The sequence below is a fragment of the Cricetulus griseus genome, chromosome 10, assembly GCF_003668045.3.
Source record: "Cricetulus griseus strain 17A/GY chromosome 10, alternate assembly CriGri-PICRH-1.0, whole genome shotgun sequence".
Classification (NCBI taxonomy): Eukaryota; Metazoa; Chordata; class Mammalia; order Rodentia; family Cricetidae; genus Cricetulus; species Cricetulus griseus.
The window spans coordinates 13,666,149-13,738,237 of record NC_048603.1 but is presented as its reverse complement, the minus strand read 5'-3'; the positions used below and the strand labels follow the sequence as shown (position 1 = coordinate 13,738,237).

The window sequence follows — 72,089 nt, the reverse complement described above, 5'->3', positions numbered from 1 at the left end:
ATGGATCAGTGGTTAAAACACTTGATGGTCCTCCAGAGGACCCGAGTTCAGCTCCCAGCACCTACTTTGGCTAGCTTGAGATCACTTCAGCTCCAGGAAATCAACACCCTCTTCTGGCTTCCCCAGGCACCCACACACACACAGCATACATTCAGACACACACATAAACAGACTAAAATAATTTTAAAAAACAAACCCTTTTCTTAAAACATTACTAAACACTAACAGGAATCCATTTGTCTTAGAAGTCCTAATTGTGACGGGTGTGAAATTATCACAGAACATGGGTTTTTTTTAATGTAAATTGTCTTGGGTTATTAAAGAAGCCTCTAAATTTTGGGGAAAAAATGTGAATTGGAGCTGTAGAGACAGAGATGGTTGAGAGCACTCACTGGCTTTTCTTCCAGAGGACCAGGGTTCAATTCCCAGCACTTCACGCAGTGTTCACAAACATCTGTAACCCCAGTTCCAGGGAATCCCAGCCCACTTCTGACCTCCATGGGGACCAAGCACACAATGGTGCACAGATACACATATAAGTAAAATATTCATATGTAAAATAAGAAATAGTTTTAAAAATAAATCACGTAGCTCAATAAATAAGCATAGAAAGCCCATAAAACCAGGAGCAGTGGGTCTGTGAAGCCACCTTCAGAGAAAGGGGGTTTCCAGGAAGACACCACACGAATACAACACCCAGAGTCCTTCAGCTGCAAATGGCAAAGATGGGAACCAGCTTGTGGCTATAGAACAGAGGAGAGTCAGCGAGAGGACAGGGAGAAACAAAGTTCAGCACACACCATGCATTCACATCTAAGGAGACAGAGGAAGACCGCATCAGCCTGCTGACCTCAAAGCAAATCTAAAGGACTCCATAAGGTAGACAAGCCAGACAAGCTCTAACCACAACATGCAAACTAAACAAGGGTTTGGATCAGAAGCACTGGGAAGTGCCTTAGTCCCCTCCTTACATGCCAAAACTAATGGTTATCTACATGTGTCCACATGAATACACTTGAAAATAATTTTCAAATTATTATTTTATGTGTATGGGTATTCTGCCAGCCTATGCAGTGTACCATTTGTGTGCCTGGTGCCATGGAGGCCAGAAGAAGGCATCAGAGCCCCTGGGAGTCACAGGTGGTTGTGGGTGTTGGGAATTTAACCGAGGTCCTCTGGAAGAGCCATCTCTCCAGCCCCAGAGAGTACATCTTTAAAATCACTTTCTGAAGCTTGGTCTGTATCTTCTCTCCTATCTGAGGTTAGATACAGGGGACCTAGTATTGTGACAACTCTCATGGTCACATGATCAGAATGGGTCACCGTTCATTTCTGAGGCCAGTGTGCTCTGCTTAGTTAGGAAGCTTTCTCCATCCTAAAATGCTAGGGTATGAGGGTGTGGACTGTTTAGAAACTACAAACACAGTTAATCTATGGACTTGCGCTACCTCCAGTGTGTCACAAGTTTCAAATGTCTTCAAGGACCTTCTCTGGAGACAGTGTCTCATTTTGTTCTGGATTACACAGAAACTGCTGTGTAGCTGAGGCACTGACATACAACTCAGACTCCCGGGCACTAGGATTAAAGGCGTGAACCAAGCCCCTCTTGGTGCGCGCTTTTTAATGGAACATAGTGCTAAGTGTTTGGATTCATCTTTCTCTCTGCATCCAACAGGACTGCCCACAAATAATAGCAGTTGTGTGCAGCACCTGTTCCCCCTTAGCCAGGTCCTAGTTAGCAATTCCTTTTCCCTCAGTCAGCTCACCTGTCCCAATTCTCTGCTGGTTCAAAAGTCTAAGGAGGAGGCTGAAAACATAGCTCAGAGGTTAAGAGCACTGGCTGTTCTTCCAGAGGTCCTGAGTTCAATTCCCAGCAACCACATGGTGGCTCACAACCATCTATAATGAGATCTGGTGCCCTCTTCTGGTGTGCAAATATACATGGGAATAGAATGTTGTATACATAATAAATAAATAAAAGCTTTAAAAAAAAAAAAGTCTAAGGAGCTGGGTGGTGGTAGCAGCGAACCCCTTTAGTCCCAGCACTCAGGAGGCAGAGGCAGGTGGAACTCTGAGTTCAAGACCAGCCTGGTCTGCAAGAACGAGTTCCAGGACAGCTTCCAAAACCACAGAGAAACCCTGTCTCAAAAAACTAAAAGTCTAAGGAAACTGCCATAACCAAGTTTGTTCTAAATTAGCGGCATTTCCCTGTAATCCCAGCACTTAGGAAGCAGAAGCAGAAGGACCACAAGTTTAAGGCCAGCCTGGGCTAAACAGCAAGACCCTGGGGGGTTGGGGTGTGCTCATCCACACCTGAAAGGACTGTTATACAACAAGGCTTTCCAACTTCAGGTTTTGCCAGCGTACAATGTCACATAAGAAATAGCAATTTCTGTGGACTAGGAATCCCACACACAATACTCATGGTATTTCTTAGCCATGGCTTATTCAATTGGACACTTTCTATCATGGCCCACTCGGAACTCAGGAGGCCTGAGAACCTGCCTGTGCCTGTGTCTTACAGGGCCAACAACAAGGCTTGATTAAAGACAGCTTCTTCTGACTTCAAATAGATGACAAACAACACAGGGTGCTGTGTGCACAACAGCCACACAATACTTACTACAAGTCCACTGCACGTTCTGTTAAATCAGAAACTCCAAAAACACGAAAAATAGCATAAGGTTAATACGACTAACATCAGAGTACCCCTTTAGGCAAAGCTACGGGAAATGTCCATTTCTAGTAAGCTCTCACCTTTGTGGGGATGGGGAACGGCCACAGAACCTCACACGTGGCGGACAAGTACTCTATAACCACTGAGCTTCCCCAGCCTGATTCTAGTAAACTCTGATGCGAGCGGGTGCCTTCTTCCTTCCCATGCTGGAAAGCGACATAACTGCAAAGTAATAACCTAGTGTGCTGGACACTTTTGTCAACCTGACACAGGGTAGAGTGTATCAGGCAGGAGGGAGCCTCAACAGAGGAAATGACTCCCTACGATAGGACATTTTCAGTGATTTACGTGAAAGGACCGGCCCAGCCTGTGGTGGGAGGTGAAGTCCCTGAGCTGATGACCCTGTGGGGTGTACATTGTTTATGATTTATTAAAGCCCCTGGAGATCAAAATAGCAAAGCAGCCACACTAGCTAGCCACAGGAGCCAGGCAGCAGTGGCACAGAGGCAGACGAATCTCTGAGTTCAAGGCCACCCAGGGCTACACGAGACTGAATCAGTCTAAAAGAGTAACAGCGCTCATGCCTTTAACCCCAGGACCCATGAGAGGTATTTAAGACAGGAACAGGGTCTCAGAGCTGACATTCATTCTCCAGGCACACTGAGGAGAGGCAGGGGTCTGAGGCTTGGTGAGAGCTTGTGGAGACAGGACAGGCCCTTTCAGCCTGAGGCAGAGGTAAGAGGTAGTGGCCGGCTGCTTTGCTTCTCTGATCTTCAGCTTGAACCCCAATATCTGTCTCTGGGTCTTTTATTTGTCATGTTACAAGGCTGAGCAAGCCACAGGGAGAAAGGCAGTGAGTGAGCAGCACTCTCCATGACCTCTGCATCAGCTCCTGCCTCCAGGTTCCTGCCCTGTGTGAGTTCCTGTCCTCACTGTTTTTGATGGTGAACTGTTAGATACAGTGAAGGAAGTGAGATCAAACCTTTCCTCTGTAACTTGCTTTTGTCAGGCTCTTCTATCACAGCAATAGTCACCCTAACTAAGACACCTACTCAAAGAGATGTCCGGAACTCTCCTTTGAGAACCTACTGAATGCAAGTTTCTTTTGAATGCCATCTCATCCTCAATGCCTGGGGACAATGCCTGCCTGGTGCACAGATGGCACAAAAATAACTACTCAACAGTCACAGTAAAGCCATCATCTCAGACCAGATGTCTCTGAATAGAAAAGCGTCCAGTCCTAAAGCTGACCAATCAAACGGATGAAGCCAAGCAGCTCTATCTAAAAGAAAATACTATCTTCACAGGAATTACACAAAATAAATACTAACCGCTGGCCCACATTCAGTCTAAATCAGGGACTAGAGTAGTGGTCCACACTTCCTCAGGGAGACATGTGATGTCAGAGAAACACTTGCATTCTGGCCTCCATGCTTTGGGGCCTCTATGATGGCCCACGGTCAAGTTCAATACTTGTGTCTCAAATGTTCACCATACAGGACACTTTCACACGGTGTGCAATGTACAATGCAATAAATGTGAATTGAACCTGTCTACATTCAAATGCTTGGTACCAGCCTCTTCATGGCATCCAAATCTCCTTCTGGACGATTGGCTCTACTAGTATTGGTTATCATCTTTCTTAATGGGGCTTGAAAACACAATAAATTCTTCCCAGCACTCAGGAGCAGAGGCAGGTGGATCTACAGAAGCCAGCCTGGTCTACAGAGCAAGTTCCAGGACAACCAGGACTACACAGTGAAACCCTTTCTCAAAAAAACACCAAAACAACAACAATAATAATAGTAAATTCTTAGATGCAGTTGCCACCCAGAGTTTCATTACTCTCCCCTGGAATGTGTGCTAGACCCAGGACACAATTCTCAAAGAGAATGAGGCATAAATGAAGGTGCATGGCCCTCAGGCTAAGTCAGCCTGGTTGAGTCTGTCAAACCCTGAGCTGCCACATAACAAGTCTAGCTTCCTGGAAGCCTCCAAGCTGAAGACACGCCTATGGAGTCACCAACGAAAGTCTTTGAGAAACTTCCACTGTGCCAGTATTTAAGTGCAACTGCAAAAGGTAGGAGACAAGGATATGAACCGAGCATCTGAGCTCTGTAAATCTCCAGGACAGATGAAAACAAATGACCTGTTGTTTTACCCATGAGGTTTGGGGTGAGTTAGGACAGCCCAGCCCATAAAAACTCAGTATGATGATCAAAGAGGAACTGGGCATTTCCTCTGGCCTTCTTTCCTCTGCCTATGAATAAAGCTTCAGCTATGCTTTGGACAGCTTCCTGTAATTGAACTACATTAAAAACAAAACCAGGGACTGAGAGGGTGGGGCTCAGCCTCCACAGCACAGCGCTTGCCGAAGGTACAGGAGACCCTCAGCACCATCCCTTCACTGCCAAAACAAACAACAGTAACCTTTACATTAATCTACACTTGTGAACTTCCTTATACATCTACTCAAAAACAAATTCTTTTCAAACTCATTCAACCAGAAACACAACTGAAGAATAAATCTCTGTTCAAAATAAAAACATCACCAAGTATTGGTGGCACATGCCTTTAATCCCAGAACTCAGAAGGCAGAAGCAGGCGGGGTCTCTGTGAGTTCGAGACCCTGACCAGACTCTCTGTGGTCTATACAGAGAAGAGTTCCAGGACAGCCTCCAAAGCCACAGAGAAACCCTATCTCAAAACAAAGCAAACAATCAAACAAAAAAATAAAAATAAAAACATCAACAGCAACAAAAAAGCCTCCTCACCAAACCCTGGTATCCAACACAGCCCTAACAAGCCAGCTCCTCGATTCCTCACCCTGATGGGATGCTGCAAAAGACATCAACACACCTTTCAGCCCCGAGTACCAGCTGGACTCAAGAGCTGATGAGCATAAGACATTATCTCACCTTAACACAGCCTGATGCAAACATTTACAAAGTAAAACTGCAAATCACACAAGGTTCAGTATTTCACCAGGTCTGGGAAAATATTGGGAATACATCCTAACAAACAGCACGAAAACTGAAAATATTATAACATATAGCTGAGTTCAAAGTTAATAAGGCCAGTGCAATGACACCCTGTAATCCCAGCACTGGGAAGACTGGAGCAAGACAGTTACTTGAGGTCAGGATTTTCAAGACAAGCATGAGACCTACCCAGTCTTTGTTTCTAAGAACATGTGTGCTGTGTATTGGGTGCAGTGTGTTTTCCATGTGAAAAACTACCTACCTGCATGCACATGAGTTTGGAGACCAGAGGACAATCTCAGGCGCCATTTCTCATCTCCCCCTGGGCCCTTAGCCTCAATGACTGAGTAAGCTAGGCAGCTGGCCCAGGGACCTGCCTGTCCCCTGCCTCCCCGGTCCTAGGATTTACAACCATCTGTCCCCACTGTTTTGGTTTTGGTTTAAAGACATACTCAGCTTTATATTTTGGTGCCAGGGACAGAACTTAGTTCCTTGTGCATACCCAGCAAGCACTTTACTAGCCCTGAGACCCAGACTTTAAAAGAAAAGTTTAAGTTAATGAAAACTGACGGTGTGGTGCTTTAAGACTAGAATGGTAAGCCCACACACCTTTAATCACACCAGGTGGGAGGTGCCAGTGAATCTGAGTTTAAGGCCAGTCAGAGCTACAAAATGAAACCCTGTCTCAAAAGAATATAAAGGCAAGCCACCTGAATACAGAATGAGTGTATGTGGTCCTAAAGAGAAAAATACCCAAATATTTTTGTAAAAATGTCTCCATGATAAACATTTAAATGAAAAATTATTTTGAAAACTTTTATATCAACATTATAAGGCAAGTAGAGAAATGTAAATATACACTGTTTACTGGGTAACTATCATTTTTTAATTCTAAGGTGGTTGTGTGTTTTATTCACAGTGGTTGTGGAGAAAAAAGACCCACATATGGGAGACAAAGGAGCTCCCAAACAACTCAGTAAAGTGAAGTAAAGGCATGGGTACACTTGAGAACAAGGCAGACATCTAACTAAGCCTTCAAGACAAGTACCAGAAAACCTACTGGGTAATTTAGAATTTTTCTGCATGTTTGGAAATGCTCATAGTTGAGTGCTGGAAAAATTTATTTATTTTTAAAAGAGAAGCTCTGACCCAGCCCAAGCAGGCAGTGAATTTGTACAAATGTCTCGGCCTCTTTAGGGCCAGGGTTATGAACTACAGTTGTGCTACTGCACCTGACTGGAAAACATAGAAAACAGAAATCACTATCACCAAAATGACAGACCCACGAAGGAGAATCATGGGTTAGAAATGCCTTATTCCTTCATACAAAGAAGGATACAAGTTTTTTTTGTGCACACACGCACGCAGGCACGCACGCACTAGTTTTTAATCTAAAGTCTAAATTCATTCTTTTTTCTAAAACTCAGAATACAGTCGTGGTCTCAGGCTCAATGGTACACAGCTTGCCTAACATGCACAAGGTTCCATCCTCAGAGCCACATAAACCGGAAATAATAGTGCATGGTGGGGAAAAAAAGGCAGTAGTATCAGGAAATTCTGCTACATAATGAGTCTGAGCCCAACCCAGAATAACACACACACACACACACACACACACACACACACACACACACACACACACTGAATAAGCAAGCAGGCAGGCAGTCCAAGTGTGATGGTGCCTGTCTTTAATCCAGCACTCGGGTGGATGGATCTCTGTGAGCTTAAAGCCAGCAGCCTGGTCTACCTAGTGAGTCCCAAGAAAGCCAGAGCTATAAGATAAGAGACTGTCATACAAAATAAACAAGCAAATAAAATAGTTGTAAGGAGTCAAGCCCACCCGCCCAGCACTCAGGATCAATCAGAGTGAGTCCAAGAGAATTCCAAGCTAATATGGCTATCGGATTTCATGAAAATAAACATTCTGCTCACTTTTTATATTTTCAAAAATTATTGTTGCATGTGGGCTGCCTGACTTCCACAGCAGTAGGTGCTCGGAGGCCTTCGGAGCCATGGGTTCTCTCCTCCTGTCTGTCTGCCATGGGGCCCAAGGAGTGACGGCAAGTGTCAAGCTTCACAGAAAACACGTTTACCCACTGAGCTGTACCACTGGCCCACAATCGTCTTGTTTTGCTTTTTGTTTTTAACACACAGTCTCTCTACATAGTCCTGGCTGTCCTGGAACTTCTTATGTAGACCAGGCTGGACTTGAACTCACAGACATCACCTGCCTCTGCCTCGGAGTGCTGGGATTAAAGGCCTGAGCCACCTAATCCAGCTAATACTCTTTTTTTTCTTTCTTTCTTTTTTTTTTTTTTTAATTCTCCCACCTTTGAGCTATCCCAGGTGCCTAGAAAGCTCTTGGGTAATTTCCACTGCCCTGCCCAGCAGCCCACAGCTCCTCCATCAACCCGTGAGCTACCACCTATTCACTGCCCCACCCTCATTATCAACAATTCTTCAGGCAACCTTCCCGCCTCCCAAGACTAGGCTAGCAGCTCTGGTGAAGAATGCTCAACACCCTCCTTCCGCAAACTTCACCACAGTAGGGCTGTCATTCCCATGAACCAAGCACCACCACTCACCATCAGAACCAGAGCTGACACACAGCAGAGCCCCTAATCCTGCTAGACTAAATGACAAGTAAGCATATGAACTCACAAAGCACGCAAAAAACACTACTGTACAACAGCACTTGCAGCTATTAGTATGTGTGCACGCACTGTACAGCAAGCAGTTAAAGCAGGGCCTGAACTTCAAGACTAATTTACTCCAGACTAAGGTAGGAGGATCTTCTCCTCTTTTCCAGTTTTCTTTTTTTTTTTTTTCAAGACAAGGGTTTCTCTGTGTAGCCCAGGCTGCCCTGGAACTAGTTCTGTAGACCCGGCTGGAATGGCTTTGAACTCAGACATTCACCTGCTCTGCCTCCCCATGCCTCACTGAGGTAGGAAAATCTCTAGTTTGAGTTTGTATGATGAAAATGCTGTCTTAAAAAAGAAAAAAAAAAAAAAAATCAAGCCAGATGTGGTGTCTTCCCTTTTTCTCAAAGGGGGGGAAAAAAGGCAAATTAAATAGATGCATAGAAATCAGGAGATGTATTTCTAACTACTACATCTCTCCTTGGGGCCTTAGGAACAAAGTACAATAGGCAATTCTACAGCCCTTAAAAGATGTCACATGGGTGTCCATAAGTCTGTACAATGTACAATGTACATCTCACAATGTACAAATTGAAACTGAATCAGATAACCCTGGGTCTCATTTACATATCTCTGAGTGCGCCATTTTTGTCTGCAGCACCTGTCAAGACCATCAACCAAGCCAGGGCCTACAGGGAGCAAGTGAAGAAGAGAAAGGCACACAACACAAGACAGCACTCGCTCAGGGACCCCATCTCCACTCTTTCCCCATGGAGTCAAAGCACTAAGAAGCAGAAACCATTTTCAAATGCGGTGAGCAAACCAACGAAAACACTGTCTATATGTAAAGCATTCTCACACACAGGTAGAGCCTGAAGTTTAATTAAAATTCTAATGATCAGGCCAGCACTATGGAGGCAGGCACAGGCACATCTCTTTGAGTTCTAGGCTAGTCTAAGCTATCATACAGCAAGGCCCTATCTCAGCTCAACAATAATAAATAACACAAAATTTCCTGCTATCACAGTACCAACAATTCTCAAAAATATGTAACAGAAAAAACTTATAATTTATTGGGTGGGGCTGCATGTGTGCTGTGACCCAAGTGTGGAGATCAGAAGACAAACAGCTTGCAGTCTGTCCTCTCCTTCCACCACGTTGCTTCCAGGGATAGAACTCCAGTCATCAGGCTTGGCAGCAAATGCCTTTACCTGCTAAACCATCTTGCCAGTTCAAGAAAATGTATGTTCTATTGCTAGTACGTGAGCAAAATGCAAAATACACCGCACCATTACATGGGAACTCCTACCACTCTTGCAACTTTAAGAGAAATGACCCCCAGCTCAGCCCCCTGACCCCCCAGCTCAGCCCCCTGACCCCCCCAGCACAGCCCCAAAGCTGCACCTTGAACCGTCTAATCTAGGCCCTGACTCTTCTCAGAACAAGCTCCAAACACTTCTCAATCCAAAGAGCAAGACCTCGCTGGTCTGCAGCCATTCCTGGAGGAAGATGCTTGCTGGTGAGGCAAAAGGAAAGGTCATCTAGAGTGCCCTAACTCCGCAGCAGCAGCAGCAGCAGCAGCATACACCAGGCTCCACGACTCCACCAGTCCAGCTTGCCTACACATGCCAGCCGTGCCGTGCGCTCTGACCTGAGTACTGGCATGGCTGTTAGGCTTCCCTCTGAGTGCCTTACTGTTCTGGGAGGCTAGTATCTACATAACTGGTTAGTTTTATGGCTAAAAACAAAAGTGAACAAAGTGGGATTCCTCGAATCCCACTTTTATCCATACACAGACAAGCCCCTCGGCGAGCCCATGTTGTTCCCTCTCAAGAGAGAGGTGGGCCTAACGATCACACCTGTAATGCAGCAACAGGGACGCTGAGGTAAGAGAGGATGGAGGGTTCAAGGCTGGCCTCGACTACTAAAGCTTCATGGCAACTGAGAAGGGTTTTCACATTTCCTGAAGCAGAGGCCACAGAGACACCCCCATCTCCTCCCCAAAAGACAATACCGTGCCACTCAAGAGCTTTGCCAAACCACAACTACTGTGGAAATGGCAGCTGACCAGCTACTACTGACTGCCATCTGTGAACACAAATGCTAGCTAGCTCTCAGAAGTCATAGGAAGGTTAGCAGCTGCCAACAGTATCAACACGGATCACCTCTGACCTGGGTCTGCATTCCCTTGGCAGTGACTGCAATCCTAACAGAGATTTGAAGAGCCTGGTGCAGCAGTCTGAGTTCATCCCCTGCTGCTGAACATAGAAGACAAAGTACTCCTGTAAGTCTCCAAAGAAAAGCAACAAAAAGCCACCCTGTCCACAGCACACAGCACTCCCTCTCCCTCTCACCACAAGGAACGCGGGGTAAAAAGAAAACAACCATCTTGCTGGTGGGAGGAGGCGTGTTCCTTAAGAGATAAAAATTTAACTTTAAACACCACAAGAAATACAAGCATATTAAGAAAAAGTAGGAGCCGCGCGCTGGTGGTGCACGCCTTTAATCCCAGCACTCGGGAGGCAGAGGCAGGAGGATCGCTGTGAGTTCGAGGCCTACAGAGTGAGTTCCAGGGCAGCCAGAGCTACACAGGGGAACCCTGTCTCAAAAAAACCAAATTAATTACTTCATCAGTTAGCTAGCTAGCTAGTTAAAAGGGGGGAGAAAAAGTATACAGTGAAATGTGTGCCTTGCTTGTGCAAAACCCTAGATTCCAAAGGAGGGGCCCTTAAACCAGACTAGTCCACAACAAGGAAGGCACTGGTGTTTCCTGAAGACTTCTAGCCACAGGTGATGACACAGCAGTAACTAAACAAGTTTAAATGACTTCTGTAGGGGGGAGGGGCAGACAGACCAGGATCTCACCAAATAAAACCACGACCTCTCCACACCCAACACAAATTACTCTGGCCAAAAAAACAAAGCCAACAATGTAGGAAACTAATCAGCAACACCTGACACTCCTCCCTCAAAGCACAGACCGGTCTTCATCACTTAAGACACTAAAATACTCTACAAAAGTGTCTCCTTTCTTAACTCTCTCCATCAGATGAGCGTCCTAATCTCAAATTTAACTTTTTTCTTAAGACTTACAAAAACCCAAACTCCGATTCTCAAATCCCAGCAAGCAGGCTATCACAAACACCATCCCCTTAAAGCAGAGTCCTGAATTGGCTGAAGCAGATCCCCCAGGAGCTCCAGGGACTTGCTGAATAGGAGGCCTGGGGTTTGCTTTGGGTGTTGATCTTCTGTCTGGTTAGAGTTTGGTTAGTCTTTAATACAGCCCAGGTGAGCCTAGAGATCATGACAATCTTGCTGCCTCAGCCCCGCCCCCAGTGCTCTGACTGTAGACATGAGCCACCAAGTCCACCTTAAAACCCAGGTGAAGACCGGAACTCAACTTAGTTGCTAGTGTGCAGCCAACACTGGGGCGGAGGCAATGTCTCTCCCACTACTTTTGACCCTGTGCCACAAAACATGGCCCAGAGTAGTGGAGGGAAAAACCAGCAATCTATCAACGGAATTCTACCTCATGTCCTTATATAAATGTGTAACTTAGTTTTTAGGTATGCCTTGCCAGCATATGTGTCCGTGTACATGCCTAGTGCGTGAGGAGGCCAGAAGAGGGCACTGCTCCTCTAGGACTGCAGGTGACGCCGGCCGTGGGTCATCACGTGGGTGCTGGGAATCCAATCTCCTGTTAAAATCGACAGTGCTCTTAACAGCTGAGACACCTCTCCAGCCCAATATTTAATTTTAATAAGAAAACTTGCTACCAGAAATGTAGTTTTTGTGAGTGTTTTTTCTATGAAAACTACTGTAACAAACTAAAGGCAAGAAAAAAGTCAAATATATAAAACTATGTCCAGGAACTAAATAAAAAACATTCAAATACAAAGAGACAGTGTACATCAGGCCTTGGTTTGAGTCCCAGAACCACAAAAGACAAGGACACACAGAAATACAGGGAGGGGGGAAGGGAGAGGGAGGGGAATCAAAATATGAACTGTGTGTGTGGCACAGACTATTTCTAATCTATTTTCCAATTTTTTTAATAATTTTCCTATATAGCAAGGAAATTCTTAAAAACAAGGAACAGCCAGAAACAGAAAAAACAAAAAACACAATTTATGTCAACAGAACAAGTCAGACTTAAAATTGTGGTGAGTCCCACAAGGAATACTACTATTCGTGTATTAACATAAAAAAGAATCTACTACAAGCTTCAACCCAGTGCATCAGAAACACAATGTGCAAAACACTCCAGACTCGGTTTTGTGCTAAACAATGAGTCAACACAGTATTTATCAAAGGAGAGGAGCCTGAAATGACAAACTGGCACCAGGCAACTTTTTAGAGTGATGGAATCTTAACCGTGAAGGTGGTCTCGACTGTAGGCTAGGCTGTGTTCAAGCGCAAGCGTGCGTGAGACTCTGTATGCCAAATGAACTCCAAGAAGATGCAGAAAGGTTGGGGGGGGGCTTTAACCCAGCACTGTGGACAGAGGGGCAGGAAGAGAGAGAGATCTCTATAAACTTGAGGCCGGTCTGCTCTACATAGAGTACCAGGTCAGCCACACACACACATACATACACACACACACACAAATAAAAAACAGTAAATAAAAGACACTTTATTATCATGAATACACATCTGAAGCTGAATACCGTCTCTGCTATGGAATAAATGACACTTGTGAGACAGCCATTGCTTTATTCATGGCAGGAATGCAAACTTTACAACAGCAGTTATCTGAGAATTTACCATAATCGGAATTGTATTACTACCACACCCGCAAGAATAGAGCATGAAATGCCTTATTAAAGGATAATTTCTAAGAGCTTATGTAATCCCTCTAAATACTAATTTAGACAAACACCATCAACTTCTCACATCTCACTCCCTGGTGTGCATGTTCCCAGAGGAAATCATGTCACTCCCAATCATTATCACATCACAATTGCCAATGACAGTTGTGAGAAGCCCTCAGGAACCAGCTGCAATGCTGGGGGTGGGTGTAGCTCAGTGGTGGGTGAAGCACCTTTAAGCACCAAGTAAACCCTCAGCACTAAAAAGGCAAATGCCATACTGAGCTGTCAGGAACATGAATGCTTCCAGTGTGCAACAGTGTGTGGTGGCTCATAACTGCACTCTAGCACTTACGAGGCTGGGGAGGGGGGAGGGGGTTACAGTTTAAGGGTTACAGGGTAAATTCCAGGCAGGTCTGGACAAAAGACAAAAAACACCACTGTGTGCCACAGTTCAATCAAAGGTGTTTTCTCCTGAGGAGGTCAGGTTAAAAGCACTTTAACCCCAGCTCTAGGGAGGCTGAAGCAGGTGGAGGGAGCTCTGTGAATTCAAGACCAGCCTGGTCTACATTTTTCTTTTTTTCTTTTTTGAGACAGGATTTCTCTGTGCAGTCCTGGTTGTCCTGGAACTTTGTAGATCAGGCTGGCGTCGAACTCCTGGGTGCTGGGATTAAAGGCGTGAGCCAACATCACCTAGCTTTTTTTTTTTTCTATGATTTATTTTTATTTTATGTGCATTGGTGTTTTGCCTGCATGTGTGTCTGTGTGAGGGTGTCAGAAGCCCTGCAACTGGAGATAGATAGACAGGTGTGAGCTGCCATGTGGGTGCTGGGAATTGAACCCAGAACTCTTGTTGCTTTTATGAGGTTTCAGTCCCCAGGGCCCACATGGTCCTTAACAACTGGTTGTAGCTCCAGATTTGGAGAATCCCATGTCCTCTCGTCCATGTATGTGGTACACAGACATACAAGCTGGCAAAACACACATAAAATATAAATTTCAATTTAATAAAAGAGAATGCCAACTTATGTCTACATATTAGGACCCAACAAACCTTATTAAATACAACTATCAAAGTGTGTCAATCATAAAGACAGCAGGAAAACCTGAACACATTTTGGCACTAGTGTATTTTAGGTGTTTAAAGGTTCAGTGTTGAGAAATACAAGGAGTATGTATCAATTAAACGATCTGGGGAGGCCTGTTAAGACACACCTCAGCTGATGCAGGCGCTAACTGCCAAACCCCTGACACCCTGCAAAGCTGATGTAAAGGAGACCCGCATGGTGGGGACACTTCTGACTCCCACAGGTGTCTGTGGCACACATGTCCCAGTGTGCACACGTGCAGGCACTTGGACACACACACACACACACACACACACAGCGTAGATGCAAACCTAGACCCCTTTATGATTCAGCTGATTTGCACACTTCTGTCTCTCTCACACACAGATAACAGGAGCTCTAGCACATCCAAATAACTGTATTTTAATTTAATATGATTTTTTGAGAGAGGGATGGAACCAATGGGGCTAAGAATGGCATGAGCTGCCCTGAGATAACCTCTGAGACAGGGCGATGAATACATAGTGGTCACTCTATTACTTTCTGTACTTCTGCAGGTGTTTAAATCTTACAAAAGGCTTTTAAATATTAATATTCCAGGGAAATTTTTAAAACCTGGTAACCAAAAAAAAAAAAAATCAACAATTCATATTCAAAGCAAGGCAAGGAAAATTTTATTTCCATATAATCAGAATGGCAAGCCATCAAGTTAAAACAAAAACAAAAACCCGTAAGTGGTAACAGCAGTTTTTTCTCAGACACACGTGTGTGTGTGTGTGTGTGTGTGTGTGTGTGTGTGTGTGTACTTATGTATGTATATGCCCTTTGCTTGTGGGACCCAATGGCTAATGAGGTCCAACACAAAATTATAAACTAACTTTTAGAAATAGACTGTTTAAAGATTTGTTTATTAGCCGGGCAGCACTCGGGAGGCAGAGGCAGGCGGATCTCTGTGAGTTCGGGACCAGCCTGATCTCCAGAGTGAGTGCCAGGATAGGCTCCAAAGCCACAGAGAAACCCTGTCTCCAAACCCCCCCCCAAAAAAAAATGTTTATTACTGCTGAAAACTGGGTATGCCTACGTGTCTGTGGGGTTGTGAGCACTTGAGTGTGGTGACCTCAGAGGCCAGGAGTGGGTGGAACCCTATGAAGCTGGAGCAAGAGTCCTGCGTGTGCTGAGAACTCGGGTCCTCTGTCTGCAAGAGCAGTGCATGCTCTTAGCCACTGAGCCATCCACCTCTTTGTCCTGTCCTTGTGACTTGATTGCAGTTTAAGGGTGGCTGTCACATACATCACGTTGCAATGTCTGCAAGTTGGGAGATGGAAGAGGGCAGAACGGGTAGTTGGCTCAGCAGGGAGAGCACTTGCCCAGATGCACAAGGCAATCCTGGGTTGGCACAAGGAAAATCAGGCGCAGTGCCTTACACCTTTTATGCCTGTAACCTGCTGGGAGGAATCTAGAGGCAAGACTGTGTAAATCCAAAGTCACCCTCAGTGAGTTTGAGACTGGAAAGGAATACAAGAGACTGCCTCAACAAAGGGCAAGAGTCCATTTGTGGTGGTGTGCACTTGTCAGGAGGCACTCAGGAGGCAGGCCAGAGTGAAAGACATGCATACTGATACTCTGTCTCAAAGCAAACACAGTACTTAGAGGCTCCCACTGTGGCTCACACCTTTAATCCAAGGACTCAGAAGGCAGAAGCAGGGGGATCTCTATGAGCTGCAAGCCAGCCAAGGTTGTACAGTGAGACCTTGTCTCAAAAAACAAAACAAAGTACTTGGATTAATGCTACAGTCTCTGTGGATGACATTTCCCTTTGGAGCCGCTTACTGTTAAGGAGAACCCTGGTCTTCCACCTCCACCGGCTCACTCCGAGTAACTTATCCAGAGTATGGCCTTCACGAGTGTGCCAGGGTCTGTACCCAGGTCTGTGATTTAGTAACTCACTTCTTGACTTGTAAAACTGCTGCCCATTGTCTTTTCAACTTCTTGTTGGGCTAGTCCAAAGGGCTTTCGATCTTTCCATTTATTACACACATAACTGCCCCTTTCCTCCACAATGTTTCTAGTGTCGTTTTTTTAGATGGCAACCTCGGCCTAACACTTGGGTATTGTTTCTGGTGGGGCTTGGGGCAGGAACTACTGAAAGTTCAGACACTTTAGTTACTATAACCCTCAGCACCACCATCTTTGTTCAGTTCTGTGTAATCAATCACCTTCTGTACCTTTTGGCTCCTACTCAGAGTGCAAAGACAGAAAACCCGGGACAGTGCCTTTTCACATTTAGACAACCCCACTCTACCTGCACTGTCCTCAGTGGGACTAGACAACTTGAAATATACCTATTTACCAAAGGCCTGATTACGACTTTAATTTTAATTAGCTTTCAACTGTCATGTTTTGAAACTAACTTAAGAACCTGGTTTTTTCATATGCACTAAAGATAATCTTGGCCCCTTTCATGGCTGACATTTTGAACTTGATAATTCCGGGTTGTGAGGAACAGTCCTGTTCTGACCGGAGAAAGAGTCTAGCAGTCTCTGGCCTAGAGCCACCACAGGCCAGTGACAATGTTCTGGCTGAGAGTTAGGGGCCTGTGCTTAGCAAGCCTGCACACATAGATTCAGCGATCAGCACTGTCTGCAGATACTGCCAGCAGTCAGTCCCCTGAAAGGTAACTGCTGTCAGCTCAAAATGACAAACTTGTGACTAAGTCTGAAGTTTTGTTACTAAAGTCAGGGAGGGACTCACTGAGTCAAGTGACCTGGAAGTCAAAACTAGACTAGACCAGCCTCAAACTTGCTGCAGTTAGGGCCTCACTCTCCCAAGTGCTAGCCAGTACTGCTGGCAGGAGCCACCATGGCATACTGTTTTTCATTTATACTATTTTCTCTGGGCCTGGAGTTCTGTGGCATAGCACTTACCTAGCATTCCCAGGCTCCTAGGGTCAATTCCCCAGAACCCTGAGGAAGGAAGGACAGGACAGTTGTAGAGGGCATTCTAGGACGTAACCACCTCTCTGTGGTTTCCAGACTCACATTTAATCCTTGTGTTTCTCTCATTCACTATCAACTGTTCCTCCCTGACCTTGAGGCCAGTACTCAGCCTACCAGTTTCAAATTCCTTTCTATTCTATCTTGTAGCCTTCTCCCTGAGGGAGAAACTATTAGAGAAAAATCCTAGTGATATGACCACCAAGCCTCATTACACCTGATTACATAACACGCCACAATGCAAAAAGACACACTCACAGGAATCCCTCATACAGTGCCAACTGGTTTGTTTGTATCATAACCAACCTGTACCCTAAGGAATAATCTGAGGACAACCGATGTCATATCCAAGTCACTTAAAAAAGACCTTCTAGCACGGGGAAAGGGTTGAGAAAGTCAGCTCTAACAAAAAAAAGTAACCTGGAGAGGGGTACTGGGCAGAAGGTGTGAAACTCTAGGCTGACTAAAGAGTATTCCAGTAAGTCTGTTCTTTACAACTGAAATCAACTCACCTCAAAGAAATTACATGCCAAATATTAGTATGGACTACATAAAATCTTGTGGGGGGGGAGGGGACTGGTGACAAGGCTCAGCAGGAATATGTTCTCACTGGGCAAGCCTGATGGAACCCACACTACATACATACACACACACACACACACACACACACACACACACACACACACACACACACTACACACACACACACACACACACACACACACACACACACATACACACACACCACACACACTCACACATACACACACTACACACACACACACACACACTACACACACACACCTCACATACACACACACACTACACACACACACACACCACACACACACACACACACACACACACCATGCTGTGGCACTCTCGCCTGCACACCCACACACCTGGGTAAAGACCCTTGCTGCCAGGCCTAACAACCTAACCTCCTGCAGAGCATGCAAACAGCCAGAGTCAGTTAGCTCTGACCTCCAAACCTATGCTGAGGCACACACATGCCACACACAAATCTTAAAATGCTAAAACAAACAAACAAACAAAAAGTCAGATAAAACTTGTTTCTTATATATTAGACACGGTGTGTGTGCCATGACTGGGATGCCAAGGACAGCAGGAAAGGCCTAGAGATGTCACAAAATCTAAAGTCCGCCCGCCCGCCACTGTGCAGATCCCAACTCTAGCTCACGGTGCATCTCTCGAGTCTCTGCATAAATCTTTCACCTATGTGAGAAGCACAACTCACTTCTCAGGCATTTCCCACAGAGGGCACTTCCAGCTCCCTCAGCCCTCAGGCTTCAGAACCACAGTCTGGGTCTAGTTCTTCTGTTGCCTGAGACACTGGTAAACAGAACTAGAACAGAAAGTCACTGCAGAGCTGGGGATACGGCTTAGTCAGAACATTGCTGGCCATCCAACATGAGGCCCCGAATTCCATCCCTAGAATGAACATTTAATAAAATGGAGTCTTCTGTCACAAAGCAACTACTTCAGCACTGAGGATGCCTTCCACAAACCATGCACACTACAGCTAAGAAGCATAACAGGTCTCCACAGCATCACCCATGGCATGCTCCTCGTTTCCATGATGGACATGTTATGACTCAAAGCTGCTTGTCTTTTCCCTTAAAATCATACCACGGACCTAGGAAGATGGCTCAGCAGTTAACAACACCTGCTGCTTTTGCTGAGGGCGTGGGCTCCATTCCCATCACCCACATCCAGCAGCTCACAATCACCTCTATCTCTAGTGCCAGGGATCCAAAGACACCCTACTCTGATCTCCTACACTGGGAGATCTGTTTAACTGTGGTACAGATATATATATATGCAGGCACTCAGATATGCACATACAATAAAAACAAAGTGGAAAACTCATCCCAGGAGTAACACACACTGTGCAGTAATCTCAGCACCTGTAATCTGGGCTATGACAGGAAGATCCTGAATTCAAGATAGTTTGGGCCACACAGAGACCCCATCCCAGACTGCTATCTTGACAGACAGCAAAAAGTCACAAATATCTAAATATTCTTAATACAGTACATAGACTCTAGAAGAGTCAAAAACAAAGCTGGGCCTAGAAAATGGCAGCGTAAAAAAAAAAATTCTCAAACACTAAGTAAATGGAACACTTTTTAAAAAATGAATCAAAATGCCCAACACGCACAGGAGATGTAGCATGGTTAGCAGAGCGTCTGTCTAGCAGCCCTGGGTTCTAGCCCTGGGTAAACTGGGTGTGGTACTCAGGCCTGTAATCACAGCACTAGGGAGTCAGAGACAGGAGGGTTAGCCAAGCAAGGTCACCATCAGACACACCGTCAACTCCAGGACAGCCAGGATCCCGTCTAAATACATAAACAACAAAAACAGGCTGGTGACACCAACACAAGGGTTTTGGAATGCATACTGAACTGAAGAGGCTATTTAAAGTTCTTGGTACATAGAGTCGGGACTACCACAAGAAAGCACGCCCTCCCTCTCTGGTGCAACGTTCTAAGTTACATGGCAAATGACTCAAACATGACCAACATGTGAGTGGCAGTAGAGCTGTCCTCACCACTAGCCTGACTCTAAGATTGCAAAAAGAACAATCTGCCGTTGAAGCAGTAAATAAATGCATCCAATGACATCAAGTCAGAATAAGGATCCTGTAACAACAAAGCGTTCAAATAAGGACGATAAAGGTGGCTTCCATATTTAAAGAACTATAAGACAACTCGCAGTAGTTAATCTTGTGGAAAAGCATTTTCAGTTCCACAAACATGTATGTGGACAAGTCTGCATGGAGGTGCAGGGTGCACACTGACACACTGGAGGCCCCTTAGCTTAGCAAAGTCACCGAGCTTCCCAGGAAGCAGCACAGCAGGCCGACAGGAGACAGGTCCCTGGACGGGGACCGGGAGAGAGACCGGGCAGGCCCGGTGAGAGGTGAGAGGTCCGGGGAGAGGGAAGGGGACGGGGACAGGGACAGGGACGGGAGGGGACGGGGAGAGGGACAGGGACAGGGGAGGGGGACGGGTAAGGGGACGGGGACGGGAGGGGGAGGGGACGGGGAGGGGGAGGGTACGGGCCGGGAGGGGGAACGGGGACGGGGCCGGGGAACGGGGACGGGAGGGGAGGGGGACGGGGAGGGGGACGGGGGGGGGAGGGGGACCGGGAGGGGACGGGGGGGGGAGGGACCGGGACGGGGACGCGGGGACGGGGACGGGACGGGGACGGGGGACGGGGACGGGACGGGGACGGGGACGGGGACGGAGGGGGGAACGAGGGGGACGGGGAGGGGACGGGGAGGGGGACGGGGAGGGGGACGGGAGAGGGGGAAACGGGGAAGGGGGACGGGGAGGGGACTGGGGGAGGGGGAGGGACGGGGAGGGGGGAGACGGGGGGGGAGGGGGACGACGGGAGGGGACGGGGACGGGAGGGGAGGGGACGGGGACGGGGACGGGGAGGAGGGACGGGGGGGGGAGGGGACGGGGACGGGGAGGGGGACGGGAAGGGGAGCGGGAAGGGGACGGGGAAGGGGACGGGGACGGGGAGAGGGCGCCCCCCGCCGCCCCCGGCCCACAGGAACCTGTCCTGCTCTCTGGCAGCGAGCGAGCGAGCAAGCGCGCGCGGCCTGCAACTCAATCTCAATCCTAACCCTGCGCGCTCGGGGCCGACGGAGCCGGGGAGAACGCAAACCAAAGCAGCCTGCCTTACCAGGCCTCCTTCTCTATTTTAATTTCTAAACCAAAATCCTCCTCTGCCGGTTAGCAAACCCAACCGAGAAGCGCGCGCACGGCGTGCTAACGACAGCGGCGCTGCGAACTGCAACACGGGCGCTTCCGACGGACGGACGGACCGACGGACGGACGAGCTGCGCACGGCTTTCAGCTGTCACATTACAACTCCAGAGGAAACGACGCCATCCACCGTGACATAAAAAACGCTCTCGGCAGGGGCGCCGGGCTGCAGGAGCTCGGCAGGACCAGGGCGAGCGAGCCGGAGGCAGAGGGGTCCACCACCCCCCACCCCGGGGGCGACCTCACCGCAGGGCTCACATCTAATAATAATAACAATAATCACGGCGCTCCTCCCCCTCCTCCCTCCTCCCCCGCCGTCTGCCGGGAACCGCCCCTCCCCACTCGACCCCGGGGGTGCTGCGAAGATAGAGGCCCGGCCCGGGACCAGGCTCGCACGAGCCCCCGAACCCGCCGCTCTCCCGGCCGCCGCTCTCCCTCCTCCTCCTCCTCCTCCTCCTCCTCCATTCCCAGCCTCATTGTCTGCCTCAATTCAACTTTGACTAATATGGATTCCGCGGGCCGGGGGCCGAGCCGGGGCCGGAGCCGGGGCCACGCCGTGCGAGCGCGCACACTCACACACTCACACACACACACACAAACACACACAGGGACACACAGAGACAGAGACACACACACACAGGGGCACACACAGAGACAGACAGACACACACACACACACACAGGGATACACACAGACACACAGAAACACACAGGGACACACACACAGAGACAGACACACACACACACAGGGGCACACACACACCAGAGAGACACACACAGAGACAGACACACACACACACAGGGGCACACACACACAGAGAGACACACACAGGGACACACACACAGACAGAGACACACACACACAGACACACACACACACAGACACACAGGGACACATACACACACACAGGGATATATACACACACTCACGCACATAGACACACACACAGGGGCACACAGAGACACACACAGGGATACACACACACGGGCACACACATAGGATACACACACAGGGATACATACACGCACACAGGGGCACACACAGGGGCACACACAGGGATATATACATACAGGGATACACACACACGGACACACACAGGATACACACACAGGGATACACACAGGGGCACACACACAGGGAGGGATACACACAGGGATGCATACACACACAGGGGCACACACAGGGATACACACAGGGGCACACACAGGGATACACACACACAGGCATACACACAGGGATACACACACACAGGGATACACACAGGGATACACACACACAGGGATACACACACACACAGGGGCACACACAGGGATACACACAGGGATACACACACACAGGGATACACACAGGGATACACACACACAGGGATACACACAGGGATACACACACACAGGGATACACACACACACAGGGGCACACACAGGGATACACACAGGGATACACACACACACAGGGGCACACACAGGGATATACACACACAGGGATATACACACAGGGATACACACACACAGGGATATACACACAGGGATACACACAGGGATACACACACACAGGGGCACACACACAGGGATATACACACACAAGGGCAGACACAACAGGGGGCACACACTCACACAGGGGCACAAGGACACACACAGGGTTACACACTAACAGGGGCACAGGGACACCCACAAGCGCACACACAGACACACACTGAGGCAGTCACAGGCACACTGAGGCACACGCACGGGCGCACTCGCAGTCACACGCACACGCACGCACGCACGCACGCACACGCAGACAGACAGACACACACACACACACACACACACACACTCACGGCACACTTGACACTCGCCACACTCACAAATGCAATCACACGCTCGCACTCGCACGCTCGCACTCACGCCCCGGCGCCCCGGCTCCCCCGACTTCAACGAGGCTGGCTCCTCGCGGGAGGGGGAGGGGGCACGGCTGCGCGCTGGCTGGCTGGCTGGCCGGCGGCTGGGCCGTCTACACCGCGGCCGAGGCCGAGGCCGAGTCCCACACCCGGCCCGCCCCGCCCCCCGCCCGGCCCCGGCCCCGGCCCGGCCCCGGTCCGGGCCCCGGGCCCCGGAGCTCCCCCAAGTTTGGCTCGCACGGGCCTACAGGGCGGCGGCCGTGGGGGAGGGGAGCACCGAGAAAGGGTGTGGGCGCCCCTCCCTCCCTCCCCTCCCTCCCTCCCTGCCCCCCGTCCCTCCAACCCCCCCTCGGTCCCGGTGTCCCCGGTGTCCCCGTCCTCTGTCCGGTACCTGTGATGAGCTGGTCCTCGTGCCCGGCAGTCGGGTGACCACGAAATGGAATGGAGTTCATTGGTGCCGCCGCTCCCCCGGCCCCGGGACGAGCCGCTGCCGCCGCCCCCGCCCCCGCCGCCGCCGCCGCCCGCCGCCGCTGCCCCCGCGCGCTGCGCCGTTCGCCCGTCCCCCGGGGAGCAAACCCTTGGCCGTCCGCCGGAGCCCACGGCCGCCGCCACGCCGCCTCCGTCCGCCCTCTCCCCTCCTCGGTCCGCCAAACGGAGGCGCCGCGAGCGCGCAGGGCCCCGCCGCCTTCCCCGCCGAGCGAGTGTCCGCGGCCGGCGGTCCGTGCGCGGCGGGCGGGAGGGCGGATCAACGCGCCGGCCCGCTCGGCCGGCCACGGCCGCACGGGCGGAGGGCGGCCGGCCGGAGCGCGGCGGCGGGCGGGCGATGCGAGCGAGGCGGGCGGGCGAAGCGGGCGGGTGCCGGGGTCCGCGGCGAGCAGCGGGTGGCGAGCGGCGCGATCGATGCGGCGGGCGAGCGGGGCGAGCGGGGCTCGGGCGGTGGGACAGCAGCCCGCAGCGCGCGTCCACTGGCGACAAACCGCCGCCGCAGCGCCGCCGCCGCCATCTTTCGCTTCTGCCCCCACTTCCCTCCGTCTCGCAGCTGGGCCGCGAAGCGGCGGGGGAGCGGCGCGGCCCAGGGAGGAGGGCGGCGGCCCCGGGGCGGGCCGGCGCGCGGGCGTGGCTTCCGCGGAAAACGGGCGGCCGCGCCGCGGCGATTGGACGGACGGCCGCGGTCGGGCCACGGCGCTGTAAGGCGCGCTCGGATTGGCGCGCCCGCGACGAGAGCCACGCCCCCTCGCCCGCTCCCCCCCCCCGGGGCGGGGCCTGCGTGTTCCGGGGGAGCACGTGCTCGGGAAGCCCGGCCGGCTGGCGGGCGGGCGAGCGGGAGGGAGGGAGGGAGGGCGAGGGGCGGGCACGCGCCCCCGGCGAGCCCTCTGCCAGCCCCGGACGCATCGCGGGCCGTGCGTGCCCCGGGTGCTCGCCCTGCAGAAGCGGCTGTGGATAACGGGGAGCGAACCCCGAGGAACCGGAGATGCTCGCTCCGTGCGGCGCTTACGTAAGGGCCTTATGGAAACCCGACGGACGGACGGACGGACGGGAGGGTCGGTGCTGTGCGTCACCCGGGGCTGATCTCTGCTCCGCCCCGCCCTGGTGCAGCCACCCGGGAGCGTGGGGGTTTCTTCCTGTTATCCCGGGGGGGGGGGGGCGGGGGTGTCCCTGTCCTAATGACACGTGGTGGGCACCTGTCGTAGCACCAGATCTCCTGCGATCGGGGTATCTGTCTGTCCCCCACTTCCATCTCTGAAGTCTCTCCACCCCACCCCCGGGGGACCAGAACCCTCCCAAAAGTTTCCCGTGAGCAGGGTGGAGGTGTTGGTGGCGTTGGTGGCGCACGCCTTTAATCCCAGCACTCGGGAGGCTGAGGCAGGCGATCTCTGTGAGTTCAAGGCCAGCCTGGTCTCCGGAGTGAGTGCCAGGACAGCCTCCAAAGCTACACAGAGAAACCCTGTCTCCAAAAACAAGTTTCCTGTGATCCCTCTTTTGGGGCAAACACTGGAAACCCTAACTAAGCCTCTCCTCCCGTCCCTAACAGTTGGTTAACTCGGGCGCCCAACGTTCTCAGTGGTGGCGCAGCTCAGCCGTTTTCTTCTCTTCGCCCTTCTTAGACTGGGAAGTTGTTTTGAGCACACTGGGGAAAACTGTAAATCAGGGTTGGCCGGGGTCTCCCTGAGACAGACAGATCGGTAGCACTTTCAGTAGACCACTTGGGCCCAAGTTAGACTAAAAGGTGTTCTAGGCCGAGCCTTGATGTCCCAGGACTCGGAGGACAGAGGCTGTCTGGCACACGTCTTGAGTTCCAGGCCAGCTAGAACGACACAGTAAAAAATCATTCGATCAACAGTGGTTTGAAGGCCACTAAAACTGTGTAAGAGGCCTAGGACTAATAACCATCCTGTAATTTCTACTTTTCTTTTCCCACGGCTGGTTGTAGAGCCAGACAAAGCAGAACATGGGTCCCGTTTCTGCTACTTAACAGAAAGTGGCCTTAATTATTTACCCTGTCATAGCATTTTGTTAACGCACAGGGTCTGAATACCGTGTGTCAAACCAAAAGATGTTGTCGATCACACAGCGGTTCGCAGTAGACAGAATGAAAGGTTTTAATGTGCCGTGTGCTCAGCTATGCTCTGCTTTATACCTGATGTCACATAAAATGTAAATCACATGGAGAGATAAAGAATGTCCTTCCGCCCGTGTCAGGACTACAGAGCCCAAACGCCTTAGCTAAGTGCTGAGGCTCCGACTAAAACACAGTTGCCCTGAGGATTCCATGGTTCACACTATAACCCAGCTGCCATCTAGTAGTTAATAATTTAGAGGGTCAGGGTATATAAAGCCAAAAGGATGGGCGTGATCAATGCAATGAGAGTGCTATTTAAAGAGGAGATGGTTCCAGCCGGGTGAGCTTTCCATGACGTTCTAAGGAAATAGGAGTATGGCTGTTTCAGATTTGCTCCCTAACAGGGCTCCCACCCTGCCCCTCGGCTTTGCCTTGTCTCTTTCTTCCAAACCGACCCTTCTCCACCTTCTCACGATTTATCCACAACCCATCTTCTGTACCTAGGACCTGAAGTTCAGTCTCCTCACTCAAAGCAAACCTTACAAGCCGCCTAGGTGGTGTCGACGGTAACCTTCCTGGCACTGCCCCCATCCCGGGTGGCACATTAAGGAGACTTTTTATCTGAGAAGTCTGAGTTGTAATCACGTATCACATGAAGAAATAAGATAGGAGAATGAGCTGGGTGTTGGTGGCATACTCCTTTAATCCCAGCACCCCCCAACCAAAAAGAAAAAGAAAGAGAAAAGAATAATCTCTAGGCCACTTACTAAGGCTGGCCTCGAACTCACAGAGATCCTCCTGCCTCTGCCTTCTAAGTGCTGGGACTAAAGGCATGCACCATCAGCACTCGGTGAGTTTTTTTTTTTAATCTTATTATTTACTAAATGTTTGCTTACACACCAGAAGAAGGCACCAGATCTTTGTGAGCCACCATATATTTGCTGGAATTTGAACTCAGGACCTCTGAAGGAGCAGCCAGTGCTCTTAACCTCTGAGCCATCTCTCCAGCCCCCTAGAGACTATTCTTAATGGTATCTTGGTGAAGAATGTGGCTGCTTTTTCCCCTAGATTGTTCTAAAAAAAAAATCTGCCTGAGGCTAAAGTGAAGAGTTTTCCGTTAATGGCATCGTAGGAGATTTCAAGACAGCCTAGAATTGACTGTGCCTTTATTAGTTATCACTCACATGGATGTCTATCGTGATAAGAGAAAAAGATGGACAAAGAGAAATACAAAATGTACAATTTGAGGAGAAAAGGAGCACCAAGAAGTGTAATGGAGCAAGTCCAGTGCTCAAGGAGATAAAGTTTAAGGGAAAGCTTGATGCTAAATAGAGTAAAGGCAGTGATGACCTCAGGGCAAGACCCCGCCCAAGGAAGTTCCCAACTTGCAAAAAGGAATTAAAACTTAAGCAGTTGAAGGAAACCATCAACGATACAAAAGGAGGGAAGGAGTTCCAGCACCATCAAGCAGCAGGACTTGGCAGCGTTGGCCACGTGGTTCTGGATTTAGAGTCAGGAATACAATAAAGGGCTTGTGGAATCTCCCTCTGTGGCTGAGGAAAGCCACTGAGGCCATTTCAAGGAGTTCCACTCCTTGGTGACTTAAACTTTCAAATATATCAGCCTGGGTGGGGGTGGGGGTGGGGGGCATATCCTTATTCAAACCACCACAGTGCCATTGTTTGAAGCTGTGAAGGTGAAGCCTGGATTGTGTTGAAGACCCCAAGATGCTGGAAACACCGAGAGTCCTGGGACACCTGCTGAGGAGAGCTGCCTGCTGAGGAGAGCTGCCTGTTGAAAGTCCTTCTGACTGACACACTCTGTCAGAGTAAAGGAACCAGGGATGTGTGTCCAGGACTCTCCAGCGCAGCAAGAAGCCCTTACTTTGTGTTGTGAAGGACTACATTCCTGAAATAGACCATATCTTGGATTTGCCTTTCCTAAAGGAGGTACTGAGAAAAGGATTTGGATACAAATAGTTCATTTAGAAAATGATTTGGGGGGGGGGCACGTGCATAAGACTTTGATCCCAGCACTCGGGAGGCAGAAGCAGGCAGATCTCAGTAAGTTGAAGTCCAGCCTGATCTACAAAACTACACAGAGAAACCCTGTCTCAAAAACAGAAAAATGATTGCCTTCAGTACTGTTAGCGCAGCAATAACAGCCCAGGAGGGAAAACTCCTGGTCAGAAGATTAGAAAATCTGGCCTGTGTAGAAACCTTCAGGGATACTAAAGTCACAGGCTGAAAAACTAACTATTCCTTTAATGAGCTGTGTACTTCTTCCTGGAATCCCTAGCACAGTCCCTACCACGAGCCAGCATGAGGTCCTAACTCAGAAAGGCACGACTTTGCCTTTTGCTTTTTTCCTCAGCTGCTGGCTGGAACCTAAGTCTGCTTCTCCTGATTCTCTGGGCTTCCACGCGCTTTCTCCAGGCTCCCCTCCCTGTCATGTGGTGTTTGTGTAGTGTTGTGGCTGCTGCTCCTCCGTGTGTCCGGTTTCCATGGCATTAACTCACAAACATCGAGGGTCAGTTTTTTTCCTTCCTCATTCTCCTCCAGGCAGCTGCCAAGATTGACGAGTCGCCTGCCCGTCTTGGTGTTTTTGTTTTACTTTGTTCTATTTTAATTCTTAGTTGGTTTTTTGAGGCAGGGTTTCTCTGTATAGTAGTACCAGATATCCAGGAACTCTGTAGACCAGGCTGCCCTAAAACCCTCAGAAAGCCCCCTACCCCTGCCTCCCAAGTACTGGGATTAAAGGCATGTGCCACCACACCCAGTTTATTTTAGTTTTATTAGTTTTCAGAGACAGGGTGTCTTCTGTGTAACCTGGCTGTCCTCAAACTTGCTCTGTAGACCAGGCTGGCCTTTGCCTCACTAGATCTGCATGCCTATGCCTCCCAAGTGCTGGAATTAAAGGTTGTGCCGCCACTGCCTGCCTCTTGTTTTAGACTCTAATAAAGTTTTTATCAAGCTTAATTGAGTCATTCTTTTTTTTAAGATTTTATTTATTTATTATGTATACAACATTCTGCTTCCATGAATATCTGCACACCAGAAAGGGGGGGGGCGGCGGACACCAGATCTCATAACGGATGGTTGTGAGCCACCATGTGGTTGCTGGGAATTGAACTCAGGACCTCTGGAAGAGCAGTCAGTGCTCTTAACCTCTGAGCCTTCTCTCCAGCCCCCTATTCTTAAAATCTTTTATTAATGAGACCAAGAATCCCAAGATGTGACCCTGATTTCCCTGGTATTAATACCATGTGGGGATGCAGAAATAAGATCCAAGAGGAAGAAAGAGGTCAGCAGGTCCTGTTTTACTGTCTTGGGGAACTGGGATGCTGTCCTACTTGGAGCCCTCTAAGAAACCATGCCCCACCCCACAGTTAACCTCCAGAGAAGGGAAGATGGGCTACTTAACCATCAACTCCAGTTCTCAGAGGCAGAGTCTTAGTCTGCTGGTGTACAGGGCCTTGCGGATTGTGGGCAAATCTCACTTATACAGTCAAAGAACAGCCCCAAAAACTTCAAGAAGAGATACATAATTTTGAAACTTTCAATGAAAAAATCAAAAGAACAAAGACTAATAAAGGCCTTTTTAAAAGGAGACAGGCAGGCGTTGGTGGCGCACACCTTTAATCCCAGCACTCTGGAGGCAGAGGCAGATGGATCTTTGTGAGTTCAAGACCAGCCTGGTCTACAAGAGCTAGTTCCAGGACAGACTCCGAAGCCACAGAGAAACCCTGTATCGAAAAACCAAATAAATAATTAAAAGGAGGCCGGGCGTTGGTGGCGCACGCCTTTAATCCCAGCACTCAGGAGGCAGAGGCAGGCGGATCTCTGTGAGTTCGAGGCCAGCCTGGTCTGCAGAGCCAGTGCCAGGATAGGCTCCAAAGCTACACAGAGAAACCCTGTCTCGAAAAACAAACAAATAAATAAATAAATAAATAAATAGAGACAGGCATGGTGATACATGCCTGTAATCCCAGCACCAGGGGATCTGAGGCAGAAAGATTGAGAGTCTCAGGCTAGCTTGACTCCATAGCAAGTCCTAGGCCTCTCCGGGCTACAAGTTAATAATAATACAATAATTAAAAACATGTGTGGAACCAGTACCTATAATCTCAAGGAGGAAGAAACAGGAAGATCGATTGAAGTTTGAGGGCCTCCAAGATGAAACCGGAGAAAGATTTTTAGCCACCAACCCATACCAAAAAAAAAAAAAAAAAAAAACCATGGCTGTGGAGATGGCTCCACAGTTGAGAGCACTTAGTGTTCTTCCAGAGGGCCTGTGGTCAGATCTCAATGTGTACTTCAGGCAGCATCACAACTTCCTATAACTGGAGTTCAGGGGATTTCACATTCTCCTCTGGCCTCAGAGTGCCTGCACACATGTGACACACACACACACTCACACACACTCAGAAATAAACAAAAATGATTCTTTTTAAATGAAGTGGTATTCATTCTTCAGATAAAAGGAAACTGTTTCCCAGTGTGAGCTCAGAGAGACATCAAGAAATAACGACTGTGTGGTTGCACAGGACTTAAGTTCAAGGCCAGCCTGTCTACACGGACAGTTCCAGACCAGCCAGGGTGACAGTAAAACCTTGTGTGGATGAAAGAAAGAACGGAGCCTGGTGTGGTGGTACAGACACGCTCGAGTCCAGGAGCTCAGGGGCCACCTTAGAAATCCACCTCTAAAATGAAAGAAGACAGGAGTGGGGAAGGAATGCTAAGGGTCTGCTTGTTGGCTGGAGAAAGTGGAAGGGCAGCAGTGACTCAGTGACAGAGCACCTGTCCTTCGTGTAGAAGCCTTTGCACTGGAGAGAGACAGGAGGGTGTCAAGGCTGCAGTCACAAACACTGATGAGGTCAGACATGGAGACAGCAAGTTCAAGGTCAGTCTGGGCTGTGGAATGATCTCAAAGCCTTCATGGCCAACTTCATGAGGCTCTTTCTCAAAATCAAAGGTAAAATTACCTGGATTCAACCCCCAGGACATGGGAAAGAAAAAGACAAAAATATACTGATCAAAGTGACAAAAGAAGTTGAAAGGCTGTCTTTTTAAAAATAATAATTTATGCCGGACATTGGTGGCACACGCCTTTAATCCCAGCACTCAAGAGGCAGAGGCAGGTGGATCTCTGTGAGTTCGAGGCCAGCCTGGTCTCCAGAGTGAGTGCCAGGATAGGCTCCAAAGCTACACAGAGAAACCCTGTCTTGAAAAACCAAATAATAATAATTTGTTTATTTTTATTTTATGTGCATTGGTGCTTTTCCTGAATGCATGTCTGTATGAGAGTGTCAGATGCCCTGGAACTGGAATTATAGACAGTTGTGAGCTGCCATGTGGTTGCTGGGAATTGAACTTTGTTCCTCTGGAAGAGCAGCCAGTGCTCTTAACCATTGAGCCATCTCTCCAGCCCAAGGCTAAGTCTTACAGTGTTTTATTTTTTTAAAACAGGGTCTCAGCTGAACAGTGGTAGTGCTGCAAGCCTTTAATTCCAGCTCTTAGGAGACAGAGGCAGGCAACTCTCCTAGTTCGTGGACAGCCTGGTTTACAGAGTGAGTTCCAGGACAGCCAGGGTGACACAGAAACTGCCTCTAAAACGGGGAAGAAAAGAAGGGAAGGAAGAGAGAGAGGGAGGGAGGGAGGGAGGGAGGGAGGGAGGAGGGAGGGAGGGAGGGAGGGAGGAAAAAAAGAAAGGGAAAAGAGACTATGTCAATGTGAATGTTACATAAATTCTTCTGGTAAGTGGGGAGAGAAGGAAAAAAATTAAACACCACTAATTAACTTCATGAGACTAGCAGCGCATCCTTGTTTTAAAATCTGTTGGTCATTAGAAGAAAAAATTTGCAACAACATGAGCGCAAACTTCAACAAATAGGAGCAAAACAAATTCACCATAAATACAGGTTGGATGACATGAACTATGAAAAATTAGCCAGTGTAACTTACGACATTCACAAAGTCAGGGAGAGAAACATCAGTGCAGCCAGCTGCATGATTCTAACGCCTTTCATGAAAAGGGCTTTAGCAAACTATAAGCACAAGGGAGCTGCCTTAATCGCCCAAGAGTATTTATGAGAACCTTTTAAGAGACAGGGCAGTACCACTCACCAGTAAGTAGTTCCAGCACCAAAGCTAAGACAGGAGTGTCTCTTGAGCCCAGGAGTTTGAGCAAGACTGTGTGTGTGTGTGTGTGTGTGTGTGTGTGTGTGTGTGTGTGTGTGTGTGTGTGTCCCCTGTGTCGGTGTACAGAGGCCAGCTTTATGTATCATTTCTCTGGTGATGTGGGCCTTGTCTTTGAAGCAGACTCTGTCATTGGCCAAACCTCATACTGATTAGGCTGGGCTGGCTGCCCAGTATGTCCTAGGCATCTGCCCGGTGTCCCTCCACCCCTTGCTTGGATTACAAACGTAAGCCACCACACCCAACTTTGTAAGTGTAGGTTCTGGGGCTAGAACTCGGCCCTCGTACTTTCCCGAGACAGCACTTTACTGACCTAAGCCATTCCCTCAGCTGTGGAGGTGGCATCACCCACCACAGCTCTTAAGGTTGAGGATTAGAGGGAGAAATTTATTTTTAAAAGAGATATATATAGACAGAGAGGTGGTGGCTCATGGCTGTAATTCTAGCACCTAGGAATTTGGGAAATGGAAGCAGAATTTGCCAAAAATTTGACCCCAATTTGCACTGCATAGTGAGCCCAGGATAGACCAGATGACAAAATAAGATCTCGTCTCAAAAACTAGGAGGTAGAAAAGGCCTGGTGTGGTGGCCACACGCCTTTAGTGCCAGCACTTGGGAAGCATAGGCAGGTGGATCTTGGTGAGTTCAAGGTCAGCCCACGCTATATAGAGAGACCCTGACTCAGAAATTAAAGAGGAGGGGAGGTAAAATAAGCCTGTAAATAAGAAAGCATAAATAAATAAACAGCCGAGCATCATGACATGAACCTGTGTATCCCAGGACAAAAGAGAGGCAGGAAGATCTCAAAGTCAGCTACTCTGGACACAGAGCACCACGTCTCAAGAAGGAAGGGAGGGAGAGAGGGAGGAAGAAAGGAGATAGGGAAGGAAAGAAGGAAGGAGAGAAAGAAAAGCCAGATGAGATAGCACACCTATAATCCCAGCACCAGGGAGGCAGAGGAAGGAACACTCCTGCCAATTTGACGTCATTCTAATCTACAGGACAAGTTCCAAGCTAGTGACAGACCTGCAGAGTAAGACACTGCCACCCCCACCAAGCAAAACCAAGCGAGAGGGTGAGCCGCAGAGTCGTCTGTGTAATGGTAAGTGAAAGCTTTCCCATCAAGCCGGAGGCAAGAAACCTGTTCTTACCACTCGTTTTCAACAGCGTACTAAGGGGGCTTCTTCGAGGGTGGGAGAAGAAAAAGACTCTGAAAAGCAGGGCTCGTCTGAGGCTGCCACCAAAGCGGAGGCAGACGGGCAGACAGTGCTGTCAGGGGCTGTCACTCCTAAGCTGCCTGGAGTCCAAAGGGGCCAAACAGGCATAGCTTGGCTCCAAGGTCACGATATTTCTGAGCGCTTCCATGGAATCGGGTGTAAGCCACCACTGCCTTGCTTCTATGGTTAACCAGTGACTAGCTCTGCCCTCTCTGATCACCAGGCAAACTTTAAAAACAGGAGGACAGACACTTCTTGAAAGAACAGTGGCCAATAATAAGTTCACAAAAGATGGTCAGCATAAGCCGGGCGTTGGTGGCGCACGCCTTTAATCCCAGCACTCGGGAGGCAGAGGCAGGTGGATCTCTGTGAGTTCCAGGATAGGCTCCAAAGCTACACAGAGAAACCCTGTCTCGAAAAACCAAAAAAAAAAAAAAAAAAGATGGTCAGCATTGTCGATAATGAAATTAATGCAAATTGCCTCCCCAGTAAGACACTATTTTCATCTACCAGGATGACTAAAATCAAAAGGGCAGGGTATAGAGGTTGAGTCACAATGACAGAGCAGTTGCCTAGCATTCGAGAGGCTCTGGGTTTGAGATCTCACACCAAAGAAAAAGAAAAGAAAAGGGGAAGCAAGAGGGCGCTGGGAGGAGAAGAAAAGTGGGGGTAAGGAGGAAGAGAGGAGGAGGGGGAGAGAGAGAGATTGGTTTGCCAACTGAAAGTTTAGACAGCTCCTGAGAACTACAAACGTAGTTAGTTGCCCTACGATCTTTCGGGGTTCTACAAGCAAGAGTATTTAAACCAGTCACTTAAGAAAAGACAACGGCAGGTATGTTGGGCTCATGCCCATCGTGTCAGCTAGGGAGTTCAAGGCCAGTTAGAGCCAAGGATCTCCATAAATAAATAACTAGGGGAAAAAGTGGAGGAAACCCACATATCTGTCACAATGGAATATTCTTTGCCATTCAAAGACTGATATAAACTACAACATGAGCAAGCCTTGCAAACTAAGTGAAAGAAGCAGACACAAAAGGCAGAATAGCGTATGATTCCATCCATCTGCAATGTCCAGCCAAAGCAAATTCCTCAAGCTAGGAGACGGATTAGTGGCTTCAAGGTGAAGAAGTCTGGTGGTTAATAAGCCTGTAGCTTGGTCCGGGGAGCGACAACTGTGTTATCCGGCTTCCTGTCACTAAAATAACCGAGAGGATCAACTTGAAAAGAGGAAAACTTTATTTTGGTTCCTGGCTTCAGAAGTGGGGATCCATAGCTGCTATTGCCTGGACTGTTGGGTAGAATGGGGTGGGTTGGGGGTCGGGGGTGGGCGGGAAGCAGAGAGAAAAACAGGAAGGAGGGCTTATCCAAACCACAGCAAAACATTCCAGAAGCAGATCAAGTGTGGTGGCACATGCCTTTAGTCCCAGCATTCGGAAAACAGAGAGGCCACCCTCTGTGAGTTCAAGGCCAGACTGATCTATACAGCAACTTGTAGGCCAGCCAGGGCTACATAGAGAGACCTTGGAATTAGATGGTGATGGCAATGGAGTAGTATACTCTAAACTGAAAGTGCCGAAAGTCATCTAACCCTGCACTTTAAGGGGGCTGATTTCATCGTGTTTGAATCACAGCCCAAGGAATTTGGCTGTTTTAAAAAAGCAAAAATGGGGGCTGGAGAGATGGCTCAGAGGTTAAGAGCACCAACTGCTCTTCCAGAGGTCCTGAGTTCAATTCCCAGCAACTACATGGAGGCTCACAGCCATCTGTTATGAGATCTGGTGCCCTCTTCTGGTGTGCAGATGTACATGGAAGCAGAATATTGTATACATAATACATAAATAAAATCTTTAAAAAAAAAAAAGGAAAAATGGTTGTTTGTTTTATTACTCTCATTCTCTGTGTATTGAGTTCACATTGAGATGGACAATTTTCTTTTCTTTTCTTTTTTTGGTTTTTCGAGACAGGGTTTCTCTGTGTAGCTTTGGAGCCTGTCCTGGCACTCTCTCTGTAGACCAGGCTGGCCTTGAACTCACAGAGATCCGCCTGCCTCTGCCTCCTGAGTGCTGGGATTAAAGGCGTGTGCCACCACCGCCCAGCGGAACCTGAGTTTTTAATGCCATCTGCAGCTGGTTCTGGTGAGCAGCTACAGGTGGGACATGCAGGCCTGGTATACCCTCCCACAACTTGACTATTTATCTCTCTGTGTGTGTACATGTATGTACATGTGTGTACATGTATGTCCTTGTCCGAGTGTGTACATGTTTGCATACATGTGTGTGGGTCTCCTCATTGTGCAGGCACATATGGAGGCCAGAGCTGGTGTTAAACATCTTCTTCCATAAGGTCACATATTTTTAAATTTTATTTTCTAAAGACTTATTTTTAGTTATGTGTCTCTGTGCATGTGTGTCCTAATGAGTGGCGTCCCCATGTCTGTGGGTACCCAGAGGTCAGAAGAGGACATGTGATCCCCAAGAACAGTATGTGCTCTTAACTTCTGAGCCATCTCCCCAGGCCCCTCCATCTTATTTTCTGAGGTAGGGTCTCTCACTAAACCTGGAACTCACTGTTTCAGCTACACTGCCTGACTGGAAAGTGCTCGGGGCCCATCGGTGTCTGAGCGCCCACCTGGTGCTGGGGTTACAAGCCTGTGCTGGGTACTGGGGATCTGAACTCAGAACCTTACGCTTGCACAACAAGCAACCTGCCCACAGAGCTATGTTGCCAGCCATACAAGCTGGCTTTTAGAGTCGAGAAAACAAGAGGCATGGCCAATGGAATCTGTTCCAAGTCCAAGCATTTAGTAGACATTGAACTCCCACCATGTACCAGGCAGTGTGGTGAAAGCTAGAGATACAGAGAATGACAATATTCCTCCTGCTCTCAGGAGTTTGGTGAGGTGAGAGAAGAGGGGAGGAAGGGAAGGGGGGGGGAGAGAGGAGGAGGAGGAGGTCCAAGGCAGTAGAATTCAGAATCTGTAATTGAACTACATAATGTAGCCAGGGTTAGTCTGCTTTGGACTGACAGAAACAACAGCTTCAGGTGCCTGGGTTTTATAGGGAAAGGTTAAAGATTGAGTCCCATCTGGATAAAAAGGGAAGGTGGCCTCAGATGAGAGCTTTGGCAAACATGAGACCGGCCTAGAGGCAGGGTTTGGCTAAATCAATGTCCCGAGAAGGAAGAAAAGTATGGACAGGAGGAGACGTTGGCTTCACAGACAGTTCTTCCTATCCCTCCGTTCTCCTTGTCCCCTGAACCTAGCCCTTCAGAGGCTCGCACCCTCTCAGCTCAGAGCCCTTCCTTACGGGAAGGACTGAGTCAGAGCATAAGCAACATCAAATATTTGTCTTTTCGACCGAACACGGAAAGACGTGTGTTTTCCACAAAGAATTCTAGTCTTTCTTTATCTCCCACCCCTATCCCCCTACGCACACCTTGTAAACCTTTTTAGGTTTACACCAAAGCCCTGCTGCATTCTTAGAACATAGGGGTTTAAGTGGCTGACCCTGCCCTCTTTCCTTCTTTTCCTTTGCTCAGCTATCCTTGAAGGGGGCAAAGTCAGTCCCCTGTCTATGGGACAAGGCAGTCGCCACCTGCCTGAGAGGGCGAAAATTCAAGCACACATCCTGCCCTGGATATGGCACTTCTGCTTTTGTGAGCAGCTAATCCTCCCAAACAAGAGTAAAGTTTTGCCTTGTCGAGACACTTAGGCTGGGGCTGTTGGCCTCTTTCTCTTTTTTTTTTTTTTTTTGTTTTTTGTTTTTTGTTTGTTTGTTTTTCGAGACAGGGTTTCTCTGTGTAGCTTTGGAGCCTGTCCTGGAACTCGCTCTGTAAACCAGGCTGGTCTCAAACTCACAGAGATCTGCCTGCCTCTGCCTCCCAAGTGCTGGGACTAAAGGCATGTGCCACAAACGCCCGGCTTTTTTAATTTTTTTTATTTTTTTTAAGATTTATTTATTATGTATAGAATGCTGCCTGCCTGCATGCCTGCAGGCCAGAAGACATCATCAAATCTCCTATTATATATAGATGGCTGTGAGCCACCATGTGGGTGCTGGGAATTGAACTCAGGACCTCTGGAAGAACAACCAGTGCTCTTAACCTCTGAGCCATCTCTCCAGCCCCAGTTGGTCTCTTTCTATACAAACTTATTTCTAATATCTACTTCTGGACTTTCTACTAGTTGGTATTGCTCATGCTGCCTCAAGTGAGTTTTTCACATAGATAATGAATAAATGAATGCCTTTTCATTTTCTGGTTAGGACTATGTAAGATTGTACAGGAATTGAGCAGGAAAGATGGCTCAGCAGTTAAAAGCATGTACTGCTCGTGTAAAAGACCTAAGTTTGTTTCCCAGCACCCCCGTTACGCAGCTCACCAACCGTCGTCTGCAACTCCAGCTACAGGGCGTCTGACACCTGCCCTGTACTGGCTTCTGTACACACACACACAACACAATTAAAAACAAAAATAAAGTTGTAGCAAACTTGTATGGAGACACCATAACCACGCCTGTCAGGGAGTAGTCAAGGTGAGGTCAGGATGACAAGTGATAGGTTTGTTTTGTTTCTAGTTTTGTTTTGTTTTGTTTTGTTTTGTTTTTTTGGTTTTTCGAGACAGGGTTTCTCTGTGACTTTGGAGGCTGTCCTGGAACTCGCTCTTGTAGACCAGGCTGGTCTCAAACTCACAGAGATCCACCTGCCTCTGCCTCCCAAGTGCTGGGATTAAAGGCATGTGCCACCACTGCCCCGCTGAGTAATAGGTTTTAAAGAGGCTGCAAGGCACATGGGTGCCCCTTCTCTCTGGCCTGCCTGCCTTGCGGTCCCTGGCACACTCTGGCTTGTGTTTGGCTGGTGTTTATCTGAATAAAGATATCTTAACCTTACGGACTACAAATCGGCTCTCATTATACAAACTGTGCTAGGTAACAAGTATAGGGCTTGAGATGTAGGTTAGGTTCCGTTAGGTATAGGATAAACTAGTATCTTTGTCCAGGGTGCCTCTTAGCTCCATTTCACAAAAATAACACTTTCACCACAGCCAGGGGTATGCTATGGTTGTAAGGTGCTCTGTGGCTATGTGGGGAACCAGGTGGGTCACTGAAGCTCTGGCCCTAGCTTTGGCTTGCTCCAGTGTTCCATGGTACAGAAATCTACCAGCCTAACCAGTCCCTACTCTAGTCATCTGGGAGTCCCATTTTTTTGGGTAAACAGTTCCCAGACCGCTTCCCATGTGTCTTAGTTAGGGTTTCTGTTGCTGTGAAGAGACATTGTGACCACAGCAACTCTATGAAGGAAAACATTTAATTGTGGCTTGCTTACAGTCAGAGGGTCAGTCCATTACCATCCCGGGGTATGAAGACAATGCGTGGCACACGGGAAGACACCATGCTGAAAAGTAGCTGAGAGTCCTACATCTTGCAGGCAACAGGAAGCAGACTGTCCCACTGGGTGTAGCTTGCGCATATATGGTACCTCAAAGCCTTCCCCACAGTGACACACTTCCTCCAACAAGACCACACCTCCTAATAGTGCCATTCCCTTTGGGGGCCATTTTCCTTCAAACCCCCACATTCCACTCCTCGTTAGTAGCTTTCCTCTGCAGGTGTCCCCAAAATGCATTCAGCCCAGCTTCAGAAGTCCCCATAGTCTATCACAGTCTCAACAATGTTAAAAGTCCAAAGTTCAAAGTCTCTTCTGAGATTCATGCAATCTCTTAACTATAATCCCCTGTAAAATAAAAATAAAAAACTGATCACATACTTCCTACATATAACGGCACATGACATACTTTACCATTCCAAAACGCAGTGAGGAGATACTGGACCAACGCAAGACCAAAAACGAGCTGGGCAAACTCCAAACTCTGCATCTCCATGTCTCATGTCAGTGAAGGGACCAGCTCCCCATTTCGGCAGCCATGACAGTAACACGTGCTTGCCTGACCTTGTCTTGGTCACTAAGAGGTCAGATGCCTGCCTCGTGGCAAGGAACCAATCAGAAGTTAGCTGGTGGTGCTATGCTTTACAGCTCTGGATGTGCTTTACAGACAAGTGCACAGCAGTGACTTGCAGAGCATAGCAACCGCCCTGGGAGGGCCCATGGGCCATAACAACCAGTTGACCAATCAGCACAGGGCAAGCCCTCCAAGCCTGGGAGCACACCAATCCTGAGCCTGTGTGTACCCCTAGACACTCCCCTTATGCTGCCCTATAAGATCTCTATGCAGATGCTTCGAGCTGTCTTTCCTAGCCACCCGCCATGGCAGGTGGATGAAAGACCCGAGCTAACATGGGGTTAGCTAGTTAAACAATAAAGCCTCATGTAGTTTGCATCAAGCTTTCGACTCTGCCTGGTGATTGGGGTGACCGAGGTCCTGGGCTGAGATCCTGGAGGCCTGAGCTCCCGGGGGTCTTTCAGTCAGATCTCCCACTCCTTTCGGCTTTGTTGACTGTGGCACACTTCTGTCTCTTGGGCTGGTTCCACTCCCTGTGAGCAGCTCTCCTCAGCAAGTATCCCACAGCTCTGGCATCTGCAACATCTTGGGGTCTCCAAGGCAATCAACTTCACAGCTTCACACAAGGCCTTTCTAAAGCCTCCATCCAGAGACACCCCTAACACATGCCTGGCCTCAGCAGCTTTCCTTAGGTGTGGAGGCAAATTCCGTAGCCCCTTTCTTCTATCCTTAACTTCATGACCACGGGGCTGAAGCTGCCAAGTCCTGCTTCTTGCTGGGGGTAGAACATGGCCCCCTTGTTCAATGTTCAATTATATCTTCACCTGCTTTCTGTTTTCCTTGGTTCCCTTCATTGCCTAAGCGTGGCTGTGTAGACCATGCTGGTCTCCAATTCAGAGACCTGTCAGCCTCAGCCTTCCAATCCTGGAATTAAAGGTATGCACTGTCCCACCCAGCTCCAAGCTTTTCTTGAATTCCTTTGGAAATTTAGGTGGGTGGGATCTTGCCCTGAGGTCACCATTCCCTTTACTCCCTTTCTCAAACCATTTATCTCCTTGAACACGGGATAGCTCCATTCTACTTCCTGGTGCTCCTTTTCTCCTTAAATTTCATATTTTGTAATTTAATTTGTAATTTGCTCAGCTTGCTCCTTTTCATCGTTTATCTTCATTAGAGTTAACACGGCAGTCTGTTTTGAGATTTCTTCCACAATGGAATTAATCCAAAACTCTTCACTTTAGTCTCAGGCAGATGCTTCAGACAAAGGCAAAAAGCAGCCACATTCTTTTTCTTTTTCTTTTTTTTTTTAAGATTTTATTTATTTATTATGTATACAACATTCTACTTCCATGTATATCTGGACATCAGAAGAGGGCACCAGATCTCATAACAGATGGTTGTGAGCCACCATGTGGTTGCTGGGAATTGAACTCAGGACCTCTGGAAGAGCAGTTGGTGCTCTTAACCTCTGAGCCATCTCTCCAGCCCCAAGCAGCCACATTCTTCACCAAAGTACCACAAGAACGATCTATCTCTAGGCCACATATTAATATTCTTCTCTGAAACCTCTTGAGCCAGCCCCCTCCCACCGTTCACCAAACCACACCCAGTGCCACTGTCTTCCATGGTCCTACTAGTATGGACCATTAAGCAGCACTTAAAAGATTCAAATGCTTTTCTAATCCACCATCCTGAGGTCCATAATCAGTCAAGCAAAAACATTGTTGGGCCCATCACAGCAATACCGGAGTCCCTGGGACCAACTTGTGTCCTAGTTAGGGTTTCTCTTGCTGTGAAGAGACACCATGAGGATAACAACTCTTATAAAAAAAACAAACAAACGTTTGATTGGGGTGGCTTACAGTTCAGAGGTTCAGTCCATCGTCATCATGGTGGGACATGGTGGCCTGCAGGCAGACACGGTGCAGGAGAAGGAGCTGCGGGTCCTATACCTTGCAGGCAACAGGAAGTGGTCTATCTCATTGGTCGTGGCTTGAGCCTACATGAGACCTCAAAGCCCACATCCACAGTGATGCACTTCCTCCAACAAGGCCACACCCACTCCAACAAAGCCACACCTCCTAAGGGTGCCATGCCCTTTGGGGACCATTTTCTTTCAAACCCCCACACCATGGTCACCCTGTGAGGCCTTGGTTGTCATTAGGCTTCCTTTCACTGACCTTATTTTCTGAAGGGAAATAATCCCTTTGGCTTGTCTTACAGCTCTATTTTTCAGACTCAGGCATGACCATGAGAGCTGTATGTAGGGCCCAGCCTAATCATGCCTATATGGCTTTCAAGCTACTTATTCGAGTTGATGAATTCCCAAGTGTATGTGTGAGCTCAGCCTTGTTCTCTCTCTCTCTCTCTCTCTGCTTCTACCATTTATTGGGGGGGGGTTGCTACTACATGGTAACATCTCCCTGGGGTCCGGGAAGAATGCTAACACATGCATTTGTCCAGTACTTTGCAGTCTACACAATGACATTACCTATACAGACCTGTTTCTGTCTCCAAAGCATCCTGCAGAGTGGCTGGCTGATCATTCCTCTTTTCCAGCTAAGCAATGATAAATGACTTGCCTGTGACCACACAGTCACAAAGCAGCATAACAACTAGGCCTTCAAGCTCACTTCCAATTCCCAGCCCAGGGTTGTCACTATGAAACCCACTGGGGAATGCAAATTCCCCACACTTGCCACCCATTAGGAGTCATGGGAAGCGCTGTCGGCTGGAGTGGTTTCCAGGCATTTACAAGAGAGTTTTCCACAGATTTTATTCTTCCAGCCTCTGTGGCTAGAATGCTCCATCTTGGCACTTTGTGTATGAGTCAGAGTTTGAACAATTTTATGCCCCCTGGCCCAATATTGATGCCCGTTTTTTTGAGACAGGGTTTCTCCGTGGTTTTGGAGGCTGTCTTGAAACTAGCTCATGTGCACCAGGCTGGTTTCTGAACTCACAGAGATCCACCTGCCTCTGCCTCGTGAGTGCTGGGATTCAAGGCGTGTGCCACCACCGCCCGGCGAGAGGTATATATTTTTAAAAATGTTATTGTCACTCCTGGAATAATAGCATGTACACTGTGAATGGTCTGTCCATTGATGGCTGCGTACCAATCACCCAAATAATAATAATAAAAAAAAATCAACACTGAATTGTACTTCACCCCATCACAGATTTTAAGCCAGGTGTGTTGTCCCGTGCCTATAATCCCATGTCTCAGGAGGTAGAGGCAGGAGGAATAGGAGTGCAAGGCCACCCTCGACAACATGGCAAGTTAGAGGTCAACATGGTTTACTGGAGATCCTGTCTCAAAAGAAGAAGGAAGAACGAAAACCAAAACAAACAAACGAACAAAAACCAGACCAACCAGCAAACCCACAAAACATTTTGTAACATTCCCGAAGCCATGCATGTAAGGAAAATAACAATATCAACACCTCCATTTTACAGATGAGAAGAACCAGAGAGGGAGTGAGAAACCTCTCAAGGGCACACAGCCTCAGGAATCTTCTGATTCCAAATCTTATGTTCATTCAAGAAAGACTAGATACGTGTAATATCTGTATAATAATAACAATAACATGTGACCTTACATCTTCATGTGTCAAATCATCTAGTTTTCAACAGCCCCTATGGGTGACATTGTAACATTTAAAATTCTCAGCCATATTATCACCATCCCCTTTTCCTTGGTGTTGTGCATCAGTTTCCTCAAGATTTGGACCTTCCACCCTGCAGGGGAAGGCTTTAAGACAAAGGTCAAGAACTCAAAACAGCTGATCAGATTCACTGGGCCCCTCCCTCTCAATAAGGAGGGAACCTGGGGGAGTCCTCTCACATAAGCCCAGCTGCAAAGATGACCCCCAAGACCAGACCAGCTGCCTGAAAGAAGCAAGAACCAGCTGAGCAGCCTGGATGAGGTTAAGACCAACTGAGTCACCTGGGAAGGACGCTCTGCAACTGGTTGAGCTGCCTGCAGGTGTGCAGTGTGCTCCAGGTTCCCAGCTTTTGTGAGCTGTCACCCCTGCTGGGGTTGGCTTTGGTGATGCAGCTGTCTTTGAGTCATTTCTGCGTACTCCTGCAAGTAACCCCAATAAAACTCATTGTTTCCCCAAGTTGGACTTGGTGGTACCCACACTTTGCTCTGTTGTGGGCTCCCTGTCTGGGGTGAATAGATGTTCTGTCACAGAAGATTTGGGTGATTAATTTATTTCTCCAACAGATGTTTTGTATACTCAATACCGTGGCCAGAGCCACTCAGGATTTTCCTGGTTTCTGGAAATACCAGAATGGGCACATTATATTTACATTTAGCGGAGAAATGACTAGAGCAGATATGCCAGCCTTATGCTTTATGATCAGATGTGGGTAACAAGAGTTACAGGAGCGAAATGAGTTACCACAGAGCAAGAACAACACAGGTTCACAAATAGCAACGTGTGCTCTAATTAGTGGCTGTTCCCACAGACTAGAAAACAGATTTCATATACCCTGTCTGAAAGGAACAACAGCCTCACCTTGTCTGTGAGCCCTGAGCACACAGGGACACCAGTCGTTGTGACAGTTCCTTTCTACCACCAAATGCTGAAGAGAGTGTTACAGGGCCGGGGCTGTTGAATTAACAAATGACTGAAGGGTGCCTCTAGTGCCCTCCTTTGACTGAATTCAAGCTCAGGGTTCCAAGTGTTTAAAAAAAAAAATCAGCAATTCATAGCCCAGTTGTTTTAATTTTGGCACAGTGGCTGCGCCTTAATCTATTTCAGCCAGCAGTTGTGACTCTGCAGCTACCAGCCTGCTTCCCTAGCAGTCTCCTGACCATTCACCTGGTGGGAGTTTTGTTCCCCAAAAGCACAGTCCCTGTGGCTGCCTCTAGGTAGCTTTAACTAAATCTCTGTTGTTCTATTTATGAATAAGACTCAAGGTTCGAACGCTGGGGTGAAAACTACTAGCTCAGAGAGGCTGAGTGGCAACTAGCTAACCCTCTCTCTGAAAGACCCGTGCTTTTCTCTTCAGCCAAACCAAAAAAAGCCTAGACACTCCAAATCCCTCCCCAATACTTCCCGTGACTCTCTGTCTCTCCTGGATGGCCTCTGATGCTCTATGAATACTTTCTTAACTAGTTGCTAACTCAGCTTCCTGACCCAAGGTTAATTTTTATTTAATCAATGTAAATGCAATCTCAGGGTTCACAATGTGATTGAATATATCCCCCAACACCATCCCCCCCCTTTTTTTAGACAAGGTCTCTTTATAACTCTAGGTCTCCTGGAAGTGTGTGTAGACTAGGTTGACCTCATACTCACAGAGATCCACCTGCCCTTAACTCCCTAGTGCTGCAACTAAAGGCATGTACCAGCATTCCCAACAGAATTTCATAATTTCTTTCTTTCCTTCTTTCTTTTTCTTTTTTTTTTTTTTTTTTTTTTTTTTTTTTTTTTTTTTTTTGTTTTTTCAAGACAGAATTTCTCTGTGTAGCTTTGGAGCCTATCCTGGCACTCACTCTGGAGACCAGGCTGGCCTCGAACTCACAGAGATCCGCCTGCCTCTGCCTCCCGAGTGCTGGGATTAAAGGCGTGCACCACCAACGCCCGGCTGAATTTCATAATTTCAATTTCAATCCTTCATTTCTTCCTTCTCTGTGCACTATCTTTTTTTTCACCGATTAAATGGAAAGTACAGTAGGCATTGGTGGACTACCAACATGATTTTTTTAAACAATACATGTTTATTTATAGCAACATTGTCACAAGATCTTTGTTTTTTTAAAGATTTTATTTATTTAATATGTATACAACATTCTGCTTCCATGTATATCTGCACACCAGAAGAGGGCACCAGATCTCACAACAGATGGTTGTGAGCCACCATGTGGTTGCTGGGAATTGAACTCAGGACCTCTGGAAGAGCAGTTGGTGCTCTTAACTTCTGAGCCATCTCTCCAGCCTCCAACACGATTTTTATCTTAGTTTATTTCCCCTGTTGCCATGATAAAACACTCTGACATAGTAATTTCGGAGAGAACGAGTTTACTTGGCTCACAGTCCCAGGTTATAGTTCATCATTTGAGGAAGTCATGGTGACAGGAACTTGAAACCACTAGTCACAGTCAAGAACAGAAACGTGCCTGATGTAGCCTGCACACCTTTAAGCCCAGCACTCGGGAGACAGAGGCAGGCAGATCTCTGAGTTCAAAGCCAGCCTGATCTACATACTGAGTTCCAGGATAGCCAGGGCTATATAGTAAGACCCTATCTCAAACAACAAAACCCTACTACCCCACTCTAGAAGGATCTATCCCCTCAAGTTGGTCCCAGGCTCGAAGCTTCCTTTCTGCCCCTACATTCCACCTTCCTTTCCTCGGAGCCTGGCGGCGTTGGCGGCACCATTAACTCCAGTTTTCTCTAATCTTCTATTTCCTGTTCTGGCTCACAGCCTAGAACAATTCCTCAAAAACACAATAGTTGCCGAAAAAAACTTTCCAATTTAAGTGCTTGTAAGTCAGAAAGTTTCAAAAGTTAAATTCCTCCCACCTTGCCTGGCATCTCATTTTTCTCTAATTACCCCTGTTGTAGTATCAACTATTTTCATCTTTATGCCACTAATAGGACTCGGAGTCGATTTTATAGTTTTCCTTTAGCATGTCCGTGCCTGTGTTTTCTGTGAGTGAAAACTGACCTCCTAGCCGCACCCTGCTTCGGACTTCAGAATATCACCAGGGTGTCTGAAATAATAACTGTGATTGCCACTAATCTTCAGCAACTTCAGCAAACTTCCAAAATATTATGTAACCAGAGAATTCACTTTTACTCTTGGGATTTTGTTTGCATGGCCCATAAAGCAGCGCTCTCACTGGCCTCTTGTTGCTGATGAGTTAGAATTACTTGGTTAGTTCATTTTCAGTTCTTATTACCACTGCAACTTTAATTTTCATGCACAATTATCTACTTATAATAGGTCTCATGAAAGAAGACATGTCCGTGGTGTCTAATTTTATACTTCTAGATGGCTTGCTTTGCTTTAGACAGAATTTGGCAGACTACGTGGAACAAAATGAAAGCTTGCCCTAAAATGTTTAACACTCAGATAGTCAGAATGTACTTCATTGGTCTAGAGACTGTAGCTCAGTGAGTGGAGTTCTTCTTTATTTTTATTTTTTATTTTTAATTTTTTTTTGTTTTTTGTTTTTTGTTTTTGGAGACAGGGTTTCTCTGAGGCTTTGGAGTCTGTCCTGGAACTAGCTCTTGTAGACCAGGCTGGCCTCTAATTTACAGAGATCGTCTGCCTCTGCCTCCCGAGTGCTGGGATTAAAGGCGTGCACCACCAAAGCCCGGCCCGAGCAGCAGGCATGAAGCCCAACACCTTATAAGCCAGCACTTGGAGTCTGGAGGCTGGAGGATCAAGAGTTGAAGGTCATCTTTGGATACGTAGAGAGTTTGAGGCCAGCCTGGGCTACATTAGACCTGTTCCTCGAAATGAACAAAAAATTGTACTAATTTTTGCTACGCAAAAATCTGTATGGTTCCAATGCAGCTGTATATTGCCAGGTCTTTTGGTTCCTTTGTATAATTTGGCAACAAGAAAATAACCTGCCCGTTATATACATTAAAATGTGGGGGAAACATTTATCGTATCATAAAAATGTGTTCCACCAGGCAGATGCTTGCAATAACTAATCTTATAGTTATTTACAGTAGTGCATATGTTATGTTTATATATATATATATATATATATATATATATATATATATTTTGCTGGGGAAGAAATCTGGACTTTCAAATAAAAAAGGAGTGCAGAGGCTCAGTCAGTAAATGCTTGTGGCGCTAGCACAGGGACCTGAGTTCAGACCCACGGCACCCACGGTAACAGCTGAGTGCAGCCTGCGGAATCCCAGCACCAGAGAGGCAGAGGAAGACAGGTGGGGCTCTGGGACTTCCAGGATCAGTGAGCTTCCATCTCAGAAAATAAGGAGAGACACTGAGAAAAATACCCAACATCAATTTCTGGCCTCCATACATATGCATGTACACACAACACATAGGCACAGGCACACGCACACGCACACGCACAGTCATACACACACTCACACTCACTCATACACACACACTCATACACACACTCACACTCACTCATACACACACACTCATACACACACTCACACTCAGTCATACACACACTCACACACACACTCATACACACATGCACACACACACACACTCATACACACATGCACACACACACTCACACACTCACACTCACTCATACACACACTCACACACATGCACACACTCACACACACATGCACACACACACACTCATACACACACACACTCATACACTCATACCCACTCATACACACACTCACACTCACTCATACACACACTCATACACACATGCACACACACACTCACACACACACCAACTGTAGCTGGAAGTAGGCACCCATTAGCGTCAGCCGTCCCTCCAGATAGGGTTATTTTATGACAGGCATTCCGGCTGTCGTTGCCTTTAAGCCCCGCCGCACAGGCCAGCCTACTTCCTGTCCCCTGCTTTGTCCATCCAGGTCTCCTACATCACTCCTGAAACGAACAGTTCAGTTTGAGCAGTGAAAACTTAAGATGTTAAAGATGGAAGCATAACCCTCCACATCCCACGTACTAGGATTACTAGGTGTGTTTCTGTGCCTGGCCTACAAAAGTGGTTTTCAATGTCTTCCGGTTGATTTGTAAAGTATAAATTCAGTCATTGGAATGATACAGACAGAAGAGTTACAGGATGCCATAACAATATCATTCTGTTTGTTTTTTTTTGGGGGGGGGCGTTGTTTTGAGACAGGGTTTCTCTGTTTAGCTTTGGAGTCTGTCCTGGAACTTGCTCTTGTAGACCAGGCTGGCCTCCAACTCGCAGAGATTCTCCTGCCTCTGCCTCCCTGAGTGCTGGGATTCAAGGCGTGCGCCATCGCTGCCCAGCACTTTTTAAAATTATGTGTATGATTGTGTTTTGCCTGAATGTCTGTCTGTGCATCATTTGTGTACAGTTCATTGGAATCCCTTGGAACTGGAGTTAGAGACAGTTGTGAGCTACCATGTGGGTGCTGGGAATTGAACCTGAGTCCTCTGGAAGAGCAGCCAGTGCTCTTAACTGCTGAGCCATCTCTCCAACCCCCAAGATTATTCTCCTTAGCAAATTCAATACCAGGTTTCAAGAAGATTGGCAGTGCAGAGAAAAAAGTATAATTTATTTATTAAGCCGGCCACAGAAAATAGAAACATTTGCTTTGCTTTTACTTTGTTTTTCTGAGATGGGGTTCTCACTGTGTTGCCCAAGCTGACCTTGAACTCCCACGCTCAAGAAACCATTTTTGTTTGCTTCAGCCTCCCAAGTGCCTGAGTTTACTCTTCCGTGCTAGGAACTGAATCCAGGACTTTGCCCATTGTGACATGTGCCTTTCAATAGAGGCACAGAGCCAGGCAGTGGTGGCTCATGCCTTTAGTCCCAGCAGGTGGGAGGCAGAGGCAGGTGGATCTCTGTGAGTTCGAGACCAGCCTGGTCTACAAGAGCCAGTGCCAGGACAACCTCCAAAGCCACAGAGAAACCCTGTCTCAAAATTGCCCTCCCTCCAAAAAAAAGAAAAAGAAAAAAGGTCCTATTCATCCATCTGTCTGTCTATCTATCTATGTCTATATATGGATCTTGTAATTCTTTTTAAACCATAAAATGATTATCATGGTTCTCTTTCAGCATAAAGAGCACCTAGAGATTACTGGAAGGCTTGCAGCATTTACAACTGGTTCTTTTCCTTTTTTAAGCCTAATTTAATTTATTTTTAAAAGCGATTTATTACTTTTAATTTTATGTGCATTGGTGTTTTCACCTGCATGTGTACTTGCATGAGGGCATTGAATCCCCTGGAGCAGACAGTTGTGAGCTGCCATGTGGATGCTGGGAATTGAATCCTGATCCTCTGGAAGAGCGGCCAGTGCTCTTAACCACTGAGCCATCTCTTCAGCCCCTAATTTAATTTATTTGTATGAGTGTTTTTCCTCCCTGCATGCCTGGGGCCTGCAGAGGTCAGAAGAGGGCATTGGATCACCTGGAACTGGAATTATAGGTGGTTGTGAGCCAACAGGTGGTTGCTGGGAGCCATACCCAGGTCTCTGCAAGAACAGCCAGTGCTCTTAACCACTGAGCTGTCTCGCCAGCCCCTGCAATGGGTTCTTTAATCATTCATGGATTGGTGAATGGAACAGTTTGCTGGACTAGATTTCCAAACCTGACTTTCTGCTTGCCTTGGCTTTACTGTATGATAATTAAGTCTACATTTAGGACAATATACAATTGTCACTGCTGCTATTTTAAGATTTTCAAACTAATTTACCACTGATGAGAACTAAATAAAATATATTGGATTATTTTGAAGTTTTGCTTTTATAGCCTGAGTTGGAAAATGTTGAAAGAAGGTATAGTGGGACCAAATTTTCATTCCTTTAGTTCTAATTTCATTGCTAATTGCTGCTTTTTCTTTTTCTTTTACTCTAGCCCCACATTGGAATGCCAAAATGTTGTTGGTGGTTTTGACTCTTTGGCTTTTTTGGGGGGGCCCACCATCCAGCTCCCAAATAAATCACACACAGAGACTTGATCTTATTTATGCCTGGCCTTAGCTTGCTTCTAGCCAGCTTTCCTTAACTTAAAATGATCCCATCTATTTTATGCCTCTAGGCTTTTATCTTTCTCTATTACTGTATACCTTTCTTTATTTCATATGCTCCATTGGGTAGTAGTTCTTTCTCTGGGAGAAATTTTCTATCGCAGTGTTCTATGGTCCTTGGAGTCACCCACTGGCATGGTCTTCCCTGAACCTCATCTTCCTTGGCCACAACTGAACTACATTTGAGAGGACAGCCAACAGTTAAAAGCTTTTGTTTTGTTTTAACCTGGGTCCTCCGTTCAAAGCTTTGTGGACTTTTCTTTTTTTTTTTTTTTTTCTTTTTTCTTTTTTTTTTCCCCCGAGACAGGGTTTCTCTGTGTAGCTTTGGAACCTGTCCTGGCACTCGCTCTGGAGACCAGGCTGGCCTCGAACTCACAGACATCCTCCTGCCTCTGCCTCCGCTGGGACTAAAGGCATGCGCCACCATTGCCCAGCATCAAGATGGGTTTTTACTTGGGTAAATTTCACAGATATCTATTAAGTCATTAGGCCCCTGCGTCATGGCAAATAGGTAGGTGAAATGATATACCTCGAATGTTTTGGTTTTTTTTAAGATGGTTATCACATTGTATGTTGTAACTAAGACTTTTCAAATGTGTATCCTCCTCTTATCTGTCTTCTGAGGGGGTATTAAAGAATGTCAGTGTTTTGGTTACGGGGATCTCCCTAACCTTAGGGAGACTGGGTTTCTGATAGTCTTGACTTGGTACCTTGGCAAAATGGGTGGGCTTTTCTTTCTCATTTTCATTTTCCCTGTCAAGGGCATGCTATTTGCTTGGCCTTGTGATCTCTTTGCCAAGCAATTTATTCTGTGTTTCCCTACACCCTCCATGATAAAGTTAACCACTTTGGAATCTGAATCGAGTTGAACACTAATCTCTGGTGCTCATGGTTCCAACCACACTTATTTGGAGTCTCTGAAGGATTGCCAGCCTGCTAGTGGGTGACGTCACACTCTGTATACTGCCGAGTAACCTAGGCTGGCCTTGAACCTGCTCTTCATGCCTCAGCCTCCCAAGAGCTGGGATTACAGGTACGTGCCGCCAAGACTGGCCTCACCCCTACTCTTGAAATAGATACTGTTACCCAGTGGCGAGCTCGGGTTTGAACCCAGGGTTCAAACTCTGGAACCCATTAAAACGAAAAGAAAAGATAAAAGTTCACATCTTAGCACTTCTATCAGAGTGCTATTGGAGCCAGAGACGGGAGAACTAGCTGGAGGTTTACATAGTACGCAGAGCCCGGGGAAGGAATAACAAGAGACCGGGCAGACAAATGGGTGGAAAGAGAAGGAACTCCCAGAGTTTCCTCTGACACCCTTGCACGTGCACACATGCACACAGAATAAATTATGAGGTGATGGATAACCTACTAAGGTGATAGCTTTCCCTACTAAGTACAACTGAAATCCAAGAATGTTACATAGAAGCCAACATAATGGGCAGGAGTGGAGCTTGGGGCCCCGCCTCTAGCACAACAAAAACAAACAACAACAGAGCCAGAAACATAAAACAGTCTGAACTGTGGAGGGGAGACAGATCACCTGCGGACACGGTGACCCAGAGAACAGCATGGCAGTGAGTTCCCGGTGTTCTCTCTCTTGCCTAATATATCTTGGATATGGAAGGGAGCAGGCCAGCAACTTCGAAACGGCAACAGGCTAAGAAAAGAAAAAGGCTCCCACAAAAGCCTGCTCTCCCCAGCCAAGGGCCTGAAAAGCGGCAGCCGGACAAGAACAGAAAACACTTTCAGTTGGGGAAAACGTCTCTAACTGGAGCCAAACACCACAGAGAAGCTGTGGCTCGCATACCAGGGCTGCTAGAAAAGGCTGACCTGGAGAGCCTGGGTGTCCACGCTCACTGGTCCGTGAAGCCAATGCTGTATGTACAATGTGAATATAAAACCAGTACATAGCACTATGGCCTGAGAATTCCATCCCTACACGAGGGCCTGAGCTGCTTGGCAGAAGCAGCAGAGAGCACCCAGGCAGCTTGTGCCTCCATACTGCCCCCCTCTCCACCATAGTGAGACACTTTTGTGCCCCCTGGGGTGGCGTCACAGAGTGTGTGTAGACCCAGCAGCAGCCATACCCTGTGATGTCGGTGGGAGCCACACGGGATACAGAATGCCATGCTTCTATCCCTCCCAGTCAAAACAACGAAGTTAGAAAGGGCCCAAGGATATAGCTCAGTGGGACGAGACCTGCCTAGCAAGTGTGAGGTCCTGGGTTTACTTCCCCGCGTTTACTGCAAACACGGAAGACTCTCATTTAACCAAAAAAAAAAAAAAAAAAAAAAAAAAAAAAAAAAAACTGAATAGACAGTAATAAAGATAAGAACAGAAATCAATGAGAAGACAATGAAAAAAAAAAAAGCAATGAAACAGAAATCATATGTCCACCGTGCAAGCCCACACGCCCACGTGATCACGGCAAACAACACTACACACAGATGAAATGGGATTCTTTTGTTGTTTGTTAGTTTTGAGACAGGGTCTCTCTACATAGGCCTGGCTGGTCTTGGAACTCACTATGTAGACCAGATGGGTCTTAAACTCAGAGATCCGCCTGTCTTTGCCTGAGATTAAAGGCATGCACCACCATGCCTGTCCATGGGTACTTTTAAAAACCAGAAACCAAGAGTGCTTACCTGGTGTCCTACTTTGATTTCTTTCTTTCTTTTTCCTTTTCTTTCTTTCTTTTTTTTTTTTTTTTTTTCTCGAGACAGGGTTTCTCTGTAGCTTTGGAGGCTGTCCTGGAACTCGCTTTTGTAGACCAGGCTGGCCTCGAACTCACAGAGATCCAACTGCCTCTGCCTCCTGAGTGCTGGGATTAAAGGTGCTGGCCACCACCTCCTGGCCCTGCTTTGATTTCTATTACTGAGGTATTTTTTTGGTCTATTACCATGACCAAAAGCAACTTGAGGAGGAAGAGGTTTATTTGGCTTACACATCTCCATCACAATCCATCACTGATGGAAGCCAAGGCAGGAACTCAAACAGAGCCCTTAGAGTGCTGCTGATTGGCTTGCCCAGGGGTGGCACCGCCCACAGTGAGCTGGGACCTCCCAAGTCAATCACCAGCTGAGAAAATTCCAGTCAGGTAGGTGGAGACACTTTCTCAAACGAGGTTTCATCTCCCCAGATAACCCTAACTTATATCACATTGACAAAACCAAAACCAAAAAGCAAAAGCCCTGGCACACCTAGTATGAAATAAATAGAGTAATTTTTATAACTAAGATAATTGAATTTTAATGAAAAACACTGTCCAAATTAAGACTGTCACCTGCCCACAGGATCCTTTCTAGAAAACAGAACATTTCTTAGTCTGTGTCATGAAGTTAATACTGTCCTGAGACCTGCTGGGGACTCGAAGGCGATGACACAGTTACTCAGAGCATGGGACAACATAGAGGCCACATCCAGAAGAGCACAAGGACCAGGAAGTCCCCCAGGACCCCAAGATAGAATATGTGGTCCAGTGGCACAGCAGGCAGCCTCGGAGTCGGAGGGTGAGTGTTGATAACTATCTGAGGTAACTCTATGACTATATAATCTAACCCTATGAGATAACCGTATGAGGTAACTATATAAGGTGATTGATTCTGAGATAACTCCAAAAGATAACTATGAGATAACTGTATAACTATATGAGATAATTATAAGATAATTCTATGAGATCGCTATGTAAGATAACTATGTAAGATGACTAAGATAACTCTGAAATAACTATATAAGATAACTATATGAGATAACCCTATTAGATAACTATATAAGATAACTATGAAATCGCTGTATAAGATAACTGTACATTGTAGCAACACTCAGCCATGGCTTGATGAGGCTTCACGGTTTATACCAGGAAATCAAGGTTGGTTACAATTTTTTTTAAAAAAATCAACCAGAAGTTGGGTGAGGTGGCGTATGCCCATAGATGTGGACCCGGGGCCGAGGATTGCTTACATCCAGAAGTCTGGGGCCCACTTGGGCAATAGCATGAGACTCCTGCATTAAAAAAAGAAATTAATGTAGTAAATCAAGAATAAAAAGCACAGGTTCAGGTTCACATTCATCTATGAATTAAAATTCATGTGAAGCCCTTATTGTGCTGCATATCTGAATCCTAGCATTTGACAAGCTGAGGCAGGATGATCAGGAGGAGCATAAGGTCATCCTCAGCTACACAGTGAGTTTGGAGCCAGCCTGGGCTACTCAAGACCCTTAACAACAAAACAAAAAAATCCACATTGCAAAAAACAAAACAAACCAGTAAGACCAGGGTGCCAGCATTTACTTATCTCACTCAGCAAACGGTGGATGCTCCAGGCAGTGCGGAAAGCAAAGGCACGCAGACTGCAAAGGAAGAGATAAAGCTACCCCTATTGTATATGAAGTGACTGTCTCCATAACAGCCTTGAGGAATCTACCAAAAACAAAACCACAAATGAACAGATCTACAAATAATAAGCAAGATCATCAAGGTTGCTAGACTGGCAATCACACAAATGCACACACATGCACACACACATACACACACATGCATGCACACACACATGCACGCACATGCACACACACACACAAATGCACACACATGCACACACACGCGCACATACACACACATGCACGCACACACACAAATGCACACACGCATACACACACACAAATGCACACACATGCACGCACACACACAAATGCACACACATGCACGCACACATACACACACATGCACACACATGCACGCACACACACAAATGCACACACATTCACACACATGCACACACATACACACACATGCATGCACACACACATGCACGCACATGCACGCACACACAAATGCACACACATGCACACACACATACACACACATGCACGCACGCGCGCACACACACACACAAATGCACACACACACACACACACACACATACACACACGTTAAAATAAAAGAAGAAAGGGGGCTGGAGAGAAGGTTCAGTGGTTAGAAAAGCTTACTGTTCTTCCAGAGGACCCAAGTTTGGTTCTCAATATAACCTCCTGTAACTCCATTTCCAGATCTCTATGGGACCTGAAACCTCAGTCCTCCTGGGTTCCTACACTCCCATGTACACACCCCTTCTCCTACATACACATAATTAAAAACTAATGTAAAAAAATAATAACGGGGGGGAAAAGAAAAACCAATAACGCAACATTTAGCCAAAGAGAATAAGTGAGTGGCAATTAACTCCGCATAATACATCCAACATCATTATGTATCTGTGCAATGCACATTAAAACCAAAGAAAGGTGTTACCTACACACCTTTCAAAACGACTCCTGCAAAATTGTGCCCATACCAAATGCTATCGAGGAACCGAGGCGCTCACACACGCCGATGCAAACCAAAGAGAGCAGCCACCCCGGGAAAACAGTCTGCCATATGCAAATGCCATGTGAGCGAAGCGGTTTCACACTACTGGGGTTTTACCCCAGAGAAATGAAAAGTTATGTTAATGAAAAATTGTAATGAATATTTATAGGCACTTTGTTCATGATGGCCCAGATTTTGAAATAAACCAGATGTTCTCCAATAGATGAACAACTGAATAACCTGTGATATATCGATGCTGTTTTCTTTTGCTTTGTGTTTTTTCAGACTGGGTCTCACTGTGTAGCCCGGGGTGACCCAGAGGTTAGGTCTCTAACTCAGGACAAATGACTAACTGAGGTGCCTATTTCCCATATCAAAGTGGACGCGTTCCCCTGTGCTTCCCTTCCCTTCCCCCAGCGTCTCAGACGCCTGTATAACCCAGCCATTTTGGCTAAGCCGGTCTCCTGCTCTCTCGGCCGCTAGGTTTCTGGGTGTTCTCCCCCCCACCCCCACCCCAGCCCTAATCCCCTCAAGGCCCTTCCAAGCCTGGACACTTACTGATACCTCTGGCTGTTCTCTCCCTCATGTTATAAACGTTCCCCTCAAACATACCTTGTTTTGTTTTGTCTTTTTATTCTTCTATCTCGGGATGTTATGTCCTTATTTTTTTCATTCACTGGAACTCACTATGTAAACCATGACCAAGCAGGTCTCAAACCTACAGAGACACTCCCCCGTCTCCCCCCCAGTACTGGGATTAAAGTTGTGTGCCACCACACCAAACAAGAACTTTTGATATTTGTTCTTTTTTTGTTGTTGTTGTTTGTTTTTTCGAGACGGGTTTCTCTGTAGCTTTGGAGTCTGGCCTGGAACCCTGTAGACCAGGCTGGGCTCAACTCACAAAGATCCGCCTGCCTCTGCCAACCCAGTGCTGAGATTAAAGGCGTGCACCACCACCACCCGGCTTATTTATTTATTATGTGCCTGCATATTGGTGTTTTGCCTGCATGTATGTCTGCGTGAGGAGGGTGTCAGATCCCCTGGAACTGGAGTTAGACAGTTATGAGCAGCCCTGTGGGTGCTGAGAATTGAATCCCGGCCCTTTGGAGGAAGAGCAGTCAGTGCTCTTAACCGCTAAACTAAGCAGTCTCTCCAGCCCCAGTATGTAACCTTCTTGAAACGCTAAAATGAAACAAATGGACAGCAGATCTGACATTGCTATGGACCGAGTAAAGGGGGGGTTTGGCTCCAAGAGAGTTCATGATAACCCTTGTGGCCTTGGAGACATTTTGTATCTCAGCTCTTTCACCCCATGTCCTGGTTGTACTCTTAGCACTGTGCAGTGTGTTTTCTCTGAGAGAAACTGGGTAAATGGTAAACAGAATCTCTGTTATTTACCATAACCACGTTTGAATCTACAGTTATTTATTTATTTACTTTGTTATTTATTTATGTTTCGAGACAGCGTTTCTCTGTGTAGCCCTGGCTGCCCTGGAACTCTCTCTGTTGACCAGGCTGGCCTTGAACTCAAAGATCCACCTGCCTCCCGAGTGCCGGGATTAAATGTGTGTGCCACGGTGATTTTAAAATGAAAGACTATAACTTTAAAAGTAGAAAACTTTTTACTTATCTGTGTGTGAGTACACACAGTGCTGCATGTGCTCAGAAGCCAGAAGGGTGACGTCTCCTGTCACTCTGTCTACTCCTGTGAGGCAAGCTATCTGCCCAAACCCGGGCCTTGTATTTTTCCTGGGCCTGCGTTTTCTCTGCTAGGCTAGAAGCCAGCAAGCTCCAGGAACCTGCCTTTCTCCACTCCGTCCTAAGCTGGGGTCCTAGGCATTTACAGGGACGGCAACCCTTCTGGTTGGGGTTGGGATCTGAACTTCGGTCCCCTTGGTTGTGAACCAGGAGCTCCTAGCTGTTAGATTGTCACTCCAGTTCTACAGAACACTTACTTGTGAGACTGAAATCTGACTTGTTAGATGTTTCGTACAAAAGGCAGCTAGTTTTACTTTATGAAATTTAGGGTCCGGCGAGACGACTCAGTGAATAAAGATATTTGTGGCTTAGGCCTCAGGACTTGAATTCCAACCCCAGAACTCACATAAAGGTGGACAGAGAGAATGGACTCAAAGAAATTGTCCTCTGACCTACACACACGAGTGTCCCCCACCCGACAGACAGCATGCATTCCTGAGCACACACTGGCTCTTACACACACACACACACACACACACACACACACTCACTACTAAATAACATTTAAAAATAGTCACAAAAGCCAGGCTTTGGTGGCTCACGCCTTTAATCCCAGCACATGGGAGGCAGAGGCAGGTGGATCTCTGTGAGTTTGAGGCCAGCCTGGTCTCCAGAGCAAGTGCCAGGATAGGCTCCAAAGCTACACAGAGAAACCCTGTCTCTGAAGGAACCAGCTTCCCTTTTGGCAGCCATAACGGCCGAACAGGTGCTTCTATGACCTTGCCCTAGACACTAGAAAGTCAGATTCCTGTCTCGTGACAAGGAACCAATCAGAAGTTAGCTGGTGGCGCTATGCTTTACGACCCTGGGTGTGCTTTACGGACAAGCGCACAGCAATGACGTAGAGAGCATAGCAACCACCCTGGGAGGGCCTATGGGCCATAACAACCAGTTGACCAATCAACACAGGGCAAGCCCTCCAAGCCTGGAGGCACACCAATCCTGAGCCTGTGCATACCCCTAGACACTCCCCTTACGCTGCCCTATAAGATCTTTCGGGAGACCCTAGGAGCCGTCTTTGCTAGCCATCTGCCATGGTGGGTGGGTCAAAGACCCCAGCTAACATGGGGTTAGCTAGTTAAACTACAATAAAGCCTCATGCAATTTGCATCAAGCTTTCACCTCCATTCTGTGATTGGGGTGACCGAGAACGTGGCCTGGGACCCCGGATACTTGAGTTTTCGGGGGTCTAACAGTCTCGAAAAACAAAAAACAAAACAAAACAAAATCGTCACAAAATATACATAGGTCAGTGCTAGAGCTTGTGCTTAGTATTCATGAGGCCCTGAATTCATCCACTACTAACTAACTGACTAACTAACTATAGAAAGCATAAGCCTGGATTTCTCAGAACTATATTTACACGAGAAGGTGAAGGCTTAAGTAAGCTTTGCTAGAAGATACTGTTAGACTCTTTCCTACCTTGAGACATCTGTGCGTGCCCCTGTTTTCTAGGCCTAGGCATTATGGCCCTCAGCTGGCCCTGGGCTCAGGTGCCTGACAGTGGACAAGTAACACCTATGGGACTTAGACATAAACTCTGACCATGGCTTCTAAACTCTTCTTCCTGTGACCCCCATTCACACAGCCTAGGGAATCTAGGCCTGTAAAGTAGGTGTATAGAACAAACATTTACCAGTTTATTATTATTATTATTATTATTATTATTATTATTATTATTATTTTGGTTTTTTTCGAGACAGGGTTTTTCTGTGGCTTTGGAGGCTGTCCTGGCACTCGCTCTTGTAGACCAGTCTGGTCTCGAACTCACAGAGATCCACCTGCCTCTGCCTCCCAAGTTCTGGGACTAAAAGTGTGCACCATCATCACCCAGCTAGAGGATTTATTTTTAAGCAAGTCTTTGCTCTACATATAAACTCACTGTTTATTAAAGATAAAAAAAGAAAATTGCATGCTAAATGAGATGAATGTGCCTAATAGCTTTTTTTTTCATAGAAAGAATTAAATCTTGGCTGAACAACTTCAAGACTTAGCAGAGTGGATTGCGATTTTAGTGTTACAATTGTCGATGCCAAGAACACCACCTCACATAAATACGTAGCACGAAATGGCAGAAGTTATATACTTACGATCATTCCAGAAATTATTAAAAATATGCTTCTATTCCCAAGGCAATATTCATTTAACCATTTCTTTTTCTTTTTTTTTAATGAAACTCAAATAACAGTTTTTTTTTTTTAAAAAATGCAACATTCTAACACAATGCAACCCAAAGATTGAGGGAAACAATGCTTTTCTCTTTTGTAAGTAAACGGTTATGTGCCTAAGAGCCGGGAATTTTGTAAGTATGGTAAAAACACCTTCATTCATAAAAACCTGAACTGAGGTCTATCAGGTGGCGTTCCTTGGCTTTGCATGGTGTGATGGCATGTCACGAGTGAAATCCTTTGTGTGTCCAGACCTAACCCTTCCGTGTAGTCACGTGACATAACACAGGCAAGGGCTCCAGTAGAACATGTTTGATTTTTGAATTGATGTTTGGCCTTGTGTATTCAGAAACCTTTTACTGTCAGCAGTTTCTCCACACTGCCTCACTTAATTATCTTAATTATACCAACCAGGGTAGGGGGTGACCCGCTGTTTGCAACGCCGAGAGAGTAGGAATGGGCTCTTGACAGAGCAGGGAATTTCCCATGGAGTAAAATAAGAAATGGCTTGGGCCTTTCCTTCAGGGTTATACTCGGATCATGATTTCATATTGATCACTCTGGGGGCGGCTGGGACCTGTAACTTCCTGTAGGAGAAGAATAAAGAGACAGGCGTTCCCTACCATAGTAAATCTGTCATCACAATGTAGGAATGCCCCTCACAGGCTCTCAGTCTCCCTCTCTAATTAGTACCAGAAACAATAGTACCAGGCCAACCATTCAGAAACAAAATTCACTATTAGGGGGTTAGATATCCTACAACTTTGTCACTAGGTTATTTCATCACTTTTTCTGGGAAGACATTAACAAATGTCTCTTCATCCTGGATAGGGTAGCAATTACAGACCAAAGAAACATTCCCACCCAAATCTACCTTAGCCAACCTGCAAATTCTAGGATTACTTAGGGGTATAGGTGATGGGTGACTCTCAGGAGTTTGAATGACCCAAAGATAGTTGTGGCGATATATTATTTATGATCTAATAAAGCTTGCCTGAGGGTTCAGAATGCAAAGCCAGCAGCCATACTAGTTAGCCATAGAGGCCAGCAGTGGTGGCCACACCCTTAATCCCAGCACTCAGGAGATGGAGGCAGATGGATCTCTGTGAGTCCAAGGCTACACTGAGCTACATGAAACTGATCCAGTCTAAAAGAGAAACAGAGCTCACACAGAGGTGATCTCACTAATGCACTAATCCTAGCATTAGAGAGGAATAGAAGGAAGAAGGAAGAAGCAAAGTCAGTTTTAGAGATTCGTGGAGACAGGATCACCCATTTTTGGTCTGAGGTAGAGGTAAGAGCTAGTGGCTGGCTGCTTTGCTTCTCTGGTCTTCAGCTTGAAGCTTGAACCCCAATATCTGTCTCTGGGTTTTTATTATTCATGTTACACACAGCTACAATACCGGAAAAATCCCACCCATGCATGGTGATGTCTCAGAAGACACAGCTTCCAGCTAACTAGGCCATCTGAAGGGCCTCCTCCCTGAGGCAACTGTTTCTGTGACCTCAGGGAGAGGCCTCATGACTCCTGTAAGGTTCAGGAACTTCCTGAGACTTGCATGGTGTGTTTTGTTTGTTTGTTTGTTTGTTTTTAGATTTATTTATCTTATTTTTATGTGTGTGAGGGTTCTGCCTGTGTGCCTGGTGCCCACAGAGATCAGAAGAGGGTGTCTGATCCCCTGTAACTAGAGTTACAGAGAGTTGTGAGCTACCTCGTAGGTATGGGGAATCGGACCCAGGTCCTCTGCAAGAGCAGCCAGAGCCATCTTTCTAGCTCCACCGTCCCTCCTAGTGCCTCCTTTCTTCCTTTAGTGGGGGAATGTTTCAACTCAAAGGCAATAGCTATACATCATAGGCTATTCAAATGAAGGAACCGGCTTCCCTTTTGGCAGCCATAATGGTCGAACATGTGCTTCTATGACCTTGACCTAGACACTAGAAAGTCAGATGCCTGTCTCGTGACAGGGAGCCAATCAGAAGTTACCTGGTGGCACTATGCTTTACGACCCTGGGTGTGCTTTACGGACAAGCGCACGACAATGACGTAGAGAGCATAGCAACCACCCTGGGAGGGCCTATGAGCCATAACAACCAGTTGACCAATCAACACAGGGCAAGCCCTCCAAGCCTGGAAGCACACCAATCGTGAGCCTGTGCGTACCCCTAGACACTCCCCTTACGCTGCCCTATAAGATCTTTTGGGAGACCCAAGGAGCCGTCTTTGCTAGCCGTCCGCCATGGTGGGTGGGTGAAAGACCCGAGCTAACATGGGGTTAGCTCGTTAAATTACAATAAAGCCTCGTGCAGTTTGCAGCAAGCTCTCGAATCCACCTGGTGATTTGGGTGACCGCGAACCTGGCCTGAGACCCCGGATACTTGAAGTTTTCGGGGGTCTAACACAAATAACCGGATAATATCAGTAAATTCTATTATGGTCCATGTCTTAGGAACAGATGAGAGGAGCTCACTGATAGCAGATTATCCTCATCTGAACCCCGCAAGTGGGATTGGATGCAAAACTACAGCAATGATGCATTTCCCAGGGACACATTCCACGCATGCTGTGCTTTGGAGACTCTAGAGAAGGTACTGTCTAAGCACCAGGAGGGGAGGGTGCTCACTGAGACTTTCCATACAATAGCGAAACAGATGACCTGGGCAGGCTTGGGTAGCCCAGTTTCTCCCTGTAGTTACTTTGTATTGAAAGCCAAATTATAAGCCAAATAACCAAAGTTTATTTACAACATCAAAGATAATTGTTACGAAGGCAAGAATACATAGCATCGTATTCTCTTTGTAGAATTTCCCTGCAGAGACACTGACAACGGAAGCAGACTGTCTATAAACATGGAATGCAAGCAAGAAGAGCTACATTAGTTGAGTGCCTAACACCCTGAGGCTACACCGTTAGGGAAGGTCCTGTCTATGGGATCTGAACTCCTGGAGTGTCCCATGACCTCCTCCAAGGTCTGCTCACACACTGGGAATGGCTGTGTGGGAGAGAGTCAAGATAAAAAAGTACTTGGCTAACAATTCTGCTTGGTGGGTACTGCCTAAGTTTTCCCTCTGTGCTTGCTCTAAACAGCCAACCCTGCGGGAGTCAGCCTCCTTCACTTTTGAATATTCATGCTTTAACCTATTGTGCTCGATTTTACAGTCCAGTCCCTGGAAGAGCATCTCCCCAGTGTTCCGGAGGCCGCTCAGTAGTCTGCAGATACAGACCCAAAAATGCCTCCCAGCTCCTTTATCCTGGATGCCACCCCGAGAAGCTTCGAGGCGCAAATCAACACAGATTTCTGTTTTGTTGACTCGGGTGGGTACTCACTGGCACAACCGCTCTAAATCCTTCGAGTCAAAGTGATCCCTGATTGTACAGTTGAAGACTTGGAGCCTTCCCTGCATGGTGAGTGGCTGACCAGGTTCCCACCATTTTGGGGGTTCTTATATATTTACTTAATAGAATACAAGAAAGCACAATGACACAAATACCAACCTGCTTACATATATAACCAGGCCACATGTTACCCCCCCAAAAAAAGTGTATATTTAATCTTTAGAAGAACTACTCTGTAGCTTTGGAGGCTGTCCTGGAACTCGCTCTTGTAGACCAGGCTGGTCTCGAACTCACAGAGATCCACCTGCCTCTGCCTCCAGGGTGCTGGGCATAAAGGTGTGCACCATCACTGCCCTGTTTTTGTTTTCTGTCAGGAGCGATTTCCAAGGGCTCCAGGAACCAGGAGCTCCTGTCTGCATTGAATGTTGGATGCTAACTGATTTGCTATTGAATGACCTGGCCTCAGTGGGAAATGTCTCCTAGTTTGCATCTCTATGGGCCTAAGCATCTGAATAGGCCTGCACCTGGGCGGAGGGGCTAGGTGTAAGTAATGAGTGAGAGTTAGGAGTGAGTAAGCTAGCAGAGAGCAGAGAAGGAAAGGAGTGAGCTCCTCGTGGCCATGGCAGGATGGTTAAGAAACAGTCGAAAAGATGGTAATTAAACAAGTACTCCAGTTTTACAACATGGGACTGAGAGTTCTCTAAAGATGACAAGATGCCTGTGTTTGGTCTTTATCGCCGCTAGGTTGCTAGGAGTTTCCAGGTCCACACACCCCCAACTCATGGCTGTCGTGGCTTGGAGCTGAGACATGCTGGGTCACGACAGTTTTTGAAAGGGTCTTTTTATATAGACCAGACTGGACTTGAACTCACAGAGATCCCCCTGTCTCTGCTTCGTGGAATGTTGGGATTGAAACTATGTGCCACTATATAGATGCCCAACCGTGTCCCTTTTGAGGAATCTGCATTTGTCTGTTTTGTACCAGTGGTTCTGTATATCTTCTGTCGGGAGTTGACATCGGGTGACAAGTTGTTCATCTGTTGGAAAGAACGAGCTCCCTTCTGTGGGTGGTGGGTTCATAAGAACATTTCATCCTACCGATGGCGGTCCCCCTCTCAGCCTTGACGTGGCTGGTGAAAGGTGCTTACATAAAGTGTGGAATGACTATGTTTCTGAATGTGTTGGACATCTTTAATGAGAAAGTGGTGATGGGGGAAGTCCTTCTGCATATATGTTTCTCTTATTGGTTGATGAATAAAACACTGTTTGGCCAATGGGGCGGTAAGATAGGTGGGGCTAGGAGATGAGGCGTAATACCATGCCGGGCATTATCAGGTAAGCCACAGCCTTGTGGCAATACATAGACTGATAGAAATGGGCTAATAATTAAGACAGAGCTGGCCAATAAGAAGCCCTAGTCATCAGCCAATAGTTTCATAATTAATGAATTAAACTATTCTCTGTGTGTTCATTTGGGGCTCAAGAGCCGAGGGACCAGCTGGGACAAAGAAAGCTCATGTTACAAAGTGGCTTTGCCCAGGGCTTGTCTTCCACGTTGATGAGGGTGTACCTGGTCTTCTCCCCAAAGCCAGAAGGTTGACTCGCCTAACCTGGACCAGCAGCTCAAGTCTAGATGCCCTCATCAGCAGAAGGCAGAACATTTGAGTTAAGAACAGAAGTAGGGAGAGCCGCAAACAAGCAAACAAGTGTTTCCTATGCAGAGTCGAGAATCAGGACCATGTGAAGAACCTGGAATCCTGAAATGCACTGCGCACACCCAAGTGTACCCCCTTGTTTGTCATATAGGCAAGGATGACTTTGAACTTCTGATCGTCATGCTTCCTTTCTTCCATGGGCTGGAATTACAGACCTACACACCACACCTGGTTTATACAGCTCTGTAGTTGGAGCGCAGAGCTCCCATGCGGGCCAGGCGAGCACTCTGCCAACTGAACTACATCTCTAGCCCTGACTTATTCTCTGTGCTGAGATGTCATTTGTCTCCATAGTTTGAACCATCAGAAGAGCTCTAAGCCACCTGGCCTGGCCTGTAGGTGCAGGACAAGCTCTGGGTCATGTCCATGGTGGGGTACAGAGTTTTAGTAGGGGTAGATGGTGGCAGTGGGGGTGTATAAAGCAGTATTTTGTTTCCATTTTTGGTTTTTTCGAGATGGGGTTTCTCTGTATAGCCTGGCTGTCCTGGATCTTACTCTGTAGTCTAGACTGGCCTCGAACTCACAGAGATCCACCTGTCTCTGCCTCCCAAGTGCTGGTATTAAAGGCGTCCACCAGCACACCTGACATAAAGTAGTGTTAAGGAGAATTCCTGGAAAGAAACTGCATAGGTTAATAGACTCATAAACACTTCAGTGACTATGGCAAGTTGGGTATGTTGCTGATCTAATAGCCTGATTACAATTTCTTTTGGTCTATTTTTAGCCTCTCAAAGAGCTATTCATTGTGTATTTCTGCAACAGAACTAACATTCTGACAAATAGCTTAGGGAAAAAAATCTTTGGACAGTATTAATGTAGCAAAACCCTGTTTTTCACCAATTCAAGAGCTAACAGCACCTCTATCGGATAACATCTGGGGCACATCTGCCTGGCTGCCACCTGCTTCTCCGTTGTGCCCACCAATGTATTTTAAAATTGTCTCTATTTGTGATTTTCTTTGTTTGGCTAATACAGAACTTCACAAAACTGCTTCCACACAGGGACATGAGATCGGGGTAATCTCCTCCGTCTTCTTACTGACCTAAGTCAGTCATATTTGGCTCTAGAATATTCCTTGTTCTCCTTGAGGAGAGAGCTGTGTGTTTTGTCTGCTTGTTTGTCTTTTTGTGCACCCACAGCAGTGACCTGGGAAGCACGGATGCTGTCAGAGAAGGCGAGGTGATACGAGAGCCGGTGACAAGCTTGAAGAGCCAGGGAGACCTTGGGCTGCTCACTGCATTAGGGACTCGTGTTTGCGGAGGCCGTGGTGATAAAGGACAGAGTGGCCTTGCGGTGTGGGGGATCTTGCTGTTCAGCATCTTATCAGAACCAGATTACTGCATTTGATTCTTTGGGTAAGCATGAACTCATCTGACCCTAGTGTGGGAGAGAGTCGTTGTCCTTGGACCGTCCATGAGGACAGGGTCTTCTCATCACCATCTTGTCTTGCACCCAGAGCAGCTCATGACACACTGCAAATACTCAGTCAGTGTCTGTGGATGGTTTGTTTGGTTTGGTGGCAGGGCCTTGGGTATGGCTGGGGAATGCTGTGCCACACGGCTGTGCCTCAGCCTCTTCATCCCTAGTTTGTTTTAAAAGATTTGCTTACTTTTTAAAATATAGTTTAACTTTATTTTATGTGCATTGGTGTGAAGGTGTCAGATCCCAGGGAACTGGAGTTACAGATAATTGTGAGCTGTCATGTAGGTTCTGGGAGTTGAACCTGGGTCTTCTGGAAGAGTAGCCAGTGCTCTTAACCATTGAGCCATGTCTCAGCGCCAGATTCGCTTACTTTTATTGCCTGTGTTTGGAAGTTTTGCCTGCAGGTATGTCTGTGTACCATGTGCTTGCCTGGTGCCCACAGAGGCCAGAAGAGAGTTCAGATCCCCTGGAACTGAAGTTAGGATGGTTGTGAGCTGCCAGGCGTGAGGAATCTGGAAAGCAAACTTAGGTGCTCTGGAAGAGCAGCCAGTACTCTTATCTGATGACCTATTTCTCCAGCCTTTCTTTCAACACCAATAATCCTTCTTGCTTTGTCCTCTTCCTGGGGAAGTGTAGATATACTTGTTAAGAACTCAGGATCTGGGAACCAGACTGGATTTCAACGCCAATGTGACCACTAGTTAGTCTGTGTTCTTGGAAGAAATACTTAATTTCTCTGTGTCCCAGTATTCTCACATGCAAATTACATGTATGATATTGTCTGCTTCCTTGCATGGGGTTATGGTTTAAATTGTATTCCTCAAAATAAAAAAGTAAATATCTTAACTTTCTTTTCTTGTTTTTTAGACATTTTTTTAGATTTATTTATTTATTTATTTATTATGTATATAGCATCTGTCTGTATGCCCGCAGGCCCGAAGTGTGTGTTTGATGCCCAGAGCTCACGTGGTAGAGGGAGGGAATTGGCTTTCATTAGTTATTCTCTGACCTCCGTGCACAAGCCCCACCCTCTCCCAGCACACACAAGATAAATTAAACTAATCTTAAAAGATTTAAAGGGGACCTTTTGAAGATAGAGATACAAGCATGCTCTCAGAGAGAAATCCTTGTGAAGACTGGAATTAGGTTGCTGCGAGCCAAGCAATTTTTTGGCACTACCGGAAGCTGGGAACCAGGAAGTCTCTCTTCCCTAAGGCTCAGAGAAAGCACGACCTTGCCCACGCTGGTAATGCTGGCTTCCAGCCTGCAGAATGGAGGAGACCGATTCCTCTCATCCTTAGCCTCTGAGCTCAAGGATGGAAGATAATGTGAGTCCACATGAAAGGGAAAGTATCAGCTCCTGGGGCCAAGTCCTCAGCACAAAGGAGATTTCTCTGTCCTGAGGGACAGAGAGCAGGGAATAAGAGACAAAGACAGGAGATAAAGGAGAAGGGACAGAGATATTTGTCCAAGAGGGACAAAGGACAGCCTTTGGATAGAGAGGAGACAGCCATGGCACATAGGGAAATGGCAGTTTGTGAAGGTGAAAGAGGAATCCCCCGTGTTAGCATGAGGTGTTTAGTTTTGAATGGGCATGTTAATACATGAGCCGAAGGGGGCTTTTGATTGCTAGACTTCAATACTTTGATAGCTGGATCTTGGTAGTCAGCCTTAGGAGCAGGAAGTGACCAAGTAAGGGAATAGACCTTGGTGGCTGGCTTTAGGAGTGTAACCTAATGTTTATTCAGCAAGGCAGAGGGGATGGGGAGAAGGGCCAGGCCTGCCAGAGCCACGTGCTCACCATGCTGGAGCTGGGTAGAGTCCTTTTCACCACAAGTGATTAGCATAAAGTACTCCATAAATGTTAGAGATCATTATTTTATAGACCTTTGCCTTGGTTAGGGTTTCTGTTGCAGTGAAGAGACACCAAGACACAGCAACTATTACAAAGGAGCTGCCTTGCGGTTCAGAGGTTTAGTCTGTTATCACCATGGTGGGAAGCATGGCCTTGTGCAGGCAGACATGGCACTGGAGAGGTAGCGGAAAGCTCTACATTTAGATCCACAGGCAGGAGGAGAATATCACAATGGGCCTGGCCAAGCATCTGAGACCTCAGTGACACACTTCCTCCAACAAACCACACCTACTCCAAGGACGCCACCCCTCCTAACAGTGCCACTCCCTATGGGCCTCTGGGGCCCATGTTCGTTCAAACCACCACAGCCTTCTCTGAGGGGAAGGGATAGAGTACTGGGTATTGAACCCAGGGCCTCGCTCGTGCTAATAAGTGCTGCACCGCCCGGTACAGTCCCAGCGCCTTCCTCTTCCTTTTTATTAACTGTATTCTAAATTGTGGGACTGGCAAAATTTATCATCCAAATGTTTGATGACAATCAAAACAATACATTGTTAAAATTAACTAAAGCGCTTACAATAAAAGAAAATTATCCCCAATTCCGTTTAAATCTCCAGTTTTCATTTTTAAAGGCAAGTATTTTCAATTATTTGGTTCTTCCTACTGGTATCTGTCCCGTTATTTGTAAGTCCTGTGCCTGTCCGTCTGTCTCGGGAAATTATCCGTTTTAAAGACTTACTTCTGCCTCTGTGTTAGGACAACCGAGAATTGTAGTTTATGACACCGCTACCCGCCATGAACACTCTTCTCTTTTATCATCTTCACGATGTAATTATAGAACCATTTTTAGTTATGTAATAGACAGTTAAAATAGACTTTTATGTCTCTGAGATTCAGCGAAGTTTCCAAAGCTGGGAACAATTGTCATAAAGAACCATTGTATCCTAAGTAGAGATTCTTCACAATCGAGGTAGGGTTTGCAAATGAGATGGCTCCCAAGTGACAAACGCGCATGAGCACAGACACACACACACACACACATACACACACACACACACACACACGCACACGCACACGCACATGCACACTCACATGAGCACACACACACACACACACACACACACACACCAACGCATGCACACACTCAGATAAAAATAAGTCTGAGAATACCTGGATGCCTAGCTAACTTTCTGTCTACACACCGAGTGCTTTTTTTGATGTGAGGCTAATCCTGTGTGTTATTTGGGACCTGGTTCTCCTAAAACTTTGTGTTTTTCTCTGGAATTTGCATCCAGACGGGCAGGCTGTATTTTATTTGGCCTCCCTAGCCACACTTCTTGCCCATCACAAACTTGAAGCCATGTCAGCTCAAACTGTGGGCAAGGACACAGAAACTGGATCAGAACTGGGTTTTATGATATTAGACTAAAATGGACTTTGGGTCCGTCCCCGCCCCCTGCCCAGGAGATGGGGGGAGACTATTCACTAGTAACACAGAGTACTTAGAAAGGTCGTAGAAACTGATCCTGCATCTGTGGGGTTGAAGAATTGAAGTGACAGAGAGGACTGTAGCTGGAACATTCCAAGTTCATTTTGTCCGCTGAGCCAGTTACATTTAGAGTATTAATATTACATAAATATTATTTGTGGTCAAGTCAGGCCATGGATCAGATTGCATTTCTTATACAACTTTTAATTTTTTTTCCCCTCTCACCATCATCTAGTCTAAGCATTTTTCCCTTTCATAAGCCATTTGTGTTCCTTTTTCTGGGAACTGCTTGTTCAGGTTCTCGGCTGGGTCATTGACTTTCCTCTCCCTCATTTATAAAAGTTCCTTTATAGGCAAAAAATAAAATAAAATGGGAAGACCGCTCTTCTCATGGAGAACTGGGAATGACAAGTGACAGAGTGTTGGAGCTTTTTGTCTTACTTTTTGAATTTATTTGTACTTTTGCATTTCCATATCTATTTCTGTATGTATACCTACATCTGTATCTATATATCTAGATAGGCCTTTGATCACACCCTAGTTTTAGCCTCTTATTCTCCCAGTAAGCACGCACGCACACACTCATGTTCATGTCTTGCCTGTTTGTGGCCCACTGCATTTGATTAGAGCATGGGTGATGAGTTATTTACTGGAACAAAGGCAATTTAACATTGTCTATTCCACAGAGGAATATGCCTTCTCATCTCCAAGCAACCATTAACTGTCGATTCCTCCTTTGGAAAGAGTGGGCCCTTATAAGCCCTTTCCTCATCCACAATGGGATACTGACCTGCCCAGTCTTATGTCAGTAGGTGGCTGCAGCTGCTGGGAGTTCACAGGTACAACAGCCGTGACATGTCCAGAAGCCCGTCTCGAAGCCTGTCTTCTCATCGTTTGGCTCCTACGTTCTTCTTACCCCCCCATTCCTAGATTTCCTTGGGCCCTGGATGAGATAATTGTATGCAAGGGGCACAGAAAGAAACTTCCAATGTGACTGGTGACAGAAAAAGACAGAGTGGTGGTTTGAAAGAAAATGGCCCCCCCAAATGGGTGCCACTATAAGGAGGTGTGGCTTTGCTGGAGTAGGTGTGGCCTTGTGGGAGGAAGTGTGTCACTGTGGGGGCGGGCCTTGAGGTCTCTTGCTCAATCTTCCCTCAGAGTGACTGTCAGTCAACTTCCTGTGGCCTGTAAAATGTGGGACTCCTATTTCTCCACCACCCCGTCTGCCTCCACGCACACTCCTAGTCATGATGATTATAGACACTCTAAGACACTGTAAGAAAGTGCAATTAAGTATTTTTTAATGAGTTGCCATGGCTATGGTGTCTTTTATTCACAGCGATAAAAATCCTAAGACAGCTAGCTAGCTAGATACTTGCCACAAGACAAGAGAAGGGAAAAGTAAGAGCTGTGACTGGTTTGTCTCAGTTGCAGGGTGTGACTTCACACTCAGGAGAGTGTGAAGACTTGGTAGAACGTGTCATTTCTCTTGGGCGTTAAAGGTTATTTGATAAGTAGGTAAAACACCATAAAGCCAGAGGAAATAGCTCTCAACATAATCACACAATCATCGCAGCCATGATTTAAAAAGGAAAGAAAATGGCTGCTCTTATTTGTTGTATTTATTATAGCTATGCATATGTACGAACTCACACTGTGGTCTGGAACCATCTCCTAAGAGTGTGGGCAGAGCACATCTGTGTACTTCTTCCTGTATTCCTGTGTTGGGCACATATGGATAACCTACTGCGTTACATGGCGTCGTGTCTGTCTGGAATTTCTTTTTACAACAAACACATTATGTATTCACTCTTCCTGTGGATTCCCAACCCTAGATTTGGTTTGGTTTTGTTTTCTGGGGATTCTATTTGTTTTGTTTGTTTGCTTGCTTTCATTAGACAAGGGCTTGCAGGTTGCCCAGGCTCTCATCATACTCATGGTAATCCTACTGCCTTGGTAGAGCCATTGATTTTTTTTTTTTAAATAAAACATTTATCAGATGTACTTCATAACTCAGAACAGCCTGGAGCTGAGGCTGGGTGTGAGGTAGGGAGCCTGACATTTACCAGCCAGAGTGACTGGGGTTGTCCAGCTTTCAAATCCCTCCTGTGCCTGAAGGAATTGTCTGGGAGCTCAACGGAACTGTCCCCAAATACCCAGCACTGTGTCAGGATGCCACTGTCGCTTGACAGGCGTTAGCTTCTCTCCCACGATGCTTCGAAAAGCCCGAGTTTACAGATCATGGATTGATCTGTACATGGGCCAGATTATTATCTTTTTAAATTTTTTTAAAATTTTTATTATTTTATGTGCATTGGTGTTTTGCCTGCATGTATGTCTGTGTGAGGGTGTCAGATCCTGAAGTTACAGACAGTTGTTAGCTGCCATGCTGGCTGCTGGGATTTGAACCTGGGTTCTCTGGAAAAGCAGCCAGTGCTCTTAACCATTGAGCCATTTCTCCACCCCCACCCCCACCCCCAAATTATTGTCTTAACGCCATTCTGTCACCAAAGCACGGGGCCACCCAGATGAACTCGAATGCCTTTGCTCACCGGGAGAGCAAAGACAGGCAGGAAACATTAGTCCAGTTTTAATGCTGAGTCCGCCAAGAAGCTGTCTTCCCAGTGAGCACAGGAACAGGAGCAGAGCAAGCGAGCAGGACGACATTGCTGACATTAAGCAGGACTGGTGTCTGTGAGACATGCACACGCTCTTTATTCTAGGGCCCTGGGATTCGGAACAGCAGCCTTTCTTCCTACATGTCATTTACCCTAGAGAAGTAAGTGAATTACACAGTGAGGCAGGAGAACCAGTCTGTCTCATCGCAGTCTTAAATTGAATTTATAAATAAAAATAATAAGAGGAGAACATCCTGGGCTCTTCTGAGAAATTATTGGCAAACAGGGGCTTGACTGACAGCTAATCTGAAATGCAATTCTTGGGTCTGTTGTTCTCCATAAACAACTCCAAATTTGCATTTTAATGTCTGTGTTTGGGGATGTTTAATCTCCCACAAGAACAAAGGAATTCTTTGAAAGGAATTATATGTGAAAGTTAGCAGAGTGCTTTTGCCACCATTTACAAGGAGCTTCTATGCAGTGGCAGTCGTCTGAGCCATGACAATGACCTTGCACTATTCCCATTATTTCAGAGATGCTACAGAGACCAAAACTTACCAGCTAGAGATGGAGAAACCAAACATGACTGTGCGCTGTGTCATCAGATCAGAATGATAAGACCGTGAGCAAAATGGGGGGGCGGGTATTAAGATTTTAATCTTTGGGATCCAGCCAAACTTGACGGCCACTATGGGGTAATGTCTTCTCAAGACGAATGCCCCACAGTCTGCACCGTGGTCGTTACAGCTATTTCCTGGTGTGGGCAAATGCCATGCAACTAAGTCACAAGGACGAGTGGTCGAATATAAGGGAGAAAAAGGCCGATAAGCATGGATCACCTACAACTTCCTCAGGAAAAGTTTAACCAAGAAGTGAACTCGTGAGTTTTAAAGGAATACTT

At 47.0% G+C, this 72,089-nt stretch overlaps 2 long non-coding RNA genes across 2 annotated transcripts; both read left to right on the top strand.

The window, feature by feature from the left end:
* The first annotated feature begins 30,918 nt into the window (after positions 1–30,918).
* Positions 30,919–52,931, top strand: LOC103163274. The gene is made up of 3 exons (XR_004771305.1): positions 30,919–30,970; positions 32,600–32,700; positions 52,779–52,931. It is a non-coding gene; the product is annotated as an uncharacterized LOC103163274 (long non-coding RNA).
* An 8-nt stretch (positions 52,932–52,939) lies between these two features.
* Positions 52,940–66,072, top strand: LOC103163274. The gene is made up of 5 exons (XR_004771304.1): positions 52,940–52,994; positions 61,203–61,341; positions 61,556–61,797; positions 61,913–62,158; positions 64,944–66,072. It is a non-coding gene; the product is annotated as an uncharacterized LOC103163274 (long non-coding RNA).
* The last annotated feature ends 6,017 nt before the right edge of the window (positions 66,073–72,089 follow it).